Below are 59,854 nucleotides of genomic sequence, written 5' to 3'. Positions count from 1 at the left end.
AAGATGTTTTTGAATTCTGACACGGAAGAGAAGAAATTGTTGAAGTCGTTATTTTTGTTTTCTTTGCACACAAAATGTATTCTCTTAGCTTCATGAAATTAAGGTTGAACCACAGATATCACATGACTATTTTAATGATGTCCTTACTACCTTTCTGGGCCTTGAACTTGGTAGTTGTGCTGCTGTCTGGAGGCTCAGAAAGCTCCCAGATTTCATCAAAAATTTCTTAATTGTGTTCCAAAGATGAATGAAGGTCTTACAGGTTTGGAACGACATGAGGGTGAGTAATTAATTTTTGGTGAACTATCCCTTTAATTCCAAGAATGGCTCAGAAAAGTCAATGTAATTCATTTGTTTAGAGATGGAGTCAACTTATGCAATGACATTCAGACATTTTTATGTGTTGCTAATATTTTTTGGGGCTACTGCAGTATGAGCTGCCACTCAGGCTGTGTGGTGACAGGGGCTGCTCAGAGGAAGCAAGTGTAGAGGTGTTGAGGTCAGTGCTTGCGGGCATTGTGTGCTGCCTCTCCTCAAGCACCGATTCTTATCTCTTTTTCCTCCCTGGGGACATCCAGCTTTGCCTATCTGCCTGGCAGGCAACACCAAGGGGATGAACCCAGCTGCTTGGTGTTATTTGTAACTGTGATATGCCAACCAGGACAGCATTTACAGACAGCCTGCAGTTGAAATACTAAGGATACTAAATACTAAACTGCTTCTTTAATGACAAACACTGCAGGGTGCTTATTATGTTTACATATTGTAACTATATAATATGTATATACTACATATTGTTAACTATTATAAGGTCATTATGTGATGTAGAAACAATTTTCTCTCAGAAATTGCTAATACATTTTACAAACAATAACACATTAAACAAAAACTGAACAAACAAAAAAATTCTATTTTTTATTTGTAACACATACCTCAATAGACTTTATTTTAATTGCAACTTAAAAAAAATCAATAAATTAAAAAAAAAAATCAATTAAAAACATCAGTTATCAGCATGTGGATAAATAGATTTAAAAATCTGCAATTTGACAATTAAAACCAATCATTTCATAAAATGTAGATATTGTATATTGCATTTTGTATTTTGAGTTTACTTATTTTTCTGTTTTTATCAATTGACTATTTTTGATTATCAAATTGCATATTTCTCTGTCCATTTATTCATGTTGGTAATTAATTGCTAGATTGATATATCAGTTTTTCAGTTGATTTATTGGTTTTCTCACTTGAGTTCTTCATCAATTTATCTACACGGACATTTTGAGGTAGAAAAACTAAAATACAATTTTCTTGTAAAACATACTTCAGTAATCTACAGTGTATTTTTTGTGGCTCATTTCCTTTGTGGTGCTTATTAGCATGCATATGATATTACTAGTATATTGACTGTTTATTAGTATTTAAAGAAAAGTTAAGATTAGTTAAGAGTGAGAATTGGTCCCCTAGCTATAGAGTGAGCATGTTTTTTTACTTTGTAAACAGTTTTTATTTTTTACAGTTGTGTTGTGCACCTTTTGGACTGTTTCTTATTTGATTCATCATGTTCTCAAATGATTATTAAGTGTTACATTTGGGCCCCATACTCTATGTACAATAAATCCTTGAACATGTCCAGCTGCTGCAGATGATGCAATGCATTTGAAGCAAAGAGAGTTTTTTGACAGTATCTCTTTATTAGATTCAAGTGACTCCCCTTTCTACTTGCTAAGACTAGACCCTCAGTCTTTTCTCAATGCTTATTTACCACAGAGCTGCCATTGGCCAGACGCACGGTGATAACCTTCAAAGCTCTGCGATCCAATCTTCCTGCACTCTCTCATTTGCATGTGCTGTGCCTGGCCTGATATGTTAGAGCATTTGCTACATATATCCACTTGACTTTTATGGCATCCTCATAGAGTAAAGCACAGCGCTCAGGGAAAAGCAGCTCAGGCCTCATCTGTCTATGAATTGCTGCTGTTCCCCAGAGTTAGTGTCTACAGCATGCCATGTCTGTGTTAATTAAAACCAGAGAGTAAAAACAGCTTGTTAGCACCCACCGGGCAAGTGGAGGGGTTGTGGTCATCTGCTTGACATAATCTGTAATTGTAAGCAAGGTTGAACCATGAGATGCAGTCATGTAGAATCGTCTAATTGACAATAACCAGTGCAGACACAGTGTGGTTATTTTTGTGTTCACAGGTCAATTAATACACAACAGGAATCATGAGACTCCAGCCTGGTAAATTGTTCTGCTAGAGCAAACAGAGATGCAAGTGACTCTCCAGAGAAAAAGCCCTGATATTACCATCACTTCCAAGACAATGAGGTCTGTGTCTTATTATTTGGGCCTTAGGCACTACAATCCATCCACTCCTCCCAATGTAGATTCCTAGTTCATGAACTGTTAACAATATTGAGAGAGTAGGCATGCACTAATATCACAATTCTGGTCGATACAAATGAGCAGATTACAAGTTTCGTGTTATTATATGATATTGAAATTATTCACTGCAAAATAAATGGTGTTGACACAGTTTTCACACAGAAATAGCTATTACATTTCACAAATAATTACAAAGAATGAGCAAGTTACAGATTGAATTAAACATGAAGTTTTGAAGAAGTGCTGAAATAGTATTTTCTTGTAAAATGTACTCCAGTGATCTTTTAGTAATAATTTGTAATAATAATTTACAACCTATATACAGTATATATACACTACCGTTCAAAAGTTTGGGATCAGTAAGATTTTTTATGTTTTTAAGGGAGTCTCTTCTGCTCACCAAGGCTGTATTTATTCGATCAAAAATACAGAAAAAAACGGTAATGTTGTGAAATCTTTTTGCAATTTCTAATATTGGGTTCCTATATTAATATACTTTAAAACAGAATTATTTTCTGTGATGCAGGCTGAATTTTCAGCATCATTACTCCAGTCTTCAGTGTCGCATGATCCTTCAGAAATCATTCTAATATGCTGATTTATTATGAGTGTTGAAACTGTTGTGCTGCTTAATATTATTTTTTGGAACCTGTGATACTTTTTTCTATGATTTTTTGATGAATACAAAGTTAAAACAATGAACACACACACATATATATTTATACAACTAATACTTTACATTACAACATTATAATGTAAAGTATTAAAAATAGATGTTCATTTTGAGATTTGTTTAGTGTTAAGTTATATTTTGTTTTTAAAAATGTTAAGTTGCATTTTTAATGAACATTAATAAAGATTAACATTAGGTGTGTATTAAATGGTGACAAATGTCATGTCACTATCATTTAAAAAAAAAGGAAAAGATTTTTGTTTTTAAAAGACATTTCTTATTTTCATCAAGGCTGTATTGACAATAAAAACAGTCAAATTGTTAAATATTACAACTGTTCTATTTTACCAAAAAGCTACATTTTCAGCAACCATTACTCCAGTCTTCAATGATCCTACAAAAAAACATTGTAATATGCTGATTTTTTGCTTATGCATGCACAGCAGAATATCCAATATCAGCTGATACATTAAATTATAAACTGTCTAACATTGGCCAGTAACTGATATGGAACACATATATTGTGCATATGAGTGTTTTCTGTGCAAGTCTGGGCATTTCTGCAATTGACTTGCTTTGCCAGATTGGTCTGTAAAATCCAAACAGGAAGGCTATAGGAAAACACTGAGAAAAAAAAAATAGGACAGAGAAAGTGATGCAGTTTGTATCAGTGACAAATTAGATTTATTTTTCTTAATTCTTGACCCACTGTTCCATTCTGATGCAGGAACCTATTTCCCAGAGTGTGGTTCTCATTAGGGAAAGCAATCAGGCCGTTCATTAGCTCATGGCGCAAGATGGAGGGCTTCAATCTACGAGGGAAACGGCAGCTGAACTGCGTTCTTGCGAATTCTATGACCCGTGCAGTTTGCTCAATCTGCAGAGCTCCATTTATAATTAATTGCATGCACATTTCCTTCCCCTTTTGCCCCCATCCCACCTCCCCATTCTCCAGCAACTGTTAAGCCAGCCTGAGGCAAAACTATCGATTAGAAAGCAGAACTCGCGGAGAGAGCTGAATGTTTCAATTAAACATTCATATTATATCTGCAAGTGGAAAGCTTCCCATGCACAGAAATAATTTCCTGCTATCTTCATCATTACATCTCCCATTCACATTTCATGGAATAACCTTGTTTCGCTGCACTCATTCTTTCAGATTATATTCTCAGCTACCTCCTCCTGTGCTACATGTTAGGTTAGATTAACGTTTGAAAGGAAAACTGGGTTTTGTTGGTAGTTTGTCAGCTCTGGCTGCTGTTAGGATGGAGTTTCTCCCAGCTATTGATTTGTTATTAAAACATAGTGCCCTCAGGCCTGTCAGATAGCGAGAGTGTGAAAATGAAAGCCGTCATCACCTGTTGATTTCTCCACCGGTGTGGAGGAGAGCGAGTGGAACCCTCTCAAGCTTTGGTCTTTGTGACAATTATGGAAGCTTCTTTTTGCCATGGGGTAAAAAAATAATAAAGGTAAACGTAAAAGCGACTTTTTATCTCACAATTCAGAATTTTTTCTCTCAATTCGGAGTTTATATCTCACAGTTTTGTCTTTTTTCTTGCTAACTGCAAGATGTAAACTCTGAATTCAGGGGGAAAAAGTCAGAATTACAAGCTATAAACTCAGACTTGCAAATTAATAACTGTAAAAAAGAAAAAAAAAAGTTAAGCGATTTAAAAAGTCAAAAAGCTACACCAACTACTTCAGACATTGGTCGGAAGATAATAAACCCAAAAATGCACTATGACTTGTTAGTGTAGGTTTAAAGATGCAACCCTTTCAGCTCACCCACTTTCTACCTGACATTGCAATGTCCCTAATTGGTCTCTAGTAGAGCCCTTTGTGGCTGTTTGGGCCACCATCTTTTCTCTAGGGATCTCATTGTGAATAGGCTGCCTTCCAGCCTGCGTGCAGTCCAGGTTCTTCTCTCCACAGGGAGGCCTGTGTCTCCTCATTACCAAAGGAGACGGCATTCCTGATCGATTTGGCTCATTTGCTCCCCTAGCTTAAAAACCTCAAGAGTCAGCCTGTGTAAATTGGCCCTTAGTGCAGCTCTGAGTTTTATTTCTTTACTGTTGCACTGTGGATTAAAGGCGAGGTTAGGAGTATTGCATGTCATCCCTGAAGACTTGGTGACAAAATAGAAGCAGTCACTCCAGGAGTTTAGTGGGGGAAACAAAAGCAGTAGAACAGAGTGGAAAGTGTTCAGTTTAGTTTGGAAAAGCTCAGGTTTCAGCACCGTGGACAGCTCCTGACAGACTTCAGCTCGTGCTCTCACAGGGTGAAATGGAAAGAACAGGCAACTTTGCAGGAAATTGCAAAGACTGCACAAAACTCAATAAGGTGTGAACTGAAGCGTTCGATCAGAGATTGTAATAACAATAGCCTGAGAGCGCAAAAAAAAGAGAAGATGACCGAGGCATTTATCTTCCTTCTTGTGTGTCTTCCTTTTTCCAGGGTTGTGCAAAATTCAGAATTGAAGAATTGGCACCCTTTCAACTTATGAGTTTCAATTTGAAATATATTGGCCATATCCCATATCTGTCTATCTATCTGTCTGTCGGTCGGTCGGTCTGTCTGTCGGTCTGTCTTGTCTGTCGTATCCATCCATCCATCCAGCCGTGCACTCTTAACCCGGATTAGTTGACTTTACTAGAAATTCGCGAGGAAACCCGTTGCACGAAACCATTTTAGTTTTTACACAGGGTGAAACTAAACCGGTTCAGTTGTATTAACATAGAACCTTAAGTTCATGCAGTAGACAAATCAGGTTTACATTAGTAGTCTTTACTCAAAATCATTAGTTCACATCAATTATTGTTATTTGGAGTATAGGTTGTATAAAATAGCTTTCAAGTTACAACTACAAAAACATATTAGCAAATAACATTAACAAATGTTTTTAAGTAATGACACATTTATGTAATGTCATGTAATTAGACATAGATTTTGAGATTTATTGTATTAAACATTTAGTTTCATATAAATTGGAAAAAAGAAAAACAGATTTCAATGCACCAATGTTTTTTTATTTTTTTTTGTTCACCAAAGAAATGGTAGCACAACAATACATAAAACTTGTCAGCCACAAGACAAGTAAAAATAAGCTTTGGAACAGCTCGTTAACAATTGTAACTATTTTGTAGAAGAAACATGAACACAGTATTCAAGAATATATGCTATATCCCTTGTGAATGCCTGGATGTGCATTAACAACTGGGCTTAAATTAAAACAGAGGCAAGTCTCTAACTTTAAACTTGGCTGAAGCATTGTGTGAACACACATTAACGGAGCTCTAACAGCACTAATATGCAGAGACAGAATACACTTTAATGTCTCGTATGGCAGAACACAAGTGACTTCTCATGGAAGCTTCTTGCATTTCCTAACACTGTAGGACAATTTTTCAGTTTGCAACCTGGGTTTTAGTTCACTGTGGCCCAACATGAGAAGTACCTGTTGGATGATCTGGAATGTGTTCTTCGCATATTTAGGATAGTTGAGATGCAGTGCGTAAGTCCATACAGAATGCACAGCTTTTGACAAGTCTTCAATACTGTGCATCACAAAATCTCCTTCAATGATGGGGCTGGATTGAGACGGAGAGAGGATGAGAGCACATCACCTTCATACTCAGTGAGGATGATTCCAATGTCCAGGTGGTGGAATGAGTAATCGTCATCAGAGTCCTAACAACGAAAGAGCACAATCATGAAATTTCTCATACAACTATAAATAATGTTAAGCAATTTGTTACAACTGCTGGAGTTAATTAAATGAATAGTCCACCAAAAAATTTAAATTCTCTCTCCTCAAAATGATTATTTAAATTTTGGTGACATAGACTTTTTTAATGGAGGGACAGAAACCCATGATGTTCCATTTAAAAAAAAAAAAAAAAAAAGTTCATGGAAAAATTCAAATCTGCTGTTAATTTACACACCCTCGGGCCATCCAACATCGCTGAGTTTTTCAGTAAAACATTAAAGATTTTTAGCTGTAACGCTGATCTTGGTAATTCATTTAATGCAAGTCAATGGCTACCATCACTGGGAGTAAAAAAAAAAAAAAACTTGCATGTTTAACTATCAGAAATGACGATTTCCATTGATTGCTTTATATCAATTACCAAGGACCATAGTTTCAGCTAAAAATCTTGTTTAAAGTTTAAATATTACTTTAAAAAATATATATATTTTGGGTGAACTATCCTTAAAATTGGTATTTCAAACAACAACATGAGGTTGAGCAAATATTGGATGAACTAACCCTTTAAACAAACAGATCACCCAAAGAGGTTAAAAGGGCTATTGTATTAAGTTAATGGTTTATGTTTTATTCTCAGAGGTTTTATAAAACACAGGAACTATCAATTAATGGTGAAATGATTATGTTTTATGTCCTGTTAGATATTCTGAGAGAAAACAGTGGTTACTTACAAAGCATATTTTGTAGAAATCTGTAGGGTTGTCGCAAACGGCAAAAGGGAGAAACCTAGTATCAGCTGGCTCTTTAGTCTGTTGGGGAGTAAAATGAATCGATTAATAAAATGAAAGAAATGATCACAAGAAAGCAGAACCAGTCAGGCACAATTTTGATTGTATTATTCAACCAATATTGTAAACTTTTGATACATTTTCATTACTTAAACTGTGAAAAACAATGCACGTCTATAATGGATATGGACTAACCTTGATTTGTTGTGAAAGCTGTCAACAGCTGTCCAGCATTCCCTCTTTAGACTGAAATCTCAATTAGATGATTGCTTGAGATTCTTGCCCACAATCCTGTAGAACTCCATGAACACCTAAAACAGAGAAACAAAGTGTTACATTTCAAGACTAACTGTAACTTTTACCATAAGTGTTTAGCATATGCACATCACTTTAAGCTCAACAACTCAGTTGCAGTTACTATAAATAATGGTTACGAAATATATCTAAGAGACAAACTAGCGTTAACAAAAAGCTAATTGATGCACACCTGCTGATATTAAACGACTGAAGCTAAGTGTAATGAAATGCTAACATTACAGTTAACCTGAACATGCAGAAACACACTTGCTGAACTTATCTTAACTGTGAACCAAAAGAAACACGGATTTTAATATTAGCATTATTGCTTCTGTGAACCGACAGGGGAAAAACCGTCGATCAGTAAATTAGGCCCATAAGACTACTTTAGCTGTAACTACAGTAACGCGGTCATCGGACCGGTCTTTTGGATAATCAATTTTCCCAGAAAGAGAAAGAGAAAGAAGCTAATTTACACACTCACCGTTTCATGATGTTTTCCAAATCCATCGCGTGCATCATCAACCGGTCTCAGATCTCTTCAAACATCGCGCGCTCAAGCAGACGTGTTCAAATAGGGCTCCTCCCCCTCAGAGAAACTTAACACATTAAGCTATCTCTACTAAACATTATCATTGCATGCAATATTTCGTCTGATTACTTCAAATAACTAATTATATTTAGTAATGGCGACGTGTTTTACAAAAACAAGAAATAATAATTAAAGACAGCTAAAAACGTTTATTTAAAACAAAATCCGGGTTTAGAGTGTGGTTTTATCTATCATTCTATCTATCAAACTATCATTCTATCTATCAAACTATCGTTCTATCTATCTATCATTCTATCTATCAAACTATCATTCTATCTATCTATCTATCATTCTATCTATCAAACTATCGTTCTATCTATCTATCTATCATTCTATCTATCAAACTATTGTTCCATCTATCATTCCCTCCATTGTTCTGTCATTCTATCTGTCTATCTATACATCTCTCTGTCATTCTGTCTATCAGTTTATGGTTCTATCAAGCTATCTGTTGTTCTTTCCAACATTATATTTAATGTTCTGTTGTTCTGTCACTCTATCATTCTATTTATCTGTCTATTTTATCTGTTACGTATCTATCTGTTAGGCTGATAAAACTTCAGCAATCTAATCTTTTTTTACAACTTTCTACATTTAAAGTTTGTCTTTCCTCCAATACTGCATCCTGTTTGCTGCCTCAATTCAAATTCAGTTCAAATTTAGGATCTGAATTGCAGTTTAAGAGACCTTCTCAAGTGCACAGCCCTGTTATGAACATGCTCGTCTCTTCCAAAGTACCCTCTTTTCAGCAGAGTTTTGCTATGCGCTGAAGCCTGACCTCTCTCTGACCACACATATTCAGCTGCTTCTAACGGATTAGGGAGGTCCTGGATAGTCCACTCATGACATCCCGCTGAGGCCTGACCACTTGCAGATAGCGTGTATAATCGGGTAGGCAAAGCCTACTGGAAATGTTACCACTGTGGCATCACTTCTGTCCTTGCCCTTGACAACCTTCCGGAAGAACCCCTCTGACAGAGCATGGGAAGAAGGCCGGATCTGGCAGCAGGGAGTAAGAAAGTCACAAGAACCGCTGTGCCAATCCCGCTCGCTTGCCTCTCTGGCTTGAGTGATGAAGTTGGCGATTGTTCCTGACAAAGACGGATGGCGAACTTAAAGCAAGTTTTCTAGGAGCAAATTGATGACTTGTGTACCAATCCATCTGAGAAGAGGTTAATAAGGCTGGTACTCAAGAGCGATTATAGTTTATGGCCTCTATCAAAGCAGCACTAGTATAATAACACCCATCCCATAATGTTAGCGTTATATGCGACATGAAACAAAATATTGAAATACTTGCGGTACTTAATTATGTGGTTAGGATTTAGAAGCACATGTTTAATGTGTAAGCTTGGAGCTATTTGAAAGTCTCCTTGCCTTGCTCTTTTCTAGCTCCAGCTCAGTTCAACCGATCAGTGTAGCACTTGAAGCTAATCACATTGCTAATGAATTATGCACTGAGCTCAAGGCTTTTACATCGAGTTAGAGAGGGCAGGCTGGCGGAGAGGCAATTCATCTGGCATGAATCAACAGACAAGCAGCAGGAAAGGAAGCAGCGAAGAGCACTGAGTTTGACGGAGGGCCCTCAACTTATTCCATTACATTAATGTCTTTTGCGACATGCACCACCACTACCTTGCCTTCCTGTCTACTTATCCATCAGGACCGAGATAGAGGTTATTTCTGCTCTCAGATAGCACCTGCCGCCGTCGTATGTCTCGCCTGACATATTCTTTTCGCAAACAGCTGTAATGAAATGCTGTGTAGGCAGCTGCTCGTTGATGCAGGCTCTGCGAACTGGCGTTGGAAAAATTGTCAGGCTTATAAAGGTTGATGACCTCTTACGCTGTAAAAAGTATGTCCTTTTAAAAGTGACAGCTGTGAAATTTCAGCCCAAATAGCAGAGGCAGATTAAGAAATGCCTGGATGGATGTAATCAGATGGAGGTCACTGGGTGGTCGTCCTTCATGTAGATCTAGATGTGGTGCAGAGGCCGTGTAGCTCTTCCATGCACAACAATCTAGTAAGCTACTAGTATGCTTTTTGCATTTTAAAGGTTATTCTTCAAAACAGGTGCCACTTGTTTTCCTTAAATACATGTATAAAAACAGCAAAATAAATTTAATAATTTTATTTCATTGTATTTTTCATTTTGTGTGTAAATTCAGATTTTTTTCTTAATACAGCAATAGAAATAAAATACTATATTATTTAATTTAATTACATTTTATTTTTATTATATTTTATTTCATGTCTTAAATACTGATTTTTTTTCTAAATACAGCAACAGATATTTGCTTTATTATTTTTTATCATCCAGATCCATAAATCAACAGAATTATTTTATTTTTGTGTTAAATACAGATTTTTTTTTCTAAATACAGCAACAAAATTATTTTAATTTTTATTTTATTTATGTTAAATAGACATTTTTTCTAAATATAACATAATTATTTAATTTAATTTAATATTATATTTTATTTCATGTTAAATACAGATTTCTTTTCTAAATACAGTAACATATATTTTATTTTATCCTCTAGTCTAAATCGAACAACAACAAAAAAACATAATTATTAACTCATTATCCCATTAAACTTTTATTTATTTATTTATTGTTGTTGTTGTTGTATTAACTTTATCTTTCACAATCTTCAAATATCCATGCACTTGTATTATAAACAATTCAATAATAAAGTGAACATTTATATTCATACCCATCAGCACAAGGCTTGCAATTTATTGTTATTTATTAAATTTATTATTTGTAAAATTGTCAGCTTTCTGAAGACATAATTATGTCCCAATAGATATTATATATAGATATTATTTATAATTTATACATTTTACATTTTATACAAGTTTAATAAGACTTTAACACATTTTTTTATCTTATAGAATGTGTACTTTTAAAATCACCTTATCAAACCGGAAAGGCACCGTTTTACAGAATGACTCAAAAGCTCATTGGCTTTTCAGGCTTTCCTGTCCAGATGCATGGCTTGTGATAAAACACAGTGGGACACAGAGAAGATAAACGGCAGAACATATTCATCAACCCTTCCTTCTGCGTCCGTGACATAACTTTCAAAATTTTCCCTAGTGCTAAAAATAGATATGACACACAAGCAGTCCGTATATCAACATCAGTGAAATGACAACGAAGACCTCTACTCGCAGACCACCATTGCAGGAATTTGAAAGTGCATCTTTATCACTGTCTCAGCTTGTTGTGCCTGGCGGCTGCGAGCAGGTTAGTTGTCACCCTGATGAGCTATCTGAGTAATGTGCTGATCGAAAGAAATGGGACCGCACTGTCAGCCACTGCAGCCAGTATCCTGCATCCAATGGCTCTTTCGGTGTAACAGATGGGGATTGGGAAATGTGACTGCTCTTTGGATGGCAGTGAGCAGCTATTGCCCACACAGGCTGGGCCAGTGTTATTTCCCTGCTGGCCTTCTCTGCTGATATGGGACCTTGCTTCTACCTAGACCCCTTGCGTTATGAGAAATGGGAATTAAAAATTGAATTAATTATTTTTGGACTCCAGTTTTTGGACCCAAATTGAATTCTAAGTTAAAAGTGAATTTCTTGCATGAACTCTACTTCTCGTGTGATCTGAAACATGGTCATTTACTTATCATAATAATACTTGATTAGAGACCTAGAAATAGTGTAGAATGTTTTAGAATGATGATGATGATTATTATTATTATGTATGTGTGTGTGTGTGCGCGCGCGTATATGTGTATGTATATGTGTGTATATACAGTGTGTGTGTGTGTATATATATATCTATATATATATCTACAGGTGCATCTCAATAAATTAGAATGTCGTGAAAAAGTTCATTTTTTCTTTTAACTTATTTCAAAAAGTGAAACTTTCATATTTTACATTTATTACATGTAAAGTAAAATATTTCAAAAGTTTTTTTTTGTTTTAATTTTGATGATTAGAGCTTATAGCTCATGAAAGTCAAAAATCAGTATCTCAAAATATTAGTATATTTACATTTGAGTTTCAATAAATGACCATCCATACAGTATAAATTCTGGGTATCTCTTGTTCTTTGAAACCACAATAATGGGGAACACTGCTGACTTGGCAATGATCCAGAAGACGAACATTGACACCCTCCACAAAGAGGGTAAGTAACAGAAGGTCATTACTGAAAGGTGTGGCTGTTTACAGAGTGCTGTATCAAAGCATATTAAATGCAAAGTTGACTGGAAAGAAGAATTTGGGTAGGAAAAGGTGCACAAGCACCAGGGATGACCGTAAGCTTGAGAATACAGTCAAGCAAAGCTGATTCAAACACTTGAGAGAGCTTCACAATGAGTGGACTGAAGCTGGAGTCAGTGCATCAAGAGTCACCACGCTCAGACGTCTTCAGGAAAAGGGCTACCAAGCCACTTCTGAACCAGAGACAACGTCAGAAGCATCTTACCTGGGCTGTGGATAAAAAGAACTGGACTGTTGCTCAGTGGTCCAAAGTCCTCTTTTCAGATGAAAGTAAATTTTGCATTTAATTTAGAAATCAAGGTCCCAGAGTCTGGAGGAAGAGTGGAGAGGCACAGAATCCATGTTGCTTGAAGTCCAGTGTGAAGTTTCCACAGTCAGTGATGATTTGGGCTGCCATGTCATCTGCTGGTGTCGGTCCACTGTGTTTTCTGAAGTCCACAGTCAACACAGCCATCTACCAGGAAATTTTAGAGCACTTCATGCTTCCTTCTGCTGACAAGCTTTATGGAGATGCTGATTTCATTTTCCAGCAGGACTTGGCACCTGCCCACACTGCCAAAGGTACCAAAAGCTGGTTTAATGACCATGGTGTTACTGTGCTTGATTGGCCAGCAAACTCGCTGACCTGAACCCCATAGAGAATCTATGTGGTATTGTCAAGAGGAAGATGAGAGACACCAGACCCAACAATGCAGATGAGCTGAAGGCCAGTGTTATTTCCCTGCTGGCCTTCTCTGCTGATATGGGACCTTGCTTCTACCTAGACCCCTTGCGTTATGAGAAATGGGAATTAAAATTGAATTAATTATTTTTGGACTCCAGTTTTTGGACCCAAATTGAATTCTAAGTTAAAAGTGAATTTCTTGCATGAACTCTACTTCTCGTGTGATCTGAAACATGGTCATTTACTTATCATAATAATACTTGATTAGAGACCTAGAAATAGTGTAGAATGTTTTAGAATGATGATGATGATTATTATTATTATGTATGTGTGTGTGTGTGTGTGTGTATATGTGTATGTATATGTGTGTATATACAGTGTGTGTGTGTGTATATATATATCTATATATATATCTACAGGTGCATCTCAATAAATTAGAATGTCGTGAAAAAGTTCATTTTTTCTTTTAACTTATTTCAAAAAGTGAAACTTTCATATTTTACATTTATTACATGTAAAGTAAAATATTTCAAAAGTTTTTTTTTGTTTTAATTTTGATGATTAGAGCTTATAGCTCATGAAAGTCAAAAATCAGTATCTCAAAATATTAGAATATTTACATTTGAGTTTCAATAAATGACCATCCCTACAGTATAAATTCTGGGTATCTCTTGTTCTTTGAAACCACAATAATGGGGAAGACTGCTGACTTGGCAATGATCCAGAAGACGAACATTGACACCCTCCACAAAGAGGGTAAGTCACAGAAGGTCATTACTGAAAGGTGTGGCTGTTTACAGAGTGCTGTATCAAAGCATATTAAATGCAAAGTTGACTGGAAGGAAGAATTTGGGTAGGAAAAGGTGCACAAGCAACAGGGATGACCGTAAGCTTGAGAATACAGTCAAGCAAAGCTGATTCAAACACTTGAGAGAGCTTCACAATGAGTGGACTGAAGCTGGAGTCAGTGCATCAAGAGTCACCACGCTCAGGCGTCTTCAGGAAAAGGGCTACCAAGCCACTTCTGAACCAGAGACAACGTCAGAAGCATCTTACCTGGGCTGTGGATAAAAGAACTGGACTGTTGCTCAGTGGTCCAAAGTCCTCTTTTCAGATGAAAGTAAATTTTGCATTTCATTTGGAAATCAAGGTCCCAGAGTCTGGAGGAAGAGTGGAGAGGCACAGAATCCATGTTGCTTGAAGTCCAGTGTGAAGTTTCCACAGTCAGTGATGATTTGGGCTGCCATGTCATCTGCTGGTGTCGGTCCACTGTGTTTTCTGAAGTCCACAGTCAACACAGCCATCTACCAGGAAATTTTAGAGCACTTCATGCTTCCTTCTGCTGACAAGCTTTATGGAGATGCTGATTTCATTTTCCAGCAGGACTTGGCACCTGCCCACACTGCCAAAGGTACCAAAAGCTGGTTTAATGACCATGGTGTTACTGTGCTTGATTGGCCAGCAAACTCGCCTGACCTGAACCCCATAGAGAATCTATGTGGTATTGTCAAGAGGAAGATGAGAGACACCAGACCCAACAATGCAGATGAGCTGAAGGCCACTGTCAAAGAAACCTGGGCTTCCATACCACCTCAGCAGTGCCACAAACTCATCACCTCCATGTCACGCCAAATTGAGGCAGTAATTAAAGCAAAAGGAGCCCTATCATGTATTGAGTATATATACAGTAAATGAACATACTTTCCAGAAGGCCAACAATTCACTAAAAATGTTTTTTTTATTGGTCTTATGAAGTATTCTAATTTGTTTGTAAAAGAACCAAAGACTTAAACTACTTCAGTCTGTGTGCATTAAATTTATTTAATACACGAGTTTCACAATTTGAGTTGAATTACTGAAATAAATGAACTTTTCCACGACATTCTAATTTATTAAGATTCACCTGTATGTATATATATGTATATATATATATATATATATATATATATATATATATTGTGACGGGGTGGAAGAATAGGTGACACTAGGTGACACTTCCTGGGGTTGGCGGTGAGTCCAGCCTTACGCAGCTCCGTGAGCACCCTCCGCAGACGGTCCAAGTGGTCCTCCCAACGCTCCGAGTGGATGACCACATCATCCAGGTAGGCGGCGGCATATTGCTGGTGGGGTCGTAGGATGACGTCCATCAGTCGCTGAAACGTGGCTGGGGCCCCGTGAAGGCCGAAGGGAAGGGTACGGTATTGCCAATGGCCGGAGGGGGTCGAAAAGGCCATCTTCGGTTTGGCACTGTTGGAGAGGGGCACCTGCCAATACCCCTTAGTCAGGTCCAGGGTGGAGATATACCGGGCCCTTCCCAGTCGATCCAATAATTCATCCACCCGGGGCATTGGGTAGCCGTCGAATTCCGACACTTTCGTTGAGGCGCCGAAAGTCGTTGCAGAAGTGGAGGGTGCCATCCGGTTTTGGGACCAGGACGATCGGGCTGGACCACGGGCTGCGAGATGGTTCTATCACCCCCAACTTCAGCATCTCTTGAATTTCCTCCTCAATAGCCTGCCGACGAGCCTCTGGGATCCGGTAGGGCCGTTGCTTTACGACTACTGGTAGAGCTGCTTCGCCTCCCTGGCTGTCGCACCCGATATGTCACCGGTCCCACCTTCTCCACGACCGTGTAGGGCCCCTGCCAGGTGGCCAGAAATTTACAAGCAGAGGTGGGGACCAGCACCATGACCTGGTCGCCCGTCTGGAACTCTCGGGGCTGAGCTGCTCGGTTGTAGTGGCGAGCTTGGACCTGCTGGGCTTTGGCCAGGTGTTCCCGGATTAATGGCATGATGCGGTCGATTCGATGCCTCATCTCGGTGACGTGCTCGACGAGGGACCGGTGCGGGGTGGGTTGTTGGTGTTCCCATGCCTCCTTTGCTACGTCGAGCAGTCCGCGAAGTTGTTGTCCGAAGAGGAGCTCAAACGGTGTAAAGCCGTTTGAGGACCAATCGTGGAGCGCCTGGGCCGCGCACACGGGGGAGAGGCCCACCCAGGCCAGGATTTCTCTCTTCACCGCCTCGTAACTTCCCACGACGTCGGTCGGGAGACTGAAGAATGTCCGCTGGGGCTCACCCGTTAGAAGTGGCGCTAGGGCGCGGGCCCATTCCTCCGGATCCCATCCCTCCATGGTAGCCGTATTCTCGAACATCTGGAGGTAGGACTTGGCCAGTAGTTGGGCGGCTTGAATTTGCGGGTCCAGTAACGGAACGCGCTGGCGGGCGGCCGTACGGAGAGTGGCAATCTCCTGGTCAGCCTGGCTCTGACGGGTCGCAAGATGTTCCACTATTTGCTGTTGGCGCAGGCTGACGGCGGTTAACTGTTGAAGAAGTTCTTCCATCCTTGGGGGAGGAGTACTCGCCGTCCTGGAAGTGCAGAAAACAGAAAAAAAAGGAGGGGTTGGAACGTGTAGATCACTTGTCAGTGAAACTTCCGATCATGCCCGCATTCTCCACCACTGTGACGGGGTGGAAGAATCACGCGACAAGGAGAGCTCAAATAAATACCCCGGAGGGGGGTGGATTTATTCATAAACAGTGAAAGTGCGAAGTGAGAGGTGGCAGGCTGGCGTGTCGTGGTGCTCTTTGTGTATTCTCCCCTGGTGCGGCGTGTGGCTCTCGTCAGAGCGGGATCGGTCACTCGCTGGTTTCTGGGAGAGAGAAAGAGACAGCACATTAGTCCTTAGCCTGAGCGAACTCTGACTGTCTCGCAGCCTTACGCGGCTTATCTGGCCGCGGGCTGATGAGCTTCAGGTGTGGCCGATCCCGACGTGATGAGCAGGTGCAGGTGATCCGTGTATGTCTCCAGGGCAACGCTGATAATCCGTCATAAATATACACATAAATAAATTAGAATGTCGTGAAAAAGTTCATTTATTTCAGAAATTCAGCTCAAATTGTGAAACTCGTGTATTAAATAAATTGAATGCACACAGACTGAAGTAGTTTAAGTCTTTGGTTCTTTTAATTGTGATGATTTTGGCTCACATTTAACAAAAACCCATACTCTGAATTTGTGCCCTGCATTTAACCCATCCAAAGTGCACAAACACAGCAGTGAACATACACACACACACACACACACACACACACACACACACACCCGGAGCAGTGGGCATTTATGCTGTGGAGCCCGGGGAGCAGTTGGGGATTCGGTGCCTTGCTCAAGGGCACCTCAGTCGTGGTATTGAAGGTGGAGAGAGCACTGTACATTCACTCCCCCCACCTACAATTCCTGCCGGACCTGAGACTTGACCTCGCAACCTTTAAGTTACGAATCCAACTCTCGAACTATTAGGCCACGACTTCCCCACAAAGCAGAAACATTTTAAAACACTTCCGCCATTTATTGTCTTATTAATAATGCATCACTGTAAAAGGACTACTTTTATTTGTGTACACTAACAATGAAAAGCCTATATAAGCTACGTTACGTGTTGCACTGTTTTTATCCCCTTGTTTATCTGTTTACTAAATCAAATATATTTCAAGTATTTATTCCTTGTATGTATATATATACTGAAGATTTTATATATATAACATTATAATTTAAAGTGCCCCTATTATGCCATTTTAAAGGTTGTTTTATGAGTCTCCTAAAACAAGTTTACATGCATCCAAGGTCAAAAAACACTTTAGTTTTCTCAAAAAATCTATTTAATTTTACCTCATTTCTAAATGATTTGTAAAAGACTCATGCGAAGCAGTTCAAAGAATCAGTCTCTCTAAACCCCTCCTTTCCGTGAGCCCTCGCTGCTGTGATTGGTCAGATGGCGCTGTCCTTTGTGATTGGTCTACCGTGTACAGCGAGTGTTGGAAATGAAACGCCCATTGCCATAAAGGAATGACTGGAGACTTGTCGATACATAGAAAAGATTATATCTATTGTAACTTACAAATTCAAACCGGATTCTGATGATGAAATGGTGAAATGGACGTTTCTCAGTGGTAAGTGTCAAGTTTGTGGTATTATAAGATGAGATAAAACAAATTTACTCTCTAAGTCTAGGATACAGCGTCTTCTCGACATGATATTAACCACACGGAAATTTTACTGTGTTTGTGGGTGGACATTATGCAAATGTGTTACTTCGTGACATACAGCCGTAACAGGATTCGAATTCCTGACGACTTGTTTAGGCGATTGCGAGCCGACTCTTTTTTATTTCTTTTGATAGACAATAACTTTATTTATCGTGCACTGTCTGCTTCACAACTTTGCAGATAGTTTATGTTCACATACAGCTACATGAAACACTGCATGAAAGGTAATATTCGAAAAGGCATAATAGGGGCACTTTAATATAATATTTAGTATTTTCACATCTATCCCCCGAACCAAGGTGCGTACCGAACCGTGACATCTGTGTAGCCTACCTTTACACCCCTAATGTAACCTACGTATATGTGTATATACAGTCATGGCCAAAAATACCGGCACCCTTGGTAAATGATCAAAGAAATTGTGAAAATTAATCTGCATTGTTAATCCTTTTGATCTTTTATTTTTTTTTTAAATCACAAAAATCCAACCTTTCATTGGATAATAAGTATTTAAAATGGGGGGAAATATCATTATGAAATAAATGTTTTTCTCTAATACACATTGGCCACAATTAACGGCACACTTTTATTCAATACTTTTTGAAACCTCCAGTTTAACAGCTCTAAATTTTCTCCTATAATGCCTGATGAGGTTAGAGAACACCTGACAAGAGATCAGAGACCATTCCTTCATCCAGAGTCACTCCAGACCCTTTAGATTCCCAGCTCCATGTTGGTGCTGCTTCTCTTCAGTTCACCCACTCATTTTCTATAGGGTTCAGGTCAGAGGACTGGAATGGCCAGCAGAAGCTTGGCCGAAAACTTTCAAAATTGGAGACAGTGTATGCAAATTCAATATGATGTATTTTTAATTTTGCACTGCATTGTGTTTTAGGGTCATCTTGCACTAACCGTTTAACCATAATTTTTAGTTCAACTGTGGTTAAACCGATGACAATAAATCCGTCAAAATCAATCGATGCTTACTGCACTTTTACTACATTAAATTAATTTCCGCATGGTAAAATTATAATGTCCTGGCAGAAGTATCAGTGAATTTTACTTTTTTCTCTCTCTCTCTCTCTCAGTATAGCCTAATCATATGCTACAGTTACACAAATATCCTTAAATGTAAAATTTACTTAAAATGTGCCTTGATGAATGAAACCATAAAACATTTGAATTAAGAGGACAATGGAAGCTTCTGCTTTGAAAATATTAAAGATAATAAGCAAAAGAAATGTAATAACTTAATACTGATCTTCATTATGTTAACGTGCAGGGAAAGCAGGAACTTCTTTTGTTCGCGCCGCGCTGTAAGTTCGGTGGTGACAGCAAACACGTTCCCCCTACGCTGTGGAGTCGGTCGCGACTCTATGACAGGTCAGCGCGGCGCGAACGCGCTGTGGAGTCCCACTATTGGGTTGTTTGGCTTCCCATATTTTACTGCAGAAACCGACAAGCGCCGTTGTTGTTTCTGAGCAGAAGCCGATAAGTCCTTTTAGCGAATCAGCGTGCTGTATTCAGGTCAGGTGACAAGGCTGCTTTCACTTTGAAAAGACGTGCTAGCTGAGAGGAGTTTCATCAAAGCTGATTAAAAGTGATCGAGGATGGATAATTTCGACGAACTTGATGAACCTGTGATATCTTCTTCAGGGTTTAAAGTAAAATAAAAGCTGAAACATTTTCACGGAGGCTTGCAAAAGCAGCGCGTTACAACGATGAGGGAAAAGCTCCGTGTATTGCGTATAATCACATCCATACAAAAACAACAACGTTTGTCAGGCATCTACATTGTCATCCGAGGAGATTACAAAGATTAAACGAGTGTTTTTTTAACTCTAAAACACGAAATGTGGAGTTATCTGCTTTTGCTATAAAACGAACTTTTAATAGGCTATGTTAAAAAAAACATACTTTCAGTGAACTTTAATTTTGTAAATTACCTGTATTTGTTTGTTATTATTACTTAATCAAAACAACCCAACTGATTGATATTAAATCAATATTGATTATAAAAAACGTGATTTCTGAAAAAAATGGAGTTATCGTTTTTTGCAAATAGGCTATAGGCTATATATGTTATGTATGTATGTATATGTATATGTATAGTACATTGATATTCCATTTAGTCCATCTAGACAGGCACAGATGTTGAAATGGTGCAGAATCAATGCTTTCCCTCTTCTTCAAAAGATACTGCAATGCAGGGACAATCTCTGCACCCCCCTTGTTAAATTGTCTTATCTAATGTGAAAACTTTCCCAACTCTTAAGTTTGTTGTTCTGCTGAACAAGTCAAGCCCTGAGGTGCAGAGATCAATGCAGATGTAAAATACTGTATTTAAAAGCATTATTGGGCTCCTATAATACTGTTGCCGTGGCTGACAGAAAATCCATGCATTAATTAATATCTGAGGCAAAGAGGTTTGTGGATGCGGCTCCAGGCTCCAGCCGGCCCCCGGGACCATCCCTATCAAACACACAATCAGAGCCATCGATCAGGCAGTTAAATTTTAATTATTCTGTAAACAGACTCATTCATTTTGGGAGTATGCAGCTCTTGTGTGGTTGCAGGTGCTTCTGGGCTATTTGCTGCAATAAACAGCAGTTAAATGTGATGGTTTTGATATAGCGCTGCCGGTAAGACATTCAATAGCTGGATCTTGTAGGAGACTGGTTTTAGAAGATCCTTTCTTGTGTTTTATTTATCCCAAGGGCCTTTAAAGTATCAAACTGCTATTCATTGATGCAGTTCGCTAAATTTTTCAGAGTTTATGATGTGCCTCTATGGCAAGTGATGATAAATAGAGATACGTATCAAAGTCAAACGTTTTTATGCTCCCAGAAATACATCAGTTCTGGAATAAGCTAAAAAACAGTACAAGATTTTGGTTGCAGGCTCTAGAGGAAATACTGATTCTAAATGGCAGCTAACATGAATCAGGGATACACTTGGGAACTGGAGAAAGATACGGTCAGGTTGTATTATAAGGAAAACAGCAGTGTAGCAGTTTTATCCCAAATCTTGAAATGTCATTCTCGTGACATTCCCACCACAATCAGTTCGGTCGATTGTGATGCAGAGCACGGAAGTGGCTTAAATAAAGCACAATCTGCTTTATTTTGATTACACGGCTTGAGTACAGAATTCTGATTGATGAATCGCTGCATTCAGAGATCAAATATTTAATATTTCATCATCAATGAAACAGCTGTTACTTTTATATCTCCCATATCACACACACACACACACACACACACATATATATATATATATATATATATATATATATACACGTGTGTGTGTGTGTATATGTATTTCAGTAATTAAATAATTATTTATTCATAAATAATTATAATTATCTCAATAATTAAATCAATAATTGATGTATTTATTCAGTGGTTTTAATTTGCGCTAATGACCATTTTCTTTTATGAAACACAGTACTAACTATATTACTGTTTATATGGCATTGAGCTTCAAACGTGGATTGTTGCAGTCGGCCACAGAATGAGTATCAAAGAATTTTAATTTCATTTTGACTGGTATTGTGTTTAATGGATAAATTACTATGGATATAAAGATGGACAAATAACAGTCTTGCCAAACAAGATGTAAATTGTCCCTGTCAGAAAAAAGGAATATTTCATATCTCCCACAAATTTTAAGAGACGTTGCACCGCATTGACAGATGAATAGTCTGCAACTGCCTGTGTATTTCACCTGCTAAATATGAATTATCTTGCAGGCCCAAATTATAGCAACATGTGGATACGTGGTCCACAGGATACTAAGAATAACCAAAAAAAAAAAAAAAAAAGTCATTTCATATCTATAACTACATTGCATGCTGCGGTCATAAGGAAATCTTTAAAACAAACCTGAGGCTTATGGCTGCTGATAAAATATCAGCAAAATCAGGAGACTTAGAGGGAGCCCACTGCTTTCATTTAGAGTGATTGATATATTTAGAGGTGGGTGTGTATGTTCATCGAATACATCAAGCAGCATAGATAGATTGTCTGAGGCTTGATTACAGCCATTTACTTTCCAGCAAGCCAACGCCTCGTTTTTAAAAAGGAACATTTACTCCAATCAGAGGGAGTGTGTAATTTGTGAACTCTTACAGTGTGAAATCTGAAGCTATTGTGCAAGGGGTCATCAAGATCTCATCAGCCACAATTTAACCACTTGTGTGGCAGGTTGTTTGTCGTCCCTGTCTGTCTGTGTCATTTCCTGAATACATCCTCTGGTTAAAGGCAGTCCTGTGGCTAAGAGTAAAGAACACCTTTATTGTTGCTCAGAACAGGCCTCAGTTCAGTTACCATTATAATATATAGTCATATTTCAAATTTAAAAATTTTGCACTTCACTTAAGTACTGATAACTTAAAGGGTTTCAGTTTAATCTAGAGGTTAAAATGTACCCATACTGAAACACAAACAGAACCCAATTTTGTATTTTAGGTACATAAATAAATAAAAACTGATAAAAATGTCTGAAAAAGGCTGTATTTATTTGATCAAAAATACAATTAAAAACCGTAGTATTGTTTCATTTGGGTTTGAATTTTATTTAAATATATATTCATATATTAGTGCTGGGCAACGATTAATCGCGATTAATCACATCCAAAATAAACGTTTTTGTGTGCATAATATATGTGTGTGTACTGTGTATATTTAAATTATTATGTATATATAAATACACACACATGCATGTATATATTTAAGAAAAAATTTATATTTATTATATTATTAATAATATGAATATAAATATATAAATGTAAATGCATGTAAATATTTTCAAAATATATACTGTATGAGTGTGTCAACAAAAATAAAGCTGTTCTTTTCAATTTTCTATTAATCAAAGAATCTTGATATGATTTCCACAAAAATATTAAGCAACAAAAACTGTTTTCAATATTGATAATAATAGCCATTATTAAATACATGAGTACCAATAATTGAATGATTTCTGAAGGATCTTGTGACACAAAAGACTGGAGCAATGATGCTGAAAATATAGAATTGTTTTTTTTTTTTTTTTACAGTTTTTACTGAATTTTAAATAAATAATAATAAATGCAGTGCTGGTGAGCATAAGGAACTTATTTCAAAAAACAAAAAATCTTATTCCAGATTGCTAGTGTGTATACACACAAACACAAAATTATGGTTTTATTTTAATTAGATTAAAGCCAATTAGTTTATTAATACTTAAGATTGCAACCTTTTTTTATTTTTTTATTCCTAAGCAACAATAATAAGAACTAAATGTGTCAGAGAGCAAAAAAAGCCCATTTTGATTGTTGTTTCATAAAAAGGTAGAGAAGCCAGTCATGCCAGCATTTCATCTTTTCAAAAGATTTAGTTATTAATGAGGCTGCATTTTCATCAAATCCAGGGCTTTTAACAGCGCCTTTCGATGAATGGATGACATCACTGGCAAGCTGCTAAGAGCTCAATAGGCCTAGTGACAGACATTGCCTGAGCAACACAATTAATTTCTCTACACACACCAGGCGCTACTGGTCATTTTCTCCATCACAGTCTTTACATTCAGCTTCTTTTCTCCATCGACAAGCCAGACATGGGATAAAATAAAAAGCACATCACAATTTAGAGAGAGCAAGAGAGGAAATTGTTCAAAAGTATCTCAGTAATATCCCATTCAATTCAATCAAACCTTTCTAGGTGAAATAGCTCAATTTTTCTAAATAATGGCAGAGAAATAAGATTTTTTTTTTTTTTTTTTGTCTGGGCTTTCTATCACAAATATTAAAGGTACTTATTCAGACTCTAAAGTGAGCAATTCAGTATTCTATTGATGTTTAAAAAATTGGCGCAATGTACAGATTCTTGCATGCATGGAGCACAACGCTAAGTTGTAATGTTCAACCATTTGCTAAGCTCCACCCACTTTAGTTACTGTCGCAAGCTTAGACGAGCATTACAGTATGATCGGAATTAATTGAGATTTCTATGAACAGAGTGATATTCAGTCAGATTTGTTTATAAAGTGGTAAGGCTTAATTAATTTTATCCTCACACTGGCTGGAATTAAGTGTGACATTATAGTGGGATTAAAGCTGTAGAGGAAAATCAAGGCAAATGCTTCCCACAGTCAACTGAAAATAGAAAACCCTCATTTGAAAGTGATTACAAACAATAACATGAAAGTGTAAGTAAAGAAATCGCTTCCTAATGTTTCTACAGTCAGTATGGTGTGAACTGTGTAGTTGTTGTGACCCCTAATAAGACCTGAAGCAATCATTTTGAGTCACTTTGACACGGACCACATTTTGTGTTTTATGCACAACAGTAAAAAGAAAAATCTTAGCTAATGATTGTATCCTAGCAACGGTTTGCAGTAAAAACAAAACTTTTGTAAAAAATCTGAGACTTTTTTTTACTTCTTTAAGTTCTACATGTTTATTTGGGAATAAGGACTAACACTTTAAGAAAAGTTTGTAAAAATAAGGCTCAATGTACTATGTTAATATGAAGGGATTTTCTGTATTAATTTTTTATTAAATGTCCATAAAGTTACTGGATAATGCTGGCAGATTTTTTATTTTTTATGGATTTTTGATAATGTTGTGTATATCCTCTCAGAGTAGCCCAGTGATCTTTTGCCATATTTTTGCATAATTGTTTTGTAAAATTACATTTTAACCATGCACACAGGTATTCCATAGAATTAAGCTTCTCTGTTAAAGGAATAGTTCACTCAAAAAAAAAAAGGTGACATTTTACTCACCCTCAACCTGGAAAAATGTAGAATTACATTACTTGCTCACCAATAGATCCTCTGCAGTGAATGGGTGCCGTCAGAATGAGAGTTCAAACAAAGCGATAAAAACTAGAGGAAATGGTTTAAAGATAAAATGCCTTAATGATGGACACAGCTTTTCACTTCACAAGACATTAACTGATGGACTGGCGTTGTGTGGATTACTGTGATGTTTTTATCAGCTGTTTGAACTCTCATTCTGATGGCACCCATTCACTGCAGAGGATGCATTGGTAAAAAAAAAAGTGAAATAATGCTAAATTTCTCCAAATCTGTTCTGAGAAAGAAACAAACTCATCTACATCTCGGGTGGCCTGAGGGTGAAGAAAGTTTTCATTTTTGGGTGAACTATTCCTTTAATTATATTTAAGGAATTTAATTATGGATAGCAATAGTGGCTAGAGTAAAACTGGTCAGTTAAGGCGGCAATTAGTGAGGGATCAGTTGCAGAACTTCCAAACTCAAAGAGCTGGCCAGACTTATCTTTAGTTATAAGAGGATGTTACAAGAGTGTAACATTTCAAAGAAGCAATTGCTAGCATGGGGCTGTTATTTGTTGAGGCAGTGATATATTTGTCATGCACAGAATCTGGCAGATAGGAAAGTGCTATCTGACACCACAAGCATTTTTATCTACTTTGAGACATGGTTTATTCTGCAAAGGCTATTAGTTCAGTAGGAGTTGGGGGGGTTAGTGTTGTTGGTGATAAATCATTTCGGTGGAGGCGATGGAGGATGGCTGCACTTTAATCTGGCACTCCCCTGAGTTTTCATTAATGCCCTCCCCAGAGGTCCAAGGGACAACATGACCCGATTGTCCGAGACAGAGCAGTGTGGAACTGGCAAATTGGCTGATATTTTGCCAAAAAAATGATGACAAACAGCCTGGCCGCTCTCCTGATAGCCAGCAGAGAGCTTTAACTCACAAAGACAAGTGGACAAACACAGTGGAATGGCTGACACCCAACTCTTTTAGCTTGCATTTCATCCAGATCATCGTTGCCTTTTCCACAGCGTAAAAAAAAAAATTAGCGCAAAGAAGAATGAAGTTGACTTGTTTTGGATCTGGCATAGTTGGCTATCCATTAACAAAATAATTTTAGTGCTTGCAAACAATTTGGCCCTGTATACTCTAATTTACACATTTTTTGAATGTACATATACTGTCCATAAAGAATTTTTTTATATATATATATATACTATATATTTTGCTTTTATCCAAAATGTATTTTTTACTTTCATTTGAAGTTTTAAATAGCATTTATTTTCAAGATTTCCTTAAGCTGCACTCTCTCTCTCTCTCTCTCTCTCTACCATACTGAATGAAATTTTTGTTTTTGTTTAGTGGCTGACTGACAGATGATTTCAAGTGGAAAGCCAGGTGTAGACTATTGACTTTTAAAAATGTAACAGCATGGATTGAAACCGTAGCTATAATATACTGTACAGTTTGAATATTTGCCAACATGTCTGTCAATTTTTTTTGTTGATACCCCTGAAAGAAAAACATCTAGAAAGCGTTTAATTTTTTTATTCATGCAGCACAGTAAGAGAGGAGCCGTCTTGAGCTTCCTGGTTTGGAAACAGTAGGACAGCTGGGGGAAAATAACATTAGGGATATATGCCATCATAGAGAAAACGTCACCTCAGCTCTTCTCAGATGAAATAAATCAGCTAAACTTCTTCTCACTGTGACTAGCATCATTACAATAAAGCAGATGCACAGCAGGGGCCGTGTTGTTGTTGTAAAAAGCCTAATAATCAGATCAGTGTGGGCATATAACACTTACTTTATCACACCATTACAGATACAGCAGGATGTCAAGATGATCAGGGGCAACAACAGCTTGTCCTCAGGCTTGCATTTTCTCATTTCACATGCAAACAAGGATGGCATCAGCCATCAGTGAGACATGGCAACACATGAATGCATTCACACGTGCACAAGTCCACTCATTTCCACAGAGACATCACTATTCCTGAGAGAGCTTCAGTCAGACTCATAAATCTAAATGTCTTGTATTCGTCAGTGATGAGGGTAGTTATTCTTGCTTCTCCAGTGATGATGGCAGGCGTGGTGTCCTCGCTCTCCAGACATTTATGACGATATGTATGCACATGCCGCTTCCAGTTAAGAGCACATTACGTGAGTAATAGTTTGATAAATTGCTCTTGTCATGTCACGCTCGCGCTGCACCATGAGCCACTGGCACACTCCGTGGTAGATTCTGGAGCCACATCAAGCTCCTACTGTTCTTGGACACCTGGGGATTATGGGAAATTAACTGATTCATAACGCGCACGCTGCTTGAGATAAATTCCTGCTACAAAAGAAGATGATGCAATTCATTTTTGTGTACTATGTGTACAACGTAATAACCAATTAAAGGAATAGTTCACCCAAAAATAAAAAATTGCTGAAAACATATTCACCCTGAGGCTATCCAAGATGCAAATGAGTTTGTATCTTAATCGGAACAGATTTGGAGATATATAGCATTACATCACTTTCTCACCAATGGATCCTCTGCAGTGAATGGGTGCCGTCAGTATGAGATTCCAAACAGCTGATAAAAACATCATAATAATCCACAGGTAATCCACACAACTCCAGTCTACCAATTAACATCTTGTGAAGGGAAAAGCTGCATGTGTGTAAGAAACAAATCCATCATTAAGACTTTTGAACTTTAAACTGTTGGTTCTGGTCAAAATACTATCCATAATCCATAATAATGCTTCCTTCAGTGCTCCGTCCCCTGTTGTCTTTTCACAATAAAATCCACTGACAGATGTGTTTTGAACTGTAAACGGTGCTTGATCTGTGCATATTTCTCTCCTGATTCTCCTGAGCTTTTTCATGGAGAAAGCAATATTATAAATAAGGGGACAATGGTTTGAAGTTAAAAACATCATATTGATAAATTAGTTTATTACAAACACAAGCTTTTTACTTCATGAGAAGAACCAGAAGAATTATGTGGAACTGTTTTACAACATGTTTCACACTTTCTAGACCTTCTTTCTATCTGAAATGTGTCCTCTAATGGCGTGGTTTATTTGCTCACACTATTTGAGTTGTACATGGTTGCCTTTGCATAACGTTCTACCCCATCATTTGATTATTATTTAATGAATTATTGCTGCCATGTTCACTAAAATGTACACAAGATTTCTGCTGCTGCTGGTGTCATTAAGGCAAACAGTGTTTTTGTGAACATGATGCAAGATACAATAAGCCTGCATACACTGAAAAAGCTTGGTGTGTAAAAAACAAACAAAAAAAAACACTAGTAATTTTCACAATTGCAAAGAAACAGCAAGACATTGAACTGAACTTGAATATTTGAAAGACCGAAATGCTATTTTCTTGTAAAATGTACTCCAATAGACTTTGTTGTATTTGAAAAATTATTTTTATAGTGTAGAAAAGTGTTTGCACTGAAAACATATACAGAGCAGATAACACAGAACTGTACTGTATTACGATTATTAACATTTTTTACATTAAAGACTACTGCATGCAAAAGAGATTAGCATGTAATTTTTTATTTTTCAAACATTCACTTTGACCATTTCTGCACCAGTACTGTGTTAGTGTGTTAGAGAGCTTGTCTATTCCGTTCACCATAATCTTGTATGGAAACATCCATTCATATTTGGTGGAAAAATGATCAAAGGAAGGCAGGAAATAACAGAAGGCAGGAGATTTGTTTGATGATTACATCTGCGCTGCCTTCCTGTACTGCACAGTATCTCTCATGGCACATCTCCACTCACTGCAAATAACTAAAGCTGAGGAGGAAACATGATAGAATGTTTGTGCTGGGAAAGTGCACTTAAGAATGGCATATGCAACTGCTATACAATTGCTTACATAAAATATTACAATTATATAAATGCAGGTTCAAGTTCATTTTAAAAATCAAAAATATTTAGACCTAAATTTCAGATTTATGCATTTGAATTGCATATAAAAATTTCCCGTACATTTGGATTACACAGTTTTAATGGTTGTGGCTAGAAGGGATACAGCAAAAACTGGAAGCTAACAATAAATGTATTTTTCTACCTATTACATTGTGTTTTATTAACGTCTACACCTACCCCAACCCTAAACCTACCCCTTACAAAAATGCAAAAATAGTAATTATTGTTGTACAGTGTGAGAAAAATGCTATATTGATGTGCGCAAGCCCAGTAGTTTTTGCTGTATGCCTTTATAGCCTTAACCTACGGTCAGACGGCCAGACAGGGGCCACTTGTGCTTTTAAGGGGCACAATTTTAAAATTCATCTTAACCTACCTTAAGTATTATTCATTCAATCATTTTTCACCATGTCATGCATCATTGTAATCTCTAGAAGTAATCTATATCAATTTCAACTAAAATGAATATTTCATCATGTTTCATTTATTTGACAAATAATTTTGTATGTCAGCTGAGGGGGCACGAGTGAAGGGGGGACACTCTCATGCTTGTCATATGACACACAGCAGCCACAATACCACTGTATAACTGATATAGGCTTATGTATTATTATTATTTTTTTATTCGAAATATTCCCAAAATATATCATGAAATATCTCGATTCTCAAATATGTGTAAGTAAATGCATTTTGTACCTTTATAGATTATGTTAGTTGATCTATAATGGGCGATAGGCAGAGTAGCCTAATAGTGTAATATTAACTTGTAATATTAAAATCCCTCTTTTTACTTAAGTACCAGATGTCATACCATAAAATGAGTGGCACGCCATAAACATATAATACGACTGACTTTGTATTTTATGTGGATTTAATAAAAACATTGTAAGTTACTAATTAGCCCATAACACTTTCATTGTACAAAAAGAGCAAATAACGTTTTCATTATCAAAGAACATTTTCACTGCAGTCCAGCGAGTTCAAGCACTCGCAAAAACTCCCATAATAATCTCTAAAGCTGTTTACACTGTGAAATTAATATCTTATACTTACATTTGTACATCTTCACTTTGTTGTTTCTGAGGAGAGAATTTAGTCAGCGAGCGCGCGGTCACGAAATAGCGGCGCTTCGGCGGTGACTCATCTGAACGCTTCTGATTGGTCCTTGCATTCATAAGCTCAACAGAATCGTATGGGATTGGTTATAATGCGCAGTGCTTTAAAAACGTGTGTGTCTCTGGCTCTGTGCCAGCCAGCGAACGCAGATTTGAATTTAACAGCGGTTTTTCTTTTTATATAGTTTACAGGACAAACTGCACATTTCACCCAAAATTGTTTGGTGTGATATGATTCCAAATTTAGGGGGGGCCAAGCTTGTTGATTAAAACGTGTGCACGATTTACCTAGAAAGAGGGCACGGATTATTATATTATACTTAAAATGAGGGAACGACTTATTAAAGCGCGTGCATGGTCTAGTAAATCGAGGGAACGAATTAATAAATCGTGCCATTTTTTCTTGCATGTCATGTGCAGGGCTCCGCATTAACCAGTTTTAACAAACTAATAAATTTAAAGCAACTGTAGGTTTTTTTTATTACTTCGGCACCCCCTACAGTTAAGTGAGCGAAATTCAGTGTCATAAATATTTCAGTGTTGCTGCAGTAAAGCAGTCCGCACTTTTCGTGAAATATCTGAAACAGATATTTTGAGGAGAACGCGGGAAAGAAACAGAAGCTATTTGGCCCTATTAGAAGTCAGTGTACCATCAGAATGAACTTACATACCTCATACTCTTTGGCTTAGTTCACACTGCAGGTCTTAATGCTCAGATCGGATTTTTTGCTGAAATCCGATTTCTTTTGCGCTGTTGTTCACATTGTCATTTAAATGCAACTGCCATCAGTCTCATGTGTGAACCGTATACGGCCCTGAAGTGACCCGCATGCGCAGAAGAAGACGGTCAGACGCAGCGCACTGTGTTTGCGGAAATAAAAATGGATGCTGCTCGTGTTAGCGTGTTTAGCCATTTTTAAGTTAATGTGCAATAGGAGCCTAAATAACGAAGTGATAAGAAGAAGGAGAGCACGATTTCCTCCAGTGCAGAATTGTGACGTAAGTCACTCCTGGCATAGTTTATTATTAACTCTTTCTATCTATTTAATTTTATTTAAATAATCACATTTTGTATGTGTGAGAAGAAAAATGTGATAAAATGATGAAATGTACTAGTGATAAATATATAAACCTGGTTATTAGTACTATCACAGAAATCATAACCTGTTTCATACATTCATGTATGATTGACAAACATGCATCACGTTTATGTTAAAAATGCATCATTCAAATGGATTAAAATATATGTTAGATGGACATTTTATATGCAACAAGTACATAAAATTATCCATAAAATTCTGTTTCATAAAATTTGGCAAGCAAAGAATACAAAAAATGGTATCAATATAATCATATTTATAACAAATATATGTAATGAAGGCTCTTGTTTTATTATCTTATTGGTTTATTTGCCACCACGGGTGATCATACACAGACAAAACGACTACAGTCAGGTGGGATGTGCATCTTCTGTTTCAGATTATGGAAATATAATCATGTTTTTAAGGCTACATTATATTAATTTGTATTCCAGACTATCCACATGCAGCAAGCCTGAATGGAAATTTGAGGTTTTAAATCATGTTTTATTTTTTATTTTTTTTAATGAATTTATTGTATTGTAACAGTTGTTGTTTTGAGTCCAGATTGAGTTTACTAATCACTGATTGTTTATATGGAGCTGTTTTTGTAATTATGAAAGGGTTAATTATAATATCAAGATGATTACCAGTATAGGCCACAATTGCTCATTCTAAAACAGCTGCAAAGATCGCTCTCATAATCTCTCGGATCTCTGCATTGTTTTCTCAGGATCCTGGCAAGAAGTGAAGTGATTTCAGAGACGTTCACAGGAATACGGAAGCAGCCTTGAAACGCACATGCTTCAATGCAGATGAGCTGCTGTTGTTGTAGAGTCTCGGTGTGAGGTACTGGCTGATGAATACTTTATTCCAGAAGTGTTTTAAGGACAGTTTTGACAACGTTGTCAGCTGTCACAGCGTAACTGGACTTAAGGCGATCAGAGCAACACTTAGACACCTCTCACAGCATTGTATTGTGTGTATATGTGTGTAAGTTTTGCCTACTCAGACATCAAGGGACTTTTCTCTCCCGGCTGCTCAAGGACACACAGAAGTGCTTTTTTCCAGACGTGCTGTCACTTCAGTCAGGCTTCAGCTCTCATCTTTCCGGTTGAAAGCAGCTGTAGCAGGAGATGTGAGGGCAGGACTGCTCTCTGTCGTCATATTCACCATGAGCCTCCCACAACCATGAGCCTCTTTACTGTCACAATCCTCCTGTGCAGATCCACTCTGGGATTTTGAAGCATGTCCCTCAAACTGACTTCATGCGTGGTTTGGATGTCTTTCTTGATCTTTGTGCTTAGCCTTAGATATCCAACAAATACAAAAGCATAAAAATAGAATGAGGCAAAGATTTGCAAATAATGTTTCAATATTTTTTTTTCTTCTCTTTTTGTTAAGGTCATATAAAATCAAATTTCCTCATTTTTTAGTTTTAAGAAATATTAAAGTCCACAATGAAAATTAATTACATTTGTATTTCCATTTATATTATTTATATATTTACACTGCTGTTAGGTTGATAAGATTTTTTAATGTTGTTTAAAGTAGTCTTTTATGCTCACCAAGGCTGCATTTATTTAAACAAAAATGTAGTAAAAACAGTAATGTTGTGAATATTATTACAACCTAAAACAGCTGCTTTCTGTTTTAATATATTATGCTTGAAGCTGAATTATCAGCAGTCATTAGTCCAGTCTTCAGTGTCACATGATCCTTCAGAAATCATTTTAGTATGCTAATTTGCTGCTCAAGAAAGTTTTCTTATTATTATTAATTTTGGAAACAGTTGTGCTGCTTAATATATTTTTTTTTGTGGAAACCCTGATAATTGTTTTCTTTATCAGTAAAAATGTTCAAAATAATATTATTTGATATGACCCTGGACCACAAAACCAGTCATAAGGGTAAAGTTTTCGAAATTGAGATTTATACATCATACAAAGCTGAATAAATAACCATTGATGTATGGTTTGTTATGATAAGACAATATTTGGCTGAGATACAACTATTTGAAAGTCTTGAATCTGAGGGTGCAAAAAAATCAAAATATTGAGAAAATCATTTTAAAGTTGTCCAAATGAAGTTCTTAGCAATGCATATTACTAATCAGAAATTAAGTTTTGATATATTTACAGTAAGAAAATTACAAAATATCTTCATGGAACATGATCTTTACTGAAATGTCCTAATGATTTTCGGCATAAAAGAAAATATCTATCATTTTGACCCATACAATGTATTTTTGGCTATTGCTACAAATATACCCCAGCGACTTAAGACAGTTTTTGTGGTCCAGGGTCTCACACACACACACACACACACACACACACATATACATATATATGTATGTATATATATATATATATGTGTGTGTGTGTGTGTGTGTTAACAAAAATACACAAATGTCAGTGAGCAGCATACCTGAGATGAAATATATTAGCTATAACAAACTTATAGCAAGACAAAGGAGCTTTATTCCAAAGATTTTTCTGTCACTTCCACCTCAGAATTCAATTAAACACAATACATAATTTGAAATGCAATGGAAATTACATTTTGGGGAAAATATTCAAGATTTATGACAAAAATGATAGAATTCATTAATGTTCGTTCTCACAGACATTGCTGCAGTACAGTTTAATATGCTGCGCAATTTTCCGATGTGTCAGGCAGTATTTGTTTTCCTGAATACTGGCTTTGTGTGATTTTGAGTTTGTTCCCAGCATCATAAATTCAGTGTGAAATATTTCCTACAACATGAGAAAACCTTGCTCTTTTCACTGCAACACCTGAAATCCAGAAGCTTCTCTCATTGAATTAATTTGCTCTCACTAAATTCCATGAAGCTGAACTGTCATAATCAATGGACATTTGTTATAGTCCATTTATTTTCCACCTTTTCTACCTTAATGTGGAGATAAACCTCTGTCTGCTTGCACTCCTTTCTCTTGCCTCATTAAACTTAGAATGGTCCTTAAAATCCCCAAATTACTTACAAAAGCTTTTTATTTTTGCAGTGATATAAGTTGGATATGTTGCATGCATGGCAGTTAAAAAAAACAACAACAGCTAGTCAGATTCTTAAAATGATGCCCGTCTTTTGTGACATACAAATGAGAAACAAGAAAACAACAGCAAATGATTTCTTTAAAACCAAGGCCACCCTGGTACCATGAAAGATTGCATTCTTTGATCCAATTTACAGTCTGAGGAGTGTTTTCTAGGGTGTTAGGCTCAGAGAACCAGTTATTACTTTCTGTAATGTAGTCTACAATGCCACCATTGAATTTTATTTTGACTTAGCTTTTTTGTCTGCTTTGTTACCATCTTCAATATTGTTTTGCTAGAAATATCACATCCTAGAGCTATATGGAAGCTTATGGAGCTTATAGTAAAAAAATTACTTCATAATGAGTGCACAAATTCTTTCCAATTGCAAATATTTCTTATTTTCTGTTATTTTTTTCCACAGTCAGAAAATAGTTATGGTTGTAACAGTTATAGTTCACCCAAAAATAAATAGATCTAATTTCTTTCTCCCATGGAACACAAAAGTAGAGCTATTTTCTATACAATATTATATTCAACAATACTAAAGCCATATGAGTTTTCCTTGTCTCATGGCCAGTGTTTCTCAGTATTTAAAATTTGATGGCAGCATAAATATGATTTGAGAGCTACAGTATGGTGGATTTTCCCCATCTTTTGATTTAGTGTTTAAAACATTTTAAATGATTAGGGATGTACAGACTTGATTCATGACATTGCCTAACACGAGCAATCATCATAGTAACTACTCTTTGTTCTGCATCACTCAGTTTCCTAGGTTTGTGTTGTTTGGACATGTTTGGCTGCACAGTAGAAATATTTACTCTGTCTTTCTGTCCACAACCCCTGCCAATCTAATACCCTCCTTTTGTGGCTCTTTACTCTCTTCTGGCTTTTCAGTATCTCCTTCTACTTGTTTAACTTTTCTTGCTTAGTATGATTCTTACGGAGCCCCTAAAGGGACATTGGCAAAAAAAAAAAAAAAAGATACCTATCGCGTGCGCACGAGATACTAACGCGTGTGCACGAGAAACTATCGCGTGCGCACGAGATACTAACGCGTGCGCACGAGAAACTATCGCGTGCGCACGAGAAACCTATCGCGTGCGTGCGCACGAGAAACTATCGCGTGCGCACGAGAAACTATGGCGTGCGCACGAGATACTAACGCGCGCACGAGATACTAACGCGCGCGCACGAGAAACTATCGCGCGCGCACGAGAAACTAAGGCGTGCGCACGAGAAACTAAGGCGTGCGCACGAGAAACTATCGCGCGCACGAGAAACTATCGCGCGCACGAGAAACTATCGCGCGCACGAGATACCTATCGCGTGCGCACAAGATACCTATCGCGCGCACGAGATACTAACGCGCGCGCACGAGAAACTATCGCGTGCGCAAGAGATACTATAGTTACAGTTTCGGTTGCATCACTTCTGCCATCTTACACAGAAGAAAACAAGAGCATGCATGTGCATGAATTAGCCTAATTGAGATCTATTTTGGCCTTCAATACTAAAACATTGTGTCTGTTCTTGCATTCGGACACAGATAAATCATCACTGAACAGCATAAGAACGGCTTTTTCTCTCAGGCTATATTCCACCTGAGCAATAACTAACATCTCAGGACTGTCCATCTGTACATAACTTCTCAAAACTTTTCATCTGTAAAATAGCACATTCATAATTCTTTCTATTTTCTCTATAGGCCTATGTTGTACATAACCTAAAACATCTGCACATTCATAATTCTATTTTATCTATAGTTTTATTACCATAGTTATTGTTTTTTAATGCATTGTCTATTCTGTTTATTATTAGCCTTATATTTCACTCTATTACCTTAAATTATATGCATGACTACACTCTCTCTGTACTTTCTCCACTGGATGCTCCTGTCACCAAGACGAATTTCTTGTGTTTTTGTGCGTGTAAACACACTTGACAATAAAGCTCTTTCTGATTCTGACATTTAAAACGCATTTTGAGGTCTGGAAGGATTGGTAGCTACAGTATAAAAGCTCAAATTTTAGATTTCGATATGGCAATAGCCTATTGTCCCACATAAAACTTTAATAGCCAGTCAAATATGTATATAATCGAAAGCGATTAATTTATTTTTGATAATTATTACTTTACTTCAGTTTGGTTTTCAATAACTGCTGTTAGTTTCGTTTCATTTTCGTTTTTATTTCTTTGACATTTCTTTGACATTTCTTTCTTTCTTGATAAATAAATGCCTTTATTTTCGTTAAATACAGTTCCTAATATAACATGTCTTAAGATTTTCAAACATATGCTGACGAAAACAATACGATCGCGCTGACATTTGCAAAGCGAGTGCCTTTCCTCGAGTCGCGATCTCCCTTATAAAGTACAATTATTGCGTATTGATCTATGCATTACAGTAGGTCTTAATATAGATCTGTCTCAATATTAATCATACATAAAAAGAAAATGTGGAATCACTTGCATGCTCTTGATTAAACTACCGTTTATTTGCATATTTGTTCTTATATTGAATAACAAAGATAAAAAAATAGCTATATTGTGATTGATAAATATATAGTCATTATTATTAAGAAAAGAATTGGAGGAAAATATGCAACGTTGCTTGGTGATTTTGCTTTGTAATCTTTAACTCGATTTTTCTAAAAATCAGATCTGCTGCCCGCCTCTATTGCCTTCAAACGGCTGTAGCTCAGTCATTTTTGTCTGATTCCAACAAGTCATATATAATTTTTTATATTATATATATTTTATTTTTATATCATTTTACTCATTTTAGAATGTTCGTCACATTCATTTTTAGAATTATTACTTTATTGTAGTTATAGGCTTTCAATAACTGTGTTTCATTTTAGTTTTCATTTATTTTGAGATTTCTTTCTTTCTTTATTTGCCTGCATGCCTTTATTTCCGTTAAATACAGTTCTTAATACAACATATTTTACTGTTTAAACATGAATACAATATTTATTACATTTAAACTTGTTTAACAAGCATTTTAGAAGTAAATGAAATATCGTATACATATTTAAACGGTAAAATGTTATATTAGGAACTGTATTTAACGAAAATAAAGGCATTTATTTATCAAGAAAGAAAGAAAATGTCAAAGAAATGTCAAAGAAATAAAAACGAAAATGAAACGAAACTAACAGCAGTTATTGAAAACCAAACTGAAGTAAAGTAATAATTATCAAAAATAAATTAATCGCTTTCGATTATATACATATTTGACTGGCTATTAAAGTTTTATGTGGGACAATAGGCTATTGCCATATCGAAATCTAAAATTTGAGCTTTTATACTGTAGCTACCAATCCTTCCAGACCTCAAAATGCGTTTTAAATGTCAGAATCAGAAAGAGCTTTATTGTCAAGTGTGTTTACACGCACAAAAACACAAGAAATTGCCTTGGTGACAGGAGCATCCAGTGGAGAAAGTACAGAGAGAGTGTAGTCATGCATATAATTTAAGGTAATAGAGTGAAATATAAGGCTAATAATAAACAGAATAGACAATGCATTAAAAAACAATAACTATGGTAATAAAACTATAGATAAAATAGAATTATGAATGTGCAGATGTTTTAGGTTATGTACAACATAGGCCTATAGAGAAAATAGAAAGAATTATGAATGTGCTATTTTACAGATGAAAAGTTTTGAGAAGTTATGTACAGATGGACAGTCCTGAGATGTTAGTTATTGCTCAGGTGGAATATAGCCTGAGAGAAAAAGCCGTTCTTATGCTGTTCAGTGATGATTTATCTGTGTCCGAATGCAAGAACAGACACAATGTTTTAGTATTGAAGGCCAAAATAGATCTCAATTAGGCTAATTCATGCACATGCATGCTCTTGTTTTCTTCTGTGTAAGATGGCAGAAGTGATGCAACCGGAAACTGTAACTATAGTTTCTCGTGCGCACGCGATAGTATCTCGTGCGCGCGCGATAGTTTCTCGTGCGCACGCGTTAGTATCTCGTGCGCGCGATAGTTTCTCGTGCGCGCACGCGATAGTTTCTCGTGCGCGCGATAGTTTCGTGCGCACGCGTTAGTATCTCGTGCGCACGCGATAGTTTCTCGTGCGCACGCGATAGTATCTCGTGCGCGCGATAGTTTCTCGTGCGCACGCGATAGGTATCTTTTTTTTTTTTGCCAATGTCCCTTTAGGGGCTCCGTAGATTCTCCCCTGAAAAAAAAGAAGAAGAAAAAAGAAAGACTAGTTTAGACCAGATAGAATATCCATTCTGCTTCAGGCTTTGCTGATAAAGCTGGTTAACCAAAATAAAAATAAAATAAATAAATAAATAATAAATAAAAATAAATAAATAAAATCAGGCAAGCCTTATTGTGAACAAAAATATATTTTTCAAATTGCAAAATACTTTATTTAAACCTTCAAATTCAAAAATCTATTAGAAGATGTACTTCACAAAGAAGATACACTACTGTTTAAGACACTGGGGTCAGAAGAATTATTTTAAATTTTTTTTATAAAGTAATACTTTTATTACTCAAGGATGTGTTCAATTGATCAAAAGTGACAGTAAAGACATTTACACTGTCACAAAATATTTCTATTTTAAAGAATGCTGTTCTTTTGGACTTTACATTTATCAAACAATTTGTTTTTAGCATTGATAAGAATAAGAAATGTTTCTTGAGCACCAAATCAGTATGTTAAAATGATTTCTGAAGGATCATGGGATTTTGTAATAATATTTTGAAATATGTTTTTCCTGCATTTTTCGGCAAATCAATGCAACCTTACTATAAGATACTTAGCATTAAAAAAGAAAAAAAAAAGAAAAGAAAAACTTAAACTGTAAATGTACTTCAAAGAAAATATATTTTCATTGTTAAAATGGATTTTGGGGAAATGCAAAATGTATTATATGTATATTTTACAGTTTGGGCAATTTTTTATAAGATTCGAATTTCAAAATATATTGTAAAATTGATCTGAAAATGTTATTTTTGCCATATTTGCTCATTAAACTATAGTTAAGAAGTCTGGTGGGGCACCATCCTGCTGCTGTTTACCAGCCTCCAAACCACAAGGGTGACTAGCGATTTGTGTAATGTCTTGTCCTCATGTTGCCTCTTCTCTCTGCCTGTCTTTTTCCGTCTTTCTGTCTCTTTTTTTATCTCTGTATTTTTTCCTCTCAATCTTTACCTTTTTGGTAGGCTCTAAGGTGGTCCCAAGGCATGATGGATCCCCACACGGCTGATCAATAAAGTCCCAGGCATCAGACGGCTGAGGAGATAAGCCTCTGAGATGAGGTCACAGCGCCCTGGCCAACTTTATCTTGCTTGTCTCCATCAGCAAACAGGCAGGTCAATGCTCACCACTGGGCAGCTTTTACCTCGCTACCTGCAAACACCCTCAATATTGTGCAATTTTCAAACACCTCACTCCGAGTGCCACTATTGATTGGTCTGTGTGTGTGTGTACCTGCCACACGACAGATGTGAGAGCGCTGGGGGAAACGCTGCATCTGCTCTATCATGGAGGCCGTACACATGCGCCATGCGTTCGATAGTCCCAATGAGCCGTAAAATGTAAAACTGACTAATTAGAAACATTAGCACTCACAAGGGAAGCGATAATTACAGATATAGAGTTGAGTCTTTAAAGAAGACCGATTTCCACACCTCACAAGTGCTACGGGCTACAAATGATTCACTCCAGTAGACTGGCAATTCTTTGTGTGTTGCGCTGCAATTAAGTTCGCCTCACTGCGACTCCAGGACCCCAGAGTGTGTGCTAACAATAGGTGTGCATGACCTTATGGAAGCCCATTTCCTCCACAATTGAGTAAAACATGATTCTTTAAGTCATATTAATGAAAAACTTTAGCATAATAATGACTTAGTTTCTCATCATTACTTTCTCATGACTTAGCATCTAAACTTTAGAATAATAATAATGACTTCGTTTTTCAGTTTTATGATATATTAAGTATTAATAAAGACAATTATTATAAACTTTCTCATTATGAGATACTGAGTCATAATTATGAGACTTTTTTCTCAATATAAACATTTACTTATGAAGAAGGGTATCATTATTATGTGATACTTTCTCATTTTAATGGCTTATTTCTCATTATTATGAATATTTTCTCATAAATGACTTGGCATCTTTTAATAATGATTTTTAATATTCTTAATATGAGATATTAAGTCATTATGGCAGAATTTGTCATTATGAAATATGATAAAAAATGGACTTTTTTCCTCAATATTATGACACTTACTAATATTATAAAAATGTTTCTCATTATTTAGAGAACGTGAGTCATTTATTTTGCATTACTGACATTTTTACTCATGTTTCTCTTAATCATGATAAAACTTATTATGAGATACTTTTTACAACCCGAATTCCGGAAATGTTGGGACGTTTTTTAAATTTGAATAAAATGAAAACTAAAAGACTTTCAAATCACATGAGCCAATATTTTATTCACAATAGAACATAAAGAACATAACAAATGTTTAAACGGAGAAATTTTACACTTTTAATCACTAAATGAGCTCATTTCAAATTGGATGACTGCTACAGGTCTCAAAAAAGTTGGCACGGTGGTAACAAAGGGCTGAAAAAGCAAGAAATTTTGAAAAAATTCTGCCGGGAGAACATCTAGCAACTAATTAAGTTAATTGACATCAGGTCTGTAACATGATTAGCTATAAGAGGGATGTCTTAGAGAGGCAGATGGGCAGAGGCTCTCCAATCTGTGAAAGAGTGTGTAAAAAGTGGAATACTTTAAAAACAATGTTCCTCAACATCAAATTGCAAAGGCTTTTCAAATCTCATCATCTACAGTGCATAACATCATCAAAAGATTCAGAGAAACCGGAGAAATCTCTGTGTGTAAGGGACCAGGCCGAAGACCTTTGTTGGATGCCCGTGGTCTTCGGGCCCTCAGATGACACTGCATCACTCATCGGCATGATTCTGTCATTGACATTACTAAATGGGCCCAGGAATACTTCCAGAAACTACTGTCGGTAAACACAATATGCTGTGCCATCTGCAGATGCCAACTAAAGCTCTATCATGCAAAAAGGAAGAAATCACGGATGCCGTGTCCTTCGGGCTAAAGAGGAGGGAGAACTTCCAGCGTGTTATCAGCGTTCAGTTCAAAAGCCAGATGGTATGGGGGTGCATAAGTGAATACGGTATGGGCAGCTTGCATGTTTTGGAGGGATTATGAATGCTAAAAGGCATATAAAGGTTTTAGAGCAACATATGCTCCCCTCCAGATGACGTGTATTTCAGCAGGACAATGCAAAACCCATACTATAGCATTAAAACAGCCTGGCTTCGTAGTAGAAGAGTCCGGGAGCTGAATTGGCCTGCCTGCAGTCCAGATCTTTCACCTATAGAGAACATTTGGCGTATCATTAAACGAAAAATACGTCAAAGATGACCATGAACTCTTCAGCAGCTGGAAACCTATATCAGGCAAGAATGGGACCAAATTCCAACACCAAAACTCCAGAAACTCATAACCTCGATGCCCAGACATCTTCAAACTGTTTTGAAAAGAAGAGGAGATGCTACACCATGGTAAACATACCCCCGTCCCAACTATTTTGAGACCTGTAGCAGGCATCAAATTTGAAATGAGCTCATTTTGTGAAAATAGTAAAAAAAAAAGAGGAACATTTCTCAGTTTAAACATTTGTTATGTTCTCTATGTTCTATTGTGAATAAAATATTGGCTCATGTGATTTTAAATTCATTTTCTTTTTATTCAAATTTAAAAAACGTCCCAATATTCGGGTTGTATATTTAAGTATTTTCTTCATAATAATGAATCATTTTCTTATAATAATAACTTCTCAATATTATATCATGATGGAGTTTTCCATCATGAAATGTTTTTAAATTCTAAGATTTAAAAAAAATATGACATTTAATCATGAAAACACCTCTCAATGTAATAAAATAGGGAGTCTTAATTATCACATTTTCTCAGTGTTGACATATTTACTCATAATTATGAGAAAATTACTCATTATGTGATACTGAGTTATAATTATGAGTTTTCTTCTCAGTATTGACATATTTTCTCAATATTATGAGAAATGTTCTTATTGATAAATCAAATCATAATTATGAGGACTTTTATCGTTTACAGAATCACATTTATACTTCGAAATGGGCTTCAATACAAACTCAATCCTCAAATTTTAGAACTTGTTGACTGAACATTGAAATAAATGATGTATTCGATTCAAATGTGTTGTTACACTCAATTATATACCAGACTGCCTCAGTATCTCAAGATCATTCGGGCATGTGCAAATTCCTCTCGCATTGTGATGTTTTAATTGGTGGGTGGTCACAACCAATACAAGACTGCCGAGCATTAAAGCAATCGCAGCTTACAAATACAATAAGTTATACTTTATATAATTGCCTGATGTGGTCCAACAGCCGGCAGAAGGACGAGAGGAATATGTAATTAAATTTTCTTTACAGCATCGTAATTTTTTTGAATAATTACAGCACACAGAAAGGGAATACACAGTAAAATGTGTCATCTGAGGACATGGGGGCTGTAAAACATTAATACTTGCAATTAAGCTAGATCTCTGTGGCATGCTAATCATCTGTGAAGACACCCAGTGTCAGGACAGAACAGAATAACATCCAACACGCAACTAAATATGTCAGCAGCCGGGCTGAATATTGCTGCTTGCTTTGGCCACGGAGACGAAGTCAATTACGGCGCAGGACAGCTCATATCTGAATGCACACGGGGGTTTGGGGGAAATGTGCTTGAAATGTTAATGTGGTAGTTAAGAGCAAAAAAGCAAAAGTGACCTCTTTTTATTCCCTCATCCTGGTCTCATCAACTGTTCTAGAGTCAGCGCTGACGTCTGATGCCTCTGTCTGGCACTGTTAAGAGGAATAGCTTGGCTCTGGTTCAGACAGTAATGACACGAGGGTTGAAATGATGTATCATTGAGCTTTCAGTTTAGCATTCATTTTATAAGACACTGCGTATCATTCAGTAAGCTTGCAAGTATTCCTACATGAAATCTATGGGAAGGTTTTTACACAGAAGTCAGGATTCATGCATTCATTTAATGTTTTTTTCTATTTACAAGTTAGAAACGTTCTTGCAAACATGTTAAGCTGAAATGTCTTGTAGACATGTATACACTAACATTTAAAAGTTTGGGTGTGCTACGATTTTTTAAAATGTATACTTTTTTCAGCAATTACAAAAATTTCCGTTTCAATTAAATTGTGTTGTTTTTAAAAGTGAAAGTGAAGTGTGGCCAAGTATGATGACCCATACTAAGAATTTGTGCTCTACATTTAACCCACACACCCCCCCCAGCAGTGGGCAGCCAATGCTGCGGCGCCCAGGGAGCAGTTGGGGGTTCGGTGCCTTGCTCAAGGGTCTCATCTCAGTCGTGGTTGGGGTTATTCACTCCCCTCACTGACAATTCCTGCCAGACCTGAGACTCAAACCCGTGACCTTCGGGTTACAAGTCTGACTCTCTATCCATTAGGCCATGACTGCCCCTCAGTTGTGAAAAATCTTACTGACCCCTAACTTTGGTATTGTATTGTTTAGATATGAAATTACAATTTTCATACTATATAGTTAATAAGTAGATGATGCCCTCATATAACTGCATAAAATCAGCAAATATTGTCTCATAAAGGATAAAGAAAGGGGTACACTTAATAATACTCGCAATGACATTTAAGAGTATAGGCACCAAATAGAGGTTCACCCACCAAAATAGAGAGGTATTTTGAAAGTGTTTCTGTGATTTATATGAAAGCAAATTACTTGTGAGTGCGCTGTGGTGAGGTCACAATCTGAGTGGCAGACTATTAAAATGCAGTCAATGGGTGCTCTGCTTGATTTCTTAGAGCTGATTATTCCCACAGACGATTTGGAGTCAGCTAAATGCTGTTTCACATCAGCTTTGACATCTGCTCACCTGTCCTTCTCAGGTCAAACTCCCATTCGGTAAAACCTTACGTCATTCAGATAAAAATGGCGGTCACAAAAACATTAAAATAAATTCTCTCAGCAACAGTTTTAGTTTCAATTCGCAGCTTTTCAGTGTCATTGTCATTTCCCTACCTACCGACTTCTTTTAAGTTGAAAGCTCATCCCTCTTCTGTTGGAGGCCTGTCACACTTACCAATTAAGAATGAAAGGGGTGACAGATGAAATGACTCTTCACCCCGATTCTTTGTCATGTGAAACTTGCTGAAATACGCGCTGCAAATTGAAACAGACTGAATTAGGAAGCAATTTGTTGGCTAACTTGTGAATGTGATTGATGTTTGGTTCTATTAACGGTTGTTAAACATGAATTCTTCCACCAACGTAGATGAAAGACCGCACTTAAATACTTACCTGCAATATTCAAAGTCAGTACAACATGATTAACGAATTTACAGCATGTATAATAAACAGTGAGAGCAGCATAGTCTGAATACAGAACAAATGACTAATGAATTGGTTCTTTTAAGTGAATCAAAACAACACAACCAGTGTGGACCTGTTTAGAACAAATGACTCTAATGAATCAATTCTTTGAATCAAAAACATACAACCCAACAAGTGTACACACAAAAAAGAATGACTAATGAATCGTTTCTTTTAAGAGAATCAATAACAGCGCAAAACTAAAATGAATAACTTATCGAGTCAAAAACATACAACCCAACTACTGTAAACCAAATAGACAACATGACTTTAATGAATCAATTCTTTTTAGGGGATCAAAAACATAAAATGAAACCAAGGTAATTGAGTACAGACGAAAATGACTCTAATGAGTCTGTCATTTAATGAAAATGAAAACATGCAGTGCAGCCAAGTAGGCGTAATTGCAATGAGTGAATGATTCTAAGGAGTCGATTCGTTTTAATGACTCATTCAGTATACACTGTATAGTGAACAACAGAGCCAACACATTCTCACTCCCAGCTCACATATTGAATCTTGGTCAGGACCACTTGGCGTCAAAAAGCGCATTTTTCGACATGCGGGGTCCTCCATTGTTTTCAGTTGTTTGTCTTAATTTAATGGTTTGCATGCATTTATATATATAAAAAAAAAATTGAAATAATTTTATATAAATTTATATTTTCACTGGAGCACCTAACCCCACCTCTGAACAATATAAAGCATAAACAGGCCAATATAAGTGCAGTCACAGGTATTTATTACAAAAACTGACCATAAACAAGCAGTATAAAAGCATTGCAAACAACTCGTGTTGCATTCCAAGCCTTCTGAAGCCATACAAAGTCTTTAAGCGAAGAAGAGAGTAAAACCAGAGCCGACGCTAGCTATAGTCAGAGCAGGCGATTGCCTAGGGCCTCGGGAGTCGGGCTTTGAGGAGGGGCCTCCATAACCGTAGCATCCCCTATATGCCAGTCCACCAATCAAGACGGGCAGCAAAATACCGCCTCATTGTTTATTGGATATAGTTGAATTGTCACTCATCTGCAATTAAACCAATTAATGTTGCAGTGTCAAAGTGGTCCTGCCTTCTGAATGTTTGCGTAACAAACACATATCTTCAGGTGCTGTGAACCATGCGTACATGCATGAAGTATAGCTTCTAATGCAGGTGTGTGATTTGTCATCATCTATTTTAGTGTGATTGCAATGTATTCTCTGTCGATCAGCGTAGTTTCTGGTCAGATCATTCACCGCTTTATTACAAGTTTAAAAGAGCGCAAGCGCCATTGATGCGCCCAGACGATGCTTTGAATTTGTGCGTACGATAAATGACATCTCGTCGGGAGCTGACTAGCAAAATAGCTATAAAAGTAAAAGCAGAGAAGTTGCATTCAAAGTTAAAAAGCAAATACACTAGAACATTTTTTTTTTTTTTTTTTTTTAATGTTTCAAATAAAGGATCTCAGGTGTATCTTCTAAATTCTGCTGATGATTACATTACTGCACTGTAAAAAAAAAAAAGTTGAGCCAACTTAAAATGTCAAGGCAACCAGCTTCAGCAGATTTTTTAGTTTGCTCAACTTATTTTTGTGGGAGATTCTCAAATTTTTGTTGTATAAACTTGAAAACTCAAAAATCTGCTGAAGCTGGTTGCTTGAAAATTTTAAGTTGACTCAACTTTTTTTTTTTTTTTTTAGGGGCAGGGGTTGGGTTATGTGCTCATAAATGTGTAAATAATGTAACATAAATAAAACTGTTGTGACCATATACACTGAAAAATCACACCCCAACATATATGCAATAATGGCAATGTTATTACCCAATATATAATTTAATCATGATGATAAAATTCCCCATATCGCGTCGGCATATCGACGCTAAGGGTTTCCTATTTAAAGCAACAGAGGACCCTGCAAGTCGAAAACTGATGCTAAAGGGGTACCTTGAGCGTCAAAAAGTGACTCCAAGTGGTCCTGACCAAGCTTCAATATGTGACGAGTTGGGAGTGAGAACAAGAAACCTCACCTGAACTCAAGGAATATGCATTTTTATTTTGTTATTTAACAGTTCATTAGAGTTCTTGCCTCTGTCAAAGCAAAAATATTCTGTATGTCCCCGAAGAAAATGTGTGGGTGGTTTGTTCTGTACAGAAACTGTGTATTAAATAGTCCAGTTTTTATACCGAATCTTAAGGAATTCATGTATATTTTTCCCTTGACAGCATAAACTGCAACTGAATAGGGTTTTTGTAATAGAATGTTTCACAGGGGCTTTTAAACTAAACAGAAAGCAATTGATAGTGACTGAAAGGGACAGTTTGGGTTAGCACTTCAACTTAACACTTAATTTTAGAATTCGACAAGCCCAATATATATTTTTGTTAAGTGTATAGGTATAAAATAAATGAAATGTTGAATTCAACACTTCTGGCTATACAGCTCAGTAAGGCTAGTAATTGAAATGTTACTGGTGAGATTGAGGCCTTTTTGAATACATTAAGTCTCTGCTTTTACTGCATTTGTTTTGTTGAGGAAATGTCCCTGTTGAGCAGTCAAAATAATGATTAGACTTCATCTGTGTCTGGAACCAGTTGTACAAGACAAATGCTCATTCAAATACAACATGAGCAGTTTGAGCTGGCAGCATTAGTGTAGTGATATTACAGATTGAGCTAAACAGCAGTCTGTGACTCAGTGGCACTCCACTAAACAGAATTATTCCTTTCTTTGGACCCACAAAACTTCTTAATAACACATATTTATCTTGGTAATATGAAAAAACGTCAAGCACAAATAAAGATTAATTATAGATTCCTCTCCGCTGACATTCACATTCGTGAGCGAACGGTCTCCCTTACGGAAACCATAAGCAATCCTGTATGCTAATGATAACTTTGAGGACATGATTTAGAAAGATGGCATTATAATTACAGCTGTTCTGTTGTGTTTTCTCAGTCTAGCTGTGTTAATTCATTAGAATCCGCATTTGCATTCGTGCCTCATAAAAAATGTAAATGACAAATAATTCAAAACGTGATTCTTCATCCCCACTTTCAAACACGTCTGTGGAGTTTTTGTCATTGCTAGATCATTTTTATGTCTAATTATGAAGCAGGGCACATTTTCATCATTAAGCGAGCAGGAACGGTTTTCAGTGGCAGCTCACAATGGCAGACAGGCACATGCTGCAGCTAACCTCAGAGGAACACTGCCTTAATGAGGCCTTAATTAGTGCAAGTCATAATATGCAAATTTGGCATGCTCACAAAGCACAAAGTGCTAAGAAAAGAGGCTGGGAGTTTGAGAATTTGAGATGTTTATGTGCATGCCTATACCTCCATCGCAAATATGTGCTAATCTCATTTGCCATGTGCGTTTTTCCATTGTTTACCTATGTTTGACACTGTTCTGATTAAGGGAGAACACGAATCCCATGAGTACTTGCAGAACTGAAATATTACTGGTAACAGCACTGAGCAATGAAGGAGTCGGAGCATTGTTGCAACTTCAATAATAAGGCTGAATACTAAAAATACAATTGCCATGAGGTGGTGTTGTTAGATAAATTCAGCCGTACTGTTTCTACCTTTGGGATCCACCCACAGTGTGTTTGCGTGTGGGTGTGTAGAAGAGAGGCTTTTTAGTTTGATGTGCACATTGTGGGCAGATTCTCTCGCTGTAATATGTCCCAAAAATATTTGGATCCTGTTGTGATTATGTGATTTAATTGTGAATCCAAATACAGCATGTCATAGAGAGACACTGTACATTTTCATTTGTTAATGATCCAGCAAATCCATTTAGAGAATCTCAACGAGGAAAACAAAACATTTTGAGGCAATGCAATACAGTATTCATCCCGATACTCATACAGAAAATAACAACTTGCAGCAAATATTCCTCCGGTCATATGGGAAACATGATAAATAAGGCTGCTAATGGACATTTTCAGAGCTGTACAGTCAGAGGACCTCCATATATATTTCTCTGTAAATTCTAGATGAATCTCCATGACAACATTTATAGGCTTTAAAAGTGTGAATTATTGCTCAGTAATGACATATTTCCCCTCGAGAATGGATAACACAAGCACAATATAGATACACATTTTTCCTTCTTATCAGCCATATACCACTTTTAAATGGCAAAACACTGGACTGTTTTTTGTGCATATATATCTCAATATTGAATGCCTTATAATAAGTACAACTCATGGTTTATTTATTTAACACAATTATTATAATTTTTTTTTTTATTAAAGTATTTAGTATGGATGTGCCTACCTCCATTTACAAAACCATGTTCTGAGAACATTTTGCTATTAAGTTAATGTTATTTCTGATTGTTCTCTGAACAATCAAAATGTCCAGTTTTTAAAATGTTTTCTTTTCTTGGTTATGTGACATTATGGAAATTATTAAGGGAACATTCCATTTTATCATTTTGCTAACAATGCGTTCTCTGTGCATTCTTAAACAACTAGTACAGTAAGAAGTTGAATGTCCAAATGAAACATGTCAGAAAACGTTCCATGAAGGATATATAAATAATGATTTTGTGCTAACATTCTGAGAACATTATTAAAGACCAGTTAACACTGAACAAATATTCTGTTAGCATTGCTGCTAGTATGAAAACCTTGCTAGACAGTTAGCCAAAGTTTGAACAAAGAATGCTCTCTGTTAGCTAAGTTCTTGCTGCATGCATTTCAATGGACGAGACACTGAATCAGCAACAAAGGCACTGTTATTTGTGAGATGCTTTTAGCTTAACAGGAGAGCTGAACTCTAGACACTTTCAAGTGCTCATTTTAAACGCTGTCAGCATTTAAGATAAAGCCAGTCTCTAAAACCTCACCTTCTGAGTCTCGTTAATTTGTATCCATGGTTAAATCTCAGTGCTCTTGTCACTTTCTTCTAGTGACTTGCTTTTGTTTGTAGTGCCATTAAATGTGGGGTTAAACGTACAACTATGGACAGCCTGTGCGTCATGTTCCCAGCCAACATTTCCATGTGGGCCCCATGTGGGTTTTTGATGGGCTGTCACTTGGGCCCTGCATGGGCAACCCAAATGGGACCCATACAATTTTGTCCATCGGCTCCACTTGGGCCCCATGTGTGTTAGCTCATGGGGGCACATGATGTGGTCCATAGTGGGCTCCAAGTGGGGCCCATGTAGATTTTCATTATATGGGCCCACATGGATCCCAAATGGGTTCTATTAATTGGGGCCAAGGTGGGCCACATACAGAACCCTTATGGGGCCCAAATGACCACACCGAATCCACAAAAAGCCCATATATGGGGTTTTTGTGGGACCACAGTGGGTCAGAACTGGGCCCCAAATATATTTCTTTATTAATTCCTCTGGATAAAATCAATGTGCTAATATGCAATAAAACTCTAAATTACAATGTTTTTTGACCTAATATCAGTTGATTTTATGTGGTGCTCAATACATTTTAAATTACATGTTCAAATATTTCAACTGTTAAGAAAATGACTTCAACTCAGAATCTCTAAAAAACATCTTTTATTGGGTAAAACAAAATAAAACAAAACTGGATAAAAATACTTGAGCAGAACAGGATGAAATGTGCCTGTGCAGACTTCTCAGCTTCATACCTAAAACACAGTAAAGAAAGAAAAACAGAAAAGGCAATTATTTTAAAATACTAATAAAACATTCACAAAAGCATTAAAAAGCATGCATGGTTATAATTAAGCCATGCCAGTACTTCATATTTCTGCCTAAGTGACAAAACTGTCACTTAAAGGGATAGTTATACTACTAAAGGTAATATGAACAAGTTAAAAGTGACACTATTCAGTTTAGAAATGTAAGTATGTTCTAGGAGCTATTTTTGTTGCGAGACAGCCTACACAACAACGCAACGCAGTTTGATTTCAATAGAGTGTATAACCGTAAAATGTTTATTGTCAAATTAACAGTAACTTACTGGCAACAATTATCCAGTAGTTGCAGTATTTCATACCACAGTAAAATTACTGTGAAACTAAGTACAGTAGTTTTAAGTGTACTATTATTATTTTTTTTTTGTTATATATTCAATAACACAAGTTATTGCTTCACACCAACAGCTTTATTCACGAATCATCTTTTATATTTCACAGCTGAACTTCAATAACACAGAATTACCAGCATATTAACCATATTTCATCAGTGAACAGACATATAGCCTACAAGTAAAATCACAGATAACACATTGTGCCAGTGGAAAATAAATGGTGTAAATATAAAAATAAAAGTTTGAAGAGTTAATGTACTTAATTATTAAGACTTTACAACAATAATCAGAGAACACATATCATCTCAAAACATTTAAAATGGTCTTCTTTATGGCGACGACTCTTCCTGCCTGCCTCACGATGGTCCAGCTGATCAGCCAGCACCACTGCGGGAGGGAAATGCTAGTTAGCACGGCTTAATTGATAAAACAAATGAGACAACTGCAAGTGTTTTAAAATTCACCTACTTACCTATTTAACGTACTTGTACAACTTTTCATCTTCACGAGTCTCCCCATTGGTCTGTATTTTAATGTATACCTACCAATTTAACATACACTTAGGACTTCACGACGAGTCTCCCCCTGGTCTGACAGCCATGCTGTGGGAGGAAAAGACCAGTTAGCACAGCTTGACTCAGAAACTGAGCGTTTGCTCACATATTCTTATAAAAATTAATGTAGCTTTATATCTTGCAAACATCATCAGAATAAAATGTATAAAGAGATAAAAAAAGTTGAAAATTAAAGTTAACTTACCACACTCTTGTGAGCTTTCATCTTCACAATAAATCTGTCATGGTGCCATGCCATCGCATGGGGGGGAGATGTTTGGTAACACCTAAAACCTAATAACACCTCAAATGCAACTCATTACACTCTCTGTCTTGTCTGACATCAAGTATCAACAATTTGTTGATACTTTACTACATGTTAGGTGTGGATAAATTTATGTATTATTCAAGCAACAATGCTTATTACTGTAATAGCTTAATAAGTTTTGCAATATGTATGATAATAAGAACTTTGTCTGTTGCTCTTATGAATGTTTTAGCATGATTTTTGTAAAGGTTAACTAGCAAACTGAATGATGCAAACTGAATGCATAGCAATCTTCATGTCCAGTGTTTGCATATTTCACTCTGTAACCTATTAGTTTTATGCTCCCCACAAAGACGCTTATAATAGCTGGATCTGGCAACACGGCGGAGGCTGCGCCAGTGCCCTCAATATCAACTCTCTCTCAACCCCCGTTCATAGACCAAATAGCTGTCTGACTTACACATCCGACACGTTTGCCAACAAAGATAGCATTTTCAATCTATTATTAAGCAGACGTGCATGTATGCGCTCACTTTAAAAGCTTTTTATTAAAGTGGAAACGTTATATGGGCGATTGCGTTACACGCAGAAACATTCGAGCCTAAACTTGTTTTCAGCTTCTGCCCCGTGATTGTATAAATAAAACATCCCACTGAAAGTTTGCTGGTTAACTGCCAACATTTTAATTTTTATATAACTTAGCTACCTACGATAGTTCAATCGCGACAGTCTTCGTAAGTTTCATTAGTGTCGACTCTGCCATTACTGAATTTTCAAATATTTAAAAAAATATCCAATTATGTAAAAGCAGCAGTAATTCGGCTAATATAAAATGAAATCTAAATATCTTACCTTGATAAGAGAGTTTATCCATTGACACAGTCAGTGGCGGTTCTACATTGAATTACTCTCCGAGCGAGACTCCCCCCCCCCCCCCCCATCAGAGTAAAAAAAATGTTTAGGTTTTTGCACAAATTTTGCACAAACAGCCATGTTTTACTATAACAATATAAGTGTAAGACAAGCTTATATTTCTCAATTGCACAAATCCTTCAACAGAACATTTGAAAAACACAATTCTGCACAAAACAGTATAAGTTATCAGAACTTAAATAAATATACTCTATATACATAATAAACACTTTTTGTTTATTTGGCACTCGACAATCAACAGATTTCCCATCCCCCAACACTGTCACTCACAACCAGAAGTCAATTCGCCTCCACATAATCGTTTTGTATTACTTATTTTTATTAGCCATTTCACACAATTCAGAAAAAACAAAAACGTGCAAATTATAGGCCTGTGTTTTAATATTATGAATGAAATGTGCGTTATTTGGAAGAAAGTCAAGGTGTGACTTACTTTAGCCCACTTTTCCCACTAATGGAGCGGACAAGCCCTCCTTGTCCACTCCATTTGGGAGAGGTGAACTGTCCCCGCGGCCGCGCCCGCGCCCCCCTCCCCTTTCCACTTCTCACACAGCTTCTGTGCACGGCACCTTCTCAGCAAGCAGGGGCGCCAATTTGCCAATTCCCTACACAGTTATATGATAGATAGTAATAGATAACTGCTTAGCAGCGCAGATGATTTTTTTTTTCAAGTGCTTGTGCCGCCCCCCACGTGTCATGAAAAAATGCCGCCCTGGGCAGCTGCCCGGTTCGCCCATGCCTAAAACCGCCACTGGACACAGAGGTGCCCGACCGTGTTGAAGTGGCGAGTTGCAAATAGTGATGTTACGTTCGTGAACGAATCTTTTTGGCGAACTAATCGTTCTCGTAATCCATTGACTCATATTTCTCGTTCACTGAAATTCAGAGCAGCGTGGCGCTGTTAGCTCTGCGGACTGTTTCATCCTGTCAAAGGGTGTTTCTCAAACGGAAGGCTGCATCCTACAAAGGTTGCATATCTCGGCTGCCACGCCATCAAACGTAGCGGCTGAAGGCCATCTCAATCGGAAGGATCCTTGGAAGACAGCCTTCGTTTCGGCGTCCTTCTTTCAGCTGAATTTGAAGGATGCATGGGATGTATCCTCCGCGACCTTCAATCACCCACAATCCTTTGTACCCATTCCATTTCATGAAAATAAACTGACGAAAAACGAGTCAGTACTGAGCTTGTCTGAATTTATTATGAAATCTAAGACAAAAATAATGTTTTCGGACATGAAAGGATAGATGTTATCTTTTGTAGTAACTTCAGTAACCACAAATTTACCATAGTTTCATTATAATCAGTTTAATTTTTGTAGTTAAACTATGGCAATACAAATGGTAGGCTAATATATCTGTCAAAAATGACTGCCCTCACTTTACCACATATATATATATATATATATATACAACTTAGGCCTACTGGTAAATTGCTGCTAAAAATTGGTCAGGGAAGTATATAAATCTGAACATTATTTTATTGTCAAAACACTGCACATAAATACATATATTTTTTGCAAAGAAATGATCAAAAAGTAGGCTAAATGAAAACTTTAGAACCTAAACTGGGAATCAATAAGAATTTAAATCAATAAGCAGAACCAGAATGGATACAATTCAAACAATACCCAACCCTAGCCACATGTTGTGAAGTTCACTGATTTCTGAGCATTTTATGAACACTGATCAGTTGATGGCAAAATTCAAAAAGACGGTTCTTTGGTGCAACCTGCACACCCATGGCCATACTGAGAGAATATGATCCAGTTTTCTGAAGAGATTAAAGGTTTGTTTTCTATTCAATGTTTGCCTAAAATGAACCATATCATAGATTTCAATATCTCTTTGAAAAAGAACTTTGTAACTCTTAAACAAGTATTAAAATGAGTTCAATGTAGCTGTAGGAGTGTTAGATAAAAATAAAGATAATTATCTTCATTCAGTTGTTCCATTTCAGTATATTTTGTAACATAAAAGCTCTTAATTCCAAAGATAATATAAGCGAATCAGTGTATTCAGTAGGTTGCATTAGTGGCATATGGTATTGTAAATATACAACAATGTGACAATAAAACAATGCATTTACTTTTTACTTTTGATACTTAAGTACTTTTAAAACATGTACTTCCGCATTTTCACTTAAGTAAAATCTGTCTTTACAACTTTCACTTGTAGTGGAGTAGTATTTGACCAGTAGTATCTGTACTTTCACTCAAGTAAGGAAGTTGTGTACTTTGTCCGCCTCTGATTGACAGATAGTGGCGGTTCTACATTGAATTACTCTCCGAGCGAGACTCCCTCTGGGCGCCACCCCCCACCCCCCACCCCCATCAGAGTAAAAAATGTTTAGGTTTTTTGCACAAACAGCCATGTTTTACTATACAAAATAAGAGTAAGACTAGCTTATATTTCTCAATTGCACAAATCCTTCAACAGAACATTTGAAAAACACAATTCTGCACAAAACAGTATAAGTTATCAGAACTTAAATAAATATACTCTATATACATAATAAACACTTTGTGTTTATTTGGCACTCGACAATCAACAGATTTCCCATCCCCAACACTATCACTCACAACCAGAAGTCAATTCGCCTCCACATAATCGTTTTGTATTACTTATTTTTATTAGCTATTTCACACAATTCAGAAAAACAAAACGTGCAAATTATAGGCCTGTGTTTTAATATTATGAATGAAATGTGCGTTATTTGGAAGAAAGTCAAGGTGTGACTTACTTTAGCCCACTTGTCCCACTAATGGAGCGGACAAGCCCTCCTTGTCCACTCCATTTGGGACAGGTGAACTGTCCCGCGCGCCCGCGCCCCTCCCCTTTCCACTTCTCACACAGCTTCTGTGCACGGCACCTTCTCAGCAAGCAGGGCGCCAATTTGCCAATTCCTACACAGTTATATGATAGATAATAGAAAACTGCTTAGCAGCGCAGATGATTTTTTTTTCAAGTGCTTGTGCCGCCCCCCACGTGTCATGAAAAAATGCCGCCCTGGGCGGCTGCCTGGTTCGCCCATGCCTAAAACCGCCACTGGACACAAGAGGTTACGTTCGTGAACGAATCGTTCTTTTTGAAAGAATCTTTTTGGCGAACTAATCGTTCTCGTTCACGTAATCCATTGACTCATATTTCTCGTTCACTGAAATTCAGAGCAGCGTGGCGCTGTTAGCTCTGCGGACTGTTTCATCCTGTCAAAGGGTGTTTCTCAAACGGAAGGCTGCATCCTACAAAGGTTGCATATCTCGGCTGCCACGCCATCAAACGTAGCGGCTGAAGGCCATCTCAATCGGAAGGATCCTTGGAAGACAGCCTTCGTTTCGCGTCCTTCTTTCAGCTGAATTTGAAGGATGCATGGGATGTATCCTCCGCGACCTTCAATCACCCACAATCCTTTGTACCCATTCCATTTCATGAAAATAAACTGACGAAAAACGAGTCAGTACTGAGCTTGTCTGATTTTATTATGAAATCTAAGACAAAAATAATGTTTTCGGACATGAAAGGATAGATGTTATCTTTTGTTTTGGTGTAAATTACTTACTAAACGCTAAACTGCCAATAATTTATGCCACAGGGAGATCATAGATGGTGTTTTTTCATTGTATTGCATTAATAGAAAGCCAAATAATATAAAGATTTGTAATACAAAGGTTTTTTTTCCAAAACTTAAGTTTTATTAGTGTTTTTGTGCAGTGACGGTGAGGGCGGGAACATGTGACGTAGCCACCCGCACTTAGAGCGTCTCATTCTAGCGTTTATGCCGATGAGGAGTCTAGCCTACAGGACTCTGAAGGACTGAACTAGGAAGGACGCAGCCTCGGTAGGATCCAGCCTTCCGTTTGAGAAACACCCAAAGACTGACTAAACCTTGAGCCAATAGCATTCGAGTATGAGTGTGACGGAGCATGTGATTTGTTGAATGTAGTGAACGAATACGCCCTTCACTGACCGAATTGCTTTAGCGTCTGAACGAGAGAGAGACCTCGTTCGTGAACCTAAAGAACCAGTTGTTGAATGATAATGATGGCGCACAGGTAGAGCTCGGTTCGTGTAGTTTGGCATTTTACCACTGCAAAAAATACCACTTAAGTCTAAAACACCTGGTTCAGTTTTCATTACAATGGTAAAGTGTAAATTTCTTTCTTTGCTGCAAATATGCCAAACTACACGAGCTGAGCTCGCCATATCATTCAACAACTGTTTTTTTTTTTTTTCATTCACGAACGGTTGTTACTGAACAAACGCCCATCACTGACCGAGTCGCTGTTTTGAGTCTGAACCAGAGAGAGATCTTGTTCGTGAATGAATTAAACGAACTGGTACATGTAGTTCGTGAATGTGTACCGGGTAGGTCGGTCATTTGAGTCAGTCTCGTTCAGCAATCAGCAGAAAGCGAATGCAAGCGCATACTGTGCACATACGCTTGTTTATATATTCATATTTAACATACGCATAACTCCACGACACGTTTAACATAATCCCAGATTTATGAATGTGTAAACGTCTGACCAAACAATTAAAAATGTTAATTATGCAAGAAGACCTTATGGTCATCTGAACCATTTATTTAGACGTATTCATTTATTTAATGAGTAGATTAGGCACACATTTTAATAAAGCCAAATCAGTTTTTTGTAACAAGTAAATACAGTACGTTCGTTGACTTAAGACATAATAACACATAATACACTCTTTTTCGCCACCTGCTGGCGTATTTATGTAATATGAAGAAATGGTCACTGGACGAATCAGTGAACGAATCATTTTGGTGAACGAACTGAAAATCTCTTGAAAGAATCAAAATTTCCATCACCTTTCTCTTGTTTTTTTGTTTTTTCCAAATGAGAAGGGGCTGGAAGACACGCAAGCCAATCATCGCATGACGCAACGACTGCATAAAACAAGTGCTTTTAGATAAGGAAAAAAAAAAACCCTTTGAGATACTTATAAATAGGGGTGTGCAATATGAAGATTTTTGATCGTGGACGATAAAAATATCTCCACGATCTGCTTTTGAAGAAATATCGTAGTATCGTGCTACAGCGCACATTCTATCAGCTGCAGTTCTTATTCCTCCGTCTCAATATACTGTACATTATTCGGATCTGCTTTAAAGTCTTGCCGGTTAAATGTTTTATCACGCGTTGGTCTGACGTGCGCTTTTTCTGAGCCCGTACACCCGAAGCGCGCGTGCTAAAGCCTGTCAAAAAGCGCCTGATTACTGAACTAAGTTATCTTGTGCACTAATACTGTCAAAACACACAAGGTTTATGTATAGACTCCGTTGCTTATGTCTAAAATGAGTAAGTAAACAGCTGAGAGAAACGGATGCGTGCCTCTGTATATTAGATGCGTGCATGTCTTAAAGGGGCAGTACTGAACATGCTGCCGACTGTCATTAAAGGGATAGTTCACCTTAAAATTTAATTTCTGTCATTATTTACTAACTCGCATGTTGTCCCAAACCTGTATTAATTTCTTTCTTGTGCTGAACACAAAAGAAGATAATTGTCTCATTTTGAACGCTGTGTCCTTCCGAGGTCACATTTATCAGTTGCAGATGTCATAGGCTCTGATTTCAGACAAGCAACCATTCTAAAGTTCTGAAGTTAGAAATGAATTACAGTAATTATGCCTCATGAAGCATAATGGTCAATTTGATAATAGTTGCTTTTCTGAAATGAGACGATAATGCATTTGGCCGACAAATGTGACCTCCAGCCTTCAAAATGAGACATAGAAGAGACTATACATAGCTTTGTCACTGGAAGTCAACATAATTTCTTTTGAGAATAGTGTTTGTAAACATTAATGTAAACAGAATGAGCTGCCATCATTTACTCCAGGAAACTGACTCATTTTTGAATCATTGTCCATATCAGGCAAAAAGTAAATGAGCTTTGATTGATTCGAAGTGATTTAAAAGTGAGATTAGAGTTGGTACCTTTTAGATCTGTGCTGAAAGCAGCTCAGGCCGATTTGGTTCACTAAAATTAACGATTCTGTCTACATTTTTTTAAAGCCACTGACTGATACAAAACATTTATCAATGCAGTTTTTGATGCTTCAGTACTGTAAAATAGCAATCTGTGTCTTGTCAATTTCTTTATATTTTACCATTTAATTACAAAATAAATCAATTTCTATCACCTAAATAAATAAAAAAAATTGTCAGGGCATTAATCAGTACATAATGTTCTATCAGTGCATTTGTATTTCTGGAAACTCCATGGCTTGTTTTGAAGTACAATATTCATGGCTCCCCCATTTTCATTACCTCTTGTGCCTCTGCCTGCTAAGTAGAGACATCTCTGTATTATTCTGTCCTCAGTGGAGGACTTTATCGTCCTGAAATATGCAGAGCCATATGGCTCCACATCACTGCAAGTCTGTGTTTTTTTCTTTTCTTTCCCTCTTCCCTCCCGTTTTTTCAGCTTTTCCCACAAGACTACCCAAATTCTTGACAACTGTTGCCTGGGTTATTAATGGAGCTTGTGGTGTCTATAATGTGAGGGATTTGTTCTCAAGCTGAGAGGAGGGTACGTCACATCTTCTGCCTCCATGCTGCAATATTTCACTTTAATTACTTGGAGCATCCTACGTGACTCAAGGATACGGCATGCTAATTAGTCTGTGCCCTTGTGACTATGTGCAAAACGAATGGGAAGTTGGGTCTTAGGCATGGATGGGTTCGGAAGTTTTACTGAATCTCCGGACCATTAAAAATAGAGCTGTTTGCATGTATTGAATCTCATGCAAAACGACTTCCATGGCAATCAAACACTTATCCATGACACCGAGCCAAGTTAATGGAAAACTAGAGTCACAAGCCATAAATTTTCATCTTTACATTGGCAGTGTCGTGCTGAACAAGTCTTCAGGCGAACCTCTTGAAGGACTCGATGCTTCAAGAGTAACGTTCACGTTTGATGATTCCTCATTAACATTCAAGCCCTTCACCGCAATCCAGCGCTCCAACGTATGCGAGGAGGAGGTGACAGCGCAGAAGGAGAGGTTTCATTTTCTGCCTGACGAGCTGGGAAGCGTGTATTCACGGCTCAGGAGAAAGTGCTCCATGTATGTATTATTCAGACACTGTTCTCATGGCCCACTCAAAGAGAGAGGGCAGAGCCGAGAAGGAGCAGCAGTGAATTACATAGAGTGGAGAGCGGTGTCATCTGTAATGGAACATTGTGGATCTCCACGGATA

At 37.1% G+C, this 59,854-nt stretch overlaps 2 long non-coding RNA genes across 2 annotated transcripts; one reads left to right on the top strand and one right to left on the bottom strand.

Annotated features, from left to right (window-relative positions):
• Positions 1 to 5,814: 5,814 nt before the first annotated feature.
• LOC131520269 (uncharacterized) lies at positions 5,815 to 10,289 on the bottom strand. The gene is made up of 4 exons (XR_009266012.1): positions 8,335 to 10,289; positions 7,749 to 7,864; positions 7,497 to 7,574; positions 5,815 to 6,746 (listed from the first exon to the last, which is right to left on the bottom strand). It is a non-coding gene; the product is annotated as an uncharacterized LOC131520269 (long non-coding RNA).
• A 20,859-nt stretch (positions 10,290 to 31,148) lies between these two features.
• LOC131520270 (uncharacterized) lies at positions 31,149 to 32,771 on the top strand. Its single transcript, XR_009266013.1, has 4 exons — positions 31,149 to 31,238; positions 31,675 to 31,693; positions 31,774 to 31,810; positions 32,052 to 32,771. It is a non-coding gene; the product is annotated as an uncharacterized LOC131520270 (long non-coding RNA).
• The last annotated feature ends 27,083 nt before the right edge of the window (positions 32,772 to 59,854 follow it).

This window comes from Onychostoma macrolepis, chromosome 15, assembly GCF_012432095.1.
Source record: "Onychostoma macrolepis isolate SWU-2019 chromosome 15, ASM1243209v1, whole genome shotgun sequence".
Classification (NCBI taxonomy): Eukaryota; Metazoa; Chordata; class Actinopteri; order Cypriniformes; family Cyprinidae; genus Onychostoma; species Onychostoma macrolepis.
Note: the sequence above shows the minus strand (reverse complement) of the source record. Positions and strands in the feature narration are given on the sequence as shown.